The sequence below is a fragment of the Macrobrachium rosenbergii genome, chromosome 47 (genome assembly GCF_040412425.1).
Source record: "Macrobrachium rosenbergii isolate ZJJX-2024 chromosome 47, ASM4041242v1, whole genome shotgun sequence".
NCBI classification, from domain to species: domain Eukaryota; kingdom Metazoa; phylum Arthropoda; class Malacostraca; order Decapoda; family Palaemonidae; genus Macrobrachium; species Macrobrachium rosenbergii.
Window position 1 is genome coordinate 22853199 of NC_089787.1, and position 72089 is coordinate 22925287.

Genomic DNA, 72089 nt, shown 5'->3' on the forward strand with positions numbered 1-72089 from the left:
AGGAAAACAGTGAGGAGTTTGCAATTATACAATAGGCTTCTCATTTTTTTATGATTATGTTTTATGCTTGAAATTTGCTGTTGTGGGAATATAGTAGTGGTATCTCTCTCTCTCTCTCTCTCTCTCTCTCTCTCTCTCTCTCTCTCTCTCTCTCTCTCTCTCTCTATATATATATATATATATATATATATATATATATATATATATATATATATATATATATATATATATATATATATAAATATATACATATATATATCCATATGTATGTATGTATGTATCTATGTATATATATATATATATATATATATATATATACATGCATATACATACGAGTGTATATATAATCTCAAATTTCAACTGAATACAATTGTGGTATTTCTTTGCTTCTCTCTCTCTCTCTCTCTCTCTCTCTCTCTCTCTCTCTCTCTCTCTCTCTCTCTCTCTCAAACCACACAAAAAAAGAGAACTACTAATTTAAAATCTCTTATATACCCAACCCACCCACTCTCTTTCTCTCTATCTTCGTTCCAGATGCGCCTACCCCTGTCTTGGGTATTCGTGGGCATAGTGACCAACTCGGTCTTGGCACTGCCAGACATAGGGTATGGTGCCCACGCCCCCATCTGCTATCCGAAGACAAAGTACGTCACGGAATACAATACTAAGTTCCTTGAGGTAAGGAATATTTCAAAATATTTCCAAGTGTTTCTGAAAGTTAATTCTGGTTCATGATGTTTCTACAGTTGTTTGGGGAATGTTAATTGATATTTTTGTAGATATTATTATTATTATTATTATTTATTATTATTATTATTATTATTATTATTATTATTATTATTATTATTATTATTATCAACTTGAGATTCAAGCCTCTGAATAATATGGTGTTCTTTTGAAAGAGGTAACAGATATGGTGTTCATATTATTATTATTATTATTATTATTATTATTATTATTATTATTACTATTATTATTACTATTATTATTATTATTATTATTATTATTATTATTATTATTGACTTCAGATACAAGCTTCCAAATAATATGGTGTTCTTTTGAAAGAAGTGACAGATATGGAGTTCATATTATTATTATTATTATTATTATTATTATTATTATTATTATTATTATTATTATTATATACACATACACACACACAATACTCGTATCTCCAGGTCCCAATCTACGAAACAGTCTACAAGCAAGAATACGTACCCACCACGATCTACGAACCCCTCTACAAGACGCTCTACAAGACCAAGTACCTGACGGACTACGTGCCCGAGTACGTCAGCACGACGCTGTACAAGACGCAGACGCAGTACGTGCCCGAATACAAGACGCTCTACCAGACGGCGTACAACACTCAGTACGTCACGAAAAACGCCGTCGTGCCCAAGTACGTGACGGAGAAGGTCTACACGACCGTCTACAAGACGGACGTGCAGTACCAGACCGTCTACAAGACGGAGTACGCCCCCAAGTACGTCACCGAGACCGATTTGCAGTACAAGACGCATTACGAGACGAAAGTGGTCCCTCAGTACTTCACGGAGCTGAAGACCGTCCAGAGTTACAAGACGTACTGTCCTCAGCCGTATGGTGGTTACTATTAAATAGGAAGATAAATAAATAAATAAATATATATATATATATATATATATATATATATATATATATATATATATATATATATATATATATATATATATATTCGAAATAATCAACACAACGATTCCGTGTGGAGCAGAGATAAATTTCTGACTTACATCAGGATCGACCCAGGTCTTTCAGTTGAGAGACAGGACCGCTGCCAACCAAGCCACGCAGGTCGTTGTGTGGCTTGGTTGGTAGCTGTCTTGTCTTTCGATCCTATGTGAGTCAGAAATTTGTATATATATATATATATATATATATATATATATATATATATATATATATATATATATATATATATATATATATATATATATATATATATATATATATACCTTAAATCTCTTATTTATGTTGACAAGTGAACTTTATTTATTTTTATATTAATTTTCTTCACTGAATAAAAAGTAAATATTGTTTATTCACTAATATATTAATTTTTTTTCACTGAATAAAAGTATATATACAGTATATAAATACATAAAAATACTTTAGTCTCTTATCTATGTTGACAAGTAAATATTTTTGTTTATTTTTATTTTAATTACTTTCACTGAATAAAAAGTACATATTGTTTATTTATCAATATATTAACTTTTTCAATGAATAAAAGTAAATATTATCTATTTATTCATTAATATATCAATTTTTACAGCTATTCAGTGACTGAATAATTCCAATAAAAGATATTCATTTTGACAAGTAAATATTGTTCGTAAATGTCATTCATGTTGACAATTAAATATTTTTGTTTATATTAATCTAAAATATTAATTTTATTCACCGAATAATTTTTCAGAGCTCTTCAGTTACTGAAAAAAAATTATTGTTTTACATTGCATAGAGACTATTACTGGTGTCATTTACATAATTTTATTTATAAAAAAATGCACTAAATTTCTTATGTTGACAAGTAAATATTGTTTTTTGATCAATATATTATTTTTCTCCACTGAATAATTCCAATAAAAGACATGTTGTTTTATACTGCACAGAGTTTTTTGTTAATGTATTACAAACTGTTTACATAAATAATTTTATTTATATATATACAGATTTTTATCTATTTATCTAGAGATCAAGGGTCATGCTGTAATTCTAAATATCTGGTAATCATTTCTACTTCTCTATGTTATTCTGTACCTGTTGTTTTCCTTTCAATCTGTTGTAATTTAGATGTTGCTCTCCTTTGTTTGCTGTGCTGTTTGATGTTGTTTTCCCTCTTTGTTTGTTGGGACGTCACTCTGACCTAACGCTCTTAAAACCTAACCTGACATCCTGGATGTCATAAACCTTATATATCAAAAGGATGTCACTACCTAATTCATCAAGGCTGGGTTAAAATGAATAACAGAACGATTACCCAAAGATATGATTTAACAAATTGGGTAAGTTTCATCATATTTAGTTAAATCTGGAACAGTCCAAGAATAGGAAAAGAATGCTTTAAATAACATGTAGGCTGTCACTGGGGATTCATGGATTAAATAAAGAAAACATTGCTCTAAAATATTAAAAAACTGTTACTGATGTTATGTTATGAATTACAGGCGTTCGTTGAATTACACCACTCCTGTTATTAGGTTGCACTTTGCTTTTTTTGTGTGTATGCTACGTATATCAGACTATATTTTGTAATGTTACTTGTTAATAAAATTGAATGTTAATGTTTTATTTAATTTTCAAAAAAATAATCCTTTCAAATTCATATGTATCATATGTATTATTGAAATAATAAAATATAATATTCTTGTCCTCTCCTATACTGGGTCATATTCAAACCTATGTTTAAACACAGATCTTGGGTCATATACTGGAAAACTCTCCTATACTAGGTCATATAAAGACCTATATTTATATACAGATCTTGGGGTCATATACTGAAAAAAACTCTCCTATACTGGGTCATATCAGTAACTATATTTAAATACAGATCTTGGGTCATACTGAAAAAATGTATATATATATATATCTCAATGTTATTTGTATATCAGAGTTTAATAAATATAATCAGAAGTCTCCTTACCAAAAATCGTCTTTGTGGGCCTTCCCACCCACCCCCCCACCGAAAAAATTCAATCTTTCAATATAATATTACCTTACATTCCTTATGTAATTGAAGACCATAGTTATACCCACAAATTCACAATACCTGTATCCACACATTACTAGGCTACAGTGATTTGACTATTAGATCATAACAAAACGTAACATCATATCCAAATGCAAAATGAGAGAGAGAAGCCTAGAGAGAGAGAGAGAGAGATATCCAGAGAGAGAGAGAGAGAGAGAGAGAGAGAGTGAAAAGAGGCTAGAAATATGTCGAAAAATTATTGGTGAAAGCAGAAAGCAACAGATCCAAAGAGAGAAAAGAGAGAGAGAGAGAGAGAGAGAGAGAGCAATTGGAAAATGTAGATAAAATATATTTACTAAGGACTGAGACAAGGATTTGAAAGAAACAAAAATGAGAGAGAGAGAGAGAGAGAGAGAGAGAAAAAGAGAGAAAATGCTAGAAATATGTAGATAAAAAAATTAGTTTTGTGAAAAGGAAAAAGGAGAAAATTTTTTAAATGAGAGAGAGAGAGAGAGAGAGAGAGAGAGAGAGAGAGAGAGAGAGAGAGAGAGAGAGAGAGAGAGAGAGAGTCCAAAAATGTGAATTAGAAAATGTAAATAAAAATACCTGAAGAAAGACAAGATGATTTGAGAAAAAAAACAGACAAATGAGAGAGAGAGAGAGAGAGAGAGAGAGAGAGAGAGAGAGAGAGAGAGAGAGAGAGAGAGAGAGAGTCAAAAAAATGTTAGAAAATGTAGATTAAAAAAGATATTTTGAAAGGTGAAGGAAAAGGAGAAAATTTTTTAAATGAGAGAGAGAGAGAGAGAGAGAGAGAGAGAGAGAGTCCAAAATACTATTAGAAAAATGTAGATAAAAAAATTATTTTTCAAATCAGAAGGAAATGGGAGAAAGTTTTTTAAATGAGAGAGAGAGAGAGAGAGAGAGAGAGAGAGAGAGAGAGACGAATACACAAAATACCTTAATAGCAACCAACAGGATGTGACTCCCCACGAAACAATTCACACGAAGGCTTTGAAAAATCCGAGGAAAATAAAATCCAGTCTTTAAAAATAAATGATAAAAAACGTTAATACAACATTACACAAACTGATTTAGGATTCGACCTTGCGAACTGTAACTTACAACCGTAACTTACAACTGTAACTGACAGTTTTGAAGAATATTTAAAGGAGAGATTATACCGAGAAGTTAACGATAGTCATTTTTCGCGTGACTGACAATTGCCTCGCCTTGGGCTGACATTTTTCTCATGATTTTCTGAGTGCCTATGTCTTGATTGATCAATTATTTATCTCTCGAGCATCCGTGCGCGCGAGCTCGCCTCAAACCGCAAGCATGCACACAGGCGCGAACACATGTATAAATATGTGTGTGTATATATGTATATGCATATATATGTATATATATACTGTATATATACATTTATATATATATATACATGTATGTATATATATTATATATATATATATACATACATATATATGTATATATATATATATGTATATATATATATATATATATATATATATATATATATATGAATATATGATACATATATAATGCATATATACATATATATGTGTATATTTATATATTTATATGTACGATCATTATATATAAATAATATATATACATAAATACAGTATACATACATAATCCTTACATTTATCCTATACATCAATCCATCAATCCTTGCGCTCATATCCTATCCATCCCACTGACTGCCTTTTCAAAAACTGACAAGTCACCTAATGTATGTGTAATCGGACGCATTTACAATCCATTCCAATAAACGCATTTATCACACCAGGGACGAAAGGGGTTCTGGTACCTGCAACAAAAGAATCTACCTGTAATTATCTTTGTCAAGGTAAAGGAGCTAAAAGAGATAGCCCCCCCCCTCTCTCCACCCCCTCCGGAGAGGCGTGTCTACTTATGTCCCTATATATATACATGAGAGGAGATGGGATTCAGTACAATCACTGGCTGGTGTCCTCTTGTCCAGTACTGGAGACTGTCTTGTCCTGTCCTGTCCTGTAGGCTTCGTCGAAGGTACGGATTAGCTACAGATTCTACTACAATTTGGCTGAGATTACTGTAGTTTTGTGAAGATTATTATTACACAGTTCTACAGTGATTTTACTCAATAAAAGGGGCTGAAATCACTGTAGTTCTCTGGAGAATATTACACAGTTCTACAGTGATTTTACAAGAGGACGTCCTGTCCTGTAGATATACTTGAAGGAGTGTTACCTGCAGATTCTATAGGTCAGTGGAAATTACTGTAGTTTTGTGAAGATCATTGCAGTTCTACAGTGATTCTACAAGGAGGTATCCTGTCCTGCAGACTTCCTTGAAGGTGTGTTACCTACAGAATCTACAAGTTTCCTGAGATTACTGTAGTTCTCTGGAGAATATGACGCAGTTCTAAAGTGATTCCACAAGGGGGTAATACGCGCCTCTTTTATTCCACAACAGGAAGTGATTCAGTTGTTTCCTTGTTTTCGTTATAAATTGGTATAAATGAAGTTACTTTATATTTATTTTTTATTTTCTGACCGCCGACATAAACAGGGCGTGTCTTTAGGAAATATGTTCGTGGTTTTTTGTGTTGTACATTTAATTTTGTGGCTGGCTGGCGTTTAAATTTATTTAATATTTTATGGAATTGCTGTGTGAATGAGAATTTCCCTGAAAATTTTGTTTACTGAGCAAGATATATATAATTATGTGTGTATATATATATACAGTATATATACATATAGGTTGATAGATAGATAGATAGATAGATAGATAGATAGATAGATAGATAAAAATGTGTGTGTATACTTGCATTTCCTACACAGAACCTTCCTTTTACCAAAATTATTCATTGGAATAAGATGCTAAGTAATCCAACCACTCAAATAGTATGTAAATAACCTCTCTTATCCTTTCCCATGCGCTCTGATAAACCCAACGCCAGGTAACCCAACCGATCAACCAATATTCAAATGACCTATCTTAGCCTTTCTCCGAGCTGTGGTAGTCAAATAGCCTAACCATTCAATCAGGACTGGCTAACTATTCTAGTATCTCTTCCAGATGATGATGAAACAGCTTGTTAGCCGTGACCTTGCTAGCCTTGGTAGCCGTAGCATCAGCTGCGCCGGATAGCAAACCAGACGCCGAGGCAAAAGCTGGTTATGACTACGCACCCCCCTGCAAGCCGCAGGTCGATTACGTCACGAGGTACCTCCCTCAGGTGCAACAGGTAGGGTTCCTGGGTCCCGCGCAGTTTATTACCCTAAGACAATTCAAAATGTATTTTAATATTTTGCTTGCATTTTTACTTACTGATTTATTTATTTGTTTGTTAATTTATCTGTTTTTCTAATAACCGACCTCCTCTTTCTGTACTTCCCATTACCTTCTGTTATTTCTTTCGAATGAACACCATAACATTCTATGGAAGCTTCTTGAATTTCGAGTCAATGGCCCCTTTGGTGGGCTTGTTCCATATGAATAGGGTTCATCTTCTGAATAATAATAATAATAATAATAATAATAATAATAATAATAATAATAATAATAATAATAATAATAATCACATACGTGTTTGTTTTGGGGATGATAACATCTTCTGGTCATAGTAAGCTGTTTGTTTTCTATTTTGCTTTCCTTTAGCTATAAATTGCCAAGCTAATGTGCCTTCGTTGAAGTCTGTCATAGGAATTTTTTGAAAAAAATTAATATCTTTGGATTTCTAAGCAGTGTGGTGTTGACAAAACTAAAATTTATTTATTTACCTCTTAGGTTGAAGAATATCTTAGGATTTCTAAGCGCTCTGGGGTTGACAAAACAAAAATTTACTTATCAATCTATCAATTTGAAAAATAGCTTCGGATTTCTAAGCAATGTGGGGTTGACAAAACAAATATTCATTTATAAATCTATTTATCTGAAGAATATCTTTAGATTTCTATGCGCTGTGGTGTTGACAAAACCAATATTTATGTATCAAAATCTTAAAATGAAGAGTATCTTTGGATATCTAAGCATTGTGATGTTGACAAAACCAATATTTATTTATCAACCTCTGAAACTGTTAATTAAACACACTGAAATGTTTACATTCCAGGTCCCAATCTACCAGACAGTCGTACAGGACCAGTACATCCCCAAAACAATCTACCAGCCAGTCTACAGCACAGTCTACAACACCCAGTACGAGACAGAATACGTACCGAAGTACGTCACTGAAACAGAGTACCAGACCCAAGTGCAGTACGTCACTGACGTGCAGACCGAAACCAGACCAGTTTACAGTACGAAATACATCACGAACACCCGGTACGTACCCAAATACATCACCCAGACCCAGTACCAACCGGTCGTGAAGACCCAGGTGGAATACCAGACCGTCTACAAGACCGAGTTCCAGCCCGAGTACGTCACCACGACCGAAGTGGTCTACGAGACCAAATACGAGACCCAGTTGGTGCCTCAGGTCCAGACCGTGGTGCAGACGGTCCCCGTTTACAAAACGGTCTGCCCCAGCCCTTACTATCCCACGCCATTCTTCGGGTACTAGGAATTGGAAGACCGAAGACCGCTTGGGTCATTCCTTGGATTCCAGGAATGGGAAGACCGGAGACCGTTTAGGCCATTCCTTGGATTCTAGGAATGGGAAGACCGGAGACCGTTTATGTCATTCCTTGGATTCTAGGAATGGGAAGACCGGAGACCATTTAGGTCATTCCTAGGATTCTAGGAATGGGAAGACCAGAGACCGCTTGGGTCATTCCTATGATTCTAGGTCTGGAAAGACCGGAGACCGTTCAGGTCATTCCTAGGATTCCAGGAATGGGAAGACCGGAGACCATTTAGGTCATTCCTAGGATTCTAGGAATGGGAAGACCGAGGACCATTAGTATTATGACGTTGATATTAAGCCTTGTTTACAGATTCTCATAAATATATATATAAGAAAATTATGATAAAAATATATTTTTATAACTCGAGACAATAAATATCCATTAGCATTTTGTTTTTTTTTTATTTTGTCCAAAGCATAAAATTGTCTTATGTTCAATATTGAATTTCAAAGTAACAGGAGGGGTTACAGAAGTAATTATCAGCAAAGAAAGGAGATGCCAATGATGAATACAATAAATATTCATACATATTTTGTTTATTTAACTTTGTCCACGGCTTCAAACTGATTTGTGCTGAATTTCTAAGTCAGTGATTCTCAAACCGGGTGCCGTGGCACCCTGGGGTGCCACAGACAGTGCCTACGGGTGCCGCAAGATCGCCATGAATTTGGTCTTGGTTAGATCATCTCAATGAGCATTTGTGAAGAAAAAAGTTTGCAGAAGTCTTATTATAATTATTACCAGTGTGCCTAAATATATTAACACAAAACACACACAAATATATATATAGTATGGATAATAATTTTATTCATTAAATAAAAAATTCATCGATACGGTGGGTTGGTGAAGAAAGGGTGCCACGGTAATGATTACATTAGTTAGGGTGCCACCACTAAAAAAAGATTGAGAACCACTGTTCTAAGTAACAGAAGGAAAAACAGAAGTAATTATCAGCAAAGAACGGAGATACCAATGATGAAGGTGTTATCAATAACTCAAAAGTATGAAAAATAAAATGGAATAAAATATATCATAATAATTATATATATCAATCTTCTAACCAATGAACCGACCTGACGGAGATGCCACTGATAAATTTATCAATAACTCAAAAATATGAAAAATAATATGGAGAATAAAAAAAATATTATAATAATTGTATAAATTTTCTATCCAACGAACTAACTCGAATTTTACGATGGGTCTTCTGCCATAAATGAAAAGGAAAGAGAAACCTTAATTCTGAAGAATTCTTATTCCACAGCAAAATATATGAAAAATAATACTGATAATAACAAAAAAAAATTATAATAATTGTATCAATTTTCTTTCCCACGAACTGACTTGTATTTTACGATGGGTCTTCTGCCAAATTACAGAATTCCATGAGAAGACTGAATATATGTCATTACTTCGTTGTCGTTAAGTTATAAAGATTATTAAGTTTATCTTATTTTATGATCAGCCAAATTATTGTTATTTTTATTAAAATAGTTTAACCAGACCACTGAGCTGAATAATGGCTCTCATGGGGCTGGCCACGGTCAGTCAAAAGCATCACAGACATTATATGAACTGTAATAAACAATTTCAAGAAATACCAGTGAAATTCCTCAGCGATTTCATACTAGTTTTCGATGGTAAGATTCGGCGAAAATACAAAGCCTAAAAATTGATCGCAGTGGATAAACCCTACGGTAATTGCACGCCATATTTCAAGACTGATCAGCCCTAATATTTCAGCCACGAATGTGTCACTCTGAAAACTACTATATTTCTCGAGAACTGACCAACGGATTTTAATGAAACTTAAATTCTGTTAACATCACAGCTTACAGTTGTGAGATACGAATCTAAAACGCAACATTTTCTCCCGCAATGTTAAATCTTCGATGATATTAGTTAATTTCCTCTTGTCACGGAACTGACCAATTATTATTATTATTATTATTATTATTATTATTATTATTACAACTACTACTACTACTATTATTATTATTATTATTACAACAACTACTTACAGTTGTGAGATACTAATCTAAAACGCAACATTTTCTCCCGCAATATTAAATCTTCGATGATATTAGTTAATTTCCTCTTGTCACGGAACTGACCAATTATTATTATTATTATTATTATTATTATTATTATTATTATTATTATTACAACTACCACTACTACTACTATTATTATTATTATTATTATTATTATTATTATTATTATTATTATTATTATTATTATTATTATTATATTCATAAGGAACAAGCCCACGACAGGGGCCACTTACTTGAAATTCAAGCTTCCAGAGAATACCAAGGCGTTCATTAGGAAGCACGAGAAGGTCAGTGGATATACGGAAAGTCGAGATCTCTTGTATTCAAGGGAAATAACCAATCCGTAAGTCAAGAAATAAATAATGTATGAAAATGCAAGTGAGTAAACCCAGGGACTCGCCGGCAAAAGTGAATCCAGGAAAATTCGGACCGAGAGAAATTGCTTGACTTGTCAAGGTGAAACCAGGTCCCGAAAACAGGATGTAAGAGAAGGAATCCTTCGAAAGGTATGCGTTAAGGGAGAGAGAGAGAGAGAGAGAGAGAGAGAGAGAGAGAGAGAGAGAGAGAGAGAGAGAGAGGAGGAGGTTCTGCAAGGGAAACGAAAGGTAGGTCGGATGGAATGTAGGATTTTGAAGGATTTCTAGTACAAGTTACCAAGAGTGTTGTCCTCGAAAAGGCTGCCTTCATAATCTGACAGTCCTTCTTTTGCTTATTTACGGGAAATTAAATATGAGCAAGAGGAATTAAGAGATGAGAAAAAAAGATGAATTGTTTTTATTATTGTTATTATTATTTAGAAGATGAACCCTATTCACACGGAACAAGCCCACCACAGGGCCCACTGGCGTGAAATTCAAGCTTCCAAAGAATATGGCGTTCATTTGAAAGTGACAGAAGGTAATGGTAAACACAGAAAGAAGACATCCTACGATGAGGTTCATTCAACGCTGACAGGGAAACTGAGAGTAGAAGGAAGTTTTTTCAAGGTGTAACAGAAGGAGAAAAAATCCTCGCAGTTGCACTATTAAGAGAGAGTTGAGGAAAGTAAAATGGAAGAAAATATGAACGGAAGGCGGTAGAATGAAAAAGAACAAAAGGGGTCCCAGCTAGCGGCCGTAGGAACGCCGCAAAGAACAGAAGCCATTGGAATTTACGATTTTCTTTTTTTAATAAAACAAGGATACCTTCAAGGAAAGTCATAAATATTCCAACAAGATTATGACACGTGATAAAACAGCCCTTTAAAAAAAACCTTCAGATTCATAAATATCACTGCGCTAGAATATTACAATTACATGATGTTAGGGAAAAAAAACACCCGGCAATTGTAAACATTATAAAAAAAAAAAAAATAATAAGCAATCTGTCACTTTCACTCTCGTAACTACCCAAGTTCAGTTTCCTCATGCATGAGAGTCATGAGATATATTTTCTTTCTTCCTTTAATATCACTCTATTTTCAATCATTCAATTATTGCTTCCCCTCTTCACGGACTGATTTCCTACCAAAGACACATTCCCACTCTCAATTTTCGTCTAATAAAAACCAGGTCATTTTGAGATATATCCGCTTTCTTCCCTATTACCAATCATTCACTTATTACTTCCCCTCTTCACGGAATAATTCCCTACGAAAAAAAAATCCCATTCTCGATTTTCAGTAAGTCATTTCATGCACGAGATACGCAACTTTTCATTTTCCCTTTTTTGACATAATCCAAAACTTGTTGCATGACACTGAGAGCATATGTACCGACGTTCGTCACTTCCAAAATTTCTAAACTGTCAATCAGACTTGCAATGGCCAATTTCCAGTCTCGTAATGCTGTAATCTCGAGCATGAGACACAAGAGAGTGACTGATAGCGCACAGTTCTCAGAGATCTTACAGAAATTGCCCCCATTTTTAAGTCTCGTGATTCCAAGTCGTGTAATCTCATGCATGAGAGGTGAGCTATTACGTTTTTTTGTGTTGGTTATTATAACTGTTATTACTGTTATTGTTCAGGCTTAAGGCATTTCTAAACGGACATTACTCGCTAAGAGTGATGTCCTTTTGGTAATGTCACCGAAATGGAGGTTCGTATTCAACACAATAGTGAAAGAATGAGTAGAGGAATGTAAACGGAAAATATAAATAAATTGAACAATAATAAACACGGCCATCGAAACATTAAAATGTCCTTACATGACAATAAAAAAAAATGAAAATATGAAGACACTTCCTACAGCAAAAAATATAAAAAAAAAATCAATAAAAACAGAAAACAATTAATTCATGTTATTGTCCTGTGCATAACAGCCAACACCTCGCCAAAATTAACCTAACTCAGAAACCCTTACCACCGGAGGATAAAAATCTAAGGAAGTCTACCCTTAACGCTTTAAAAGAAAAAAAAAAAAAAAGACATAGAAAACGAGGCACTGTCGACTCACTTGATGACATGCAAAGCCATCGATATGCAACACGGGTGTGACCTCAAATCGACCGTCGTCGATTGTCGTAGAATAATAACGACTATCAATCAGTGGCTAAAATGACAGATTGGAATATCGATCGGCATTCGAGACGGCCCCTTGCATCAAGGTTAGAAATCAGGTGGTATATACTGAATAAGTATATAAAGAGATCTGGTTTGAATGCAAACGAGGCATTGCGTCATTCCACGTACGGCAATAGACTGCTAATCCTTGTCTGCTTTCGGGACGCACTTACAGAAAGTGAGTGAGTGGTTTCTTTCCATACCAACGAATTGACAGGAAATTGACGCGTCGGGTGATTTTACTGAAGCTGAAAGTGGTAGTGGCTGTATTTGTTCGTTAGAAAATGTATTACAGACTCGTGAGGCGTGTTATGAAAATGATTCTACATGTTGATTACAAAAATGTCGTTACAAATTCACGAAATTTGCATATACTGTTAAGTGAATTACAGAAATTTATATGCCGTTATCATTACAAAATGTGTTTTTACACGTTGATTACAAAAATTACGTTACAAATTCACGATATTTGCACATTAGGTAAAGTGACTTACATCGATAAATTCTCGTCATTATTACAAAAATGTATTTTTACATATTACAAACAAAATTACATTACAACCTCACGATATTTGCATATACGGTAAAGTAATTTACAGCGATCTATTTATGTAATTATACAAAATATATTTGTACTTATTTATATAAAAAAAATTACATTACAAACCACGAAATTTACGTACGAGGTGAAGTGAATTACAGATATTTATTTATCGTTATCATTACAAAACTTAGTTAAATTTCAAGCCCAGAAATATTACGAAAGACGCGAGGTACATGTTTGGTATATCAATAGCCTTGAAATTTATCAACACATGAATGGTACATGACATAAATCAATAGCCTTGAAATTTATCCATACATGAATGGTACATGAGAGATGAACCAATATCCTTTAAATTTATTAATACACGAATGGTACATGAGATATACCAATATCCTTTCAATTTATCAATGCATGATTGGTACATGAGAGATGTGTCAATATCCTTTAACTTTATCAATACACGAATGGTACGTGAGAGATAAACAATATACTTTAAATTTACCAATACATGAATGGTACATGACAGACAAATCAATATCCTTTAAATTTATTTATACATGAAGGTACATTAGAGATAAACTAAACTTTATATTTATTATACGTGAATTTTTAAGACACTTAAGTATAGCTGAAGTAACCTCATGATAAATATATATATATATATATATATATATATATATATATATATATATATATATATATATATTTATTATTACGAAATTACAGCAATACATTTCAATATCATAAGTATGGGAAGAATGAATTTGGAGGTCACTTGAGATTGAGATAAAGAGAGAGAGAGAGATTTTGATACTTAAATATCTAAAATGGGCTGTTTTTTTATTCTTTAGTTTATTTTTAATTTTTGCTTATTTTTATCAAACAAAAATTATTTCCTTATTTATTTTGCAGATGACAAGCAAATTTTTATATGACTTTTATTTAATTTTTTTATTATCCTCAAATTTTTTTTTTTTTTTAGATGGCCAGCAGTTGGTTAATTGTCTCCACGGTTGGGGCCCTACTGGTTATCGCGGAAGCCGGGCCTAAAGCCACCTATAATTACCTGCCGCCCCCTTGCAAACCCCTGACTGAATATATTACCGAGTACCAGACGCAAATCGAACAGGTATGAATTAATATTTGAATTAATAATAATTTATAAATCAGACATTTCAGTCTATCGTCATACAAACATAGCTTTTTCAAGGTCAGTCTGTCAGTCTAAAACCCAATTAATATCGTTATCACAGGTCCCAGTCTACGAAAAAGTCTACAGGGACCACAGTCTGTTATTTCTGATCAGTCTGTCAGTCTAAAACCCAGTTAATATCGTTATTACAGGTCAAAGTCTACGAAACAGTCTACAAGGACCACAGTCTGTTATTTCAGATCAGTCTGTCAGTCTAAAACCCAACATTGTTATTCCAGGTCCCAGTCTATGAAACAGTCTACAATGACCGATACATCCCCACCACAGTTTACCAGCCAGTCTACAACACAGTCTCCACCACCCAGTACCAGACGCAATTCGTCCCCCAGTACGTAACCCAGACTACCACTCAGACTGAAGTCAAGTACGTGACGGACTACAAGACTGACGTGCAGACCGTGCAGAACACACAGTTCGTCACGAAGACTGACGTCGTGTCCAAGTTCGTCACCCAGACTGAATACACGACGATTTTCCAGCCTCAGTTGCAGTTCCAGACTGTTTTCAAGACTGAGTACAGGACGAAATATCTCACGCAGACTGAGGTGCTTCATAATACCGAGTACCAGACGCAGTTCGTACCGCAGTACCACACTGTGACGCAGACGGTACAGTCTTATAAGACTGTCTGTCCTAAGGAAGGGTACAGTCGTTAAGTGGTAGACTTCGAATTTGGGAAGGAAATAAAAAAAAACTGGAAGACTGAGCTGGAACTGGAAGACGAAATTGAAGTTGACTGGAAATTGCAAATTGGTAAATTTAACTTCAAAACTGATTAATTCTACTTAATGTCCTATATAATTATTGAGTTGTTTCTCTCTCTTTCTCACGGAAACTGGCTTTATTCTGTCCCCAATTAATTTGGCCAATAAAAGTGAAAGTATATGACTTTTCTTGGGCATTATTAAGCTGCAAGCGGGTATGCCCCACACTTGTGGCATCTATTCTACTTAATTTCCTATGTAACTATTGAGTGGTTGCTATCTCCTTTTCCAGCTCGATAAAAGCAAAAGAATATGCATTTTCTTTGGCATCATCAAGTTGCAGGAGGGTATACCCCACACTCGTGGCATCTATTCTACTTAAATTCCTAAGTAATTATTGAATGGTTTCTATCTCCTCACCGAAACTGGCTTTATTCTGTCCCAAAAATTCATTCCAGCTCAACAGAAGTGAAAGCGTGACGCCACTGACTTTCACTCTTCAATTTCGCCTTCCAGAAAGGTCTACGTGGAATTAACTTTGAATGTGAAATGTGTCAATAAAAATGAAGATTATTGTAATGACAAACATGAAGATTACTGTAATAAAAATATGAAGATTATTGTAATAATAAAAATGAAGATGATTGTAATATACATATAACGCACGGGGGTCTGGGAATAAATACTCTGAATAAAGAAATGTAATAATATTTTCCTTTCAAAAGCTGTATAAAGAGGCATTTAAATAAACGGTCTTGAAGCTTACCTGATTTATTATCTATTTAAATAAATGGCCAAAGAATATACGAAATTCTTATATACTTTTGTAAACTGACTGTATTTAATCCAGTCAACTGAGTGTGAAATGTGACAGTGGATAGGAAACGCCCTTTTTATAAAAATGCGTTATATACTGGTATCACTTTATCATTATACATCTTTCTCTTAAGAGAAGGTAGCTTCATATACTATTCTTACTATTCTCAACAAGTCTTTGGGGATGAAACTGCTACCCCTACGCCCTTACCAAAGCTGACTGCGACCCACTGCAATTGAAAATCTATCAAAGGTGATAATTCAAAACAGATTGATGAAATACAACGAATATTTACGCTAAAATACAATCTGGATACTGTGACACGACTGAACTAATTGGGAGATAGGCCAAAAGGTCAGTTACGATACAACGGATTTTAACGTGAAGATGCAAAAAGAAACAGTTTGACTAACTGAATTATATCATTCAAAGCTTTAAGTCAAGGTTAAAACAAATTTTTACTAATGTGAAACAACAACATTGACTGACTACCATGTTTGTAATTCAAACTCATTTCTATGAGATATAAAAGAGTAAATTAAATCAGCCACTTCGAACAGTTGGAATCAATACCTGGATTCCATTATAATTATTATTATTATTATTATTACCTTATTATTATTATGATTATGCAATTAATGAATCAAGGAAAGCTAGCCTGCAGGGAATCAAAAATGTATTCGTCAAACAATGAAAATATAATATAATACAGAAAGAATTCACTTGTACACTCAAAGGTCAACCGAATCTGAACTTTCAAACAAGGGGCCATTATAAAGGTTGTTTTTGACTTCAGATTATGATGTTTGTTCCCCATTTCTAAGGAAATGTTATTCCCAAATGACAATTGTATGTAAATTTCCTCTCTCTTCAGTCTCTCTACACTCTCTCTTTATCTAATTATAGATTATTTTATCTCTTATAATCATAATTTATCGTTGACCTTTAAGATTATGGCAATATATAGATATATAGGTAAATAAATATGAGATAGATAAGAAATGAAGAGAGTGCAACGAGAGAATAAGATAATTCCGTGATAAAGTGAAGTATTCAATATTTCTTTTAATAAATTATTGAGAAAACAGAAAACTGTCTTGTTTATTTGGTATGATTTTAAAAGAGAAACTGATGATGAATGAAGATGATTTAATATTAGTTATAGTTCACATCTTTTTTTATTTTGATAAAATACATAACTATTCTGCAACTATATAGCAATCTTGATGCTTAGAGCAACGATGCTGAGCATAGGACTTGCCTGACTGACTAAGATTAAGATAATAATCACCGATATAAACTATATTGAATAGATCGTTATATGGAATGGATAACCACAAAACTTATACTTGTTATCAAACTATCCTTGGCAAATCAACCTTTGAATTACCCATAACCAATGAACGTTCATCATTTTAAGATTGCATTTTCGCTTTTCTTTGAGATTAATGCATCGACTATTTTAATATTTCATTTCATATTTAAGAAGTATGTTTGAAAACATGGTTTTTAATTTTTGCTTTATTTATTGTACAGCTATTCATTTTTCGAATAGAAATAAATTCTTTACTGTTTTGGAAATAGAGAATTAAATGAGATATAGATTCTGAATGAATGAACAGATCTCGATTAAAATGCCGAGGAAAAATAAATACTAATGAGGTTCATGCTGATGGACCGAAACCACCGACGCCCAGTGTGGATGAATCCCACGTATATAAATAAATATATATACCTTCCTTCTTTTTATATATCCACAATATCGACAAAAGACTGAAAGTATGAAGTATAAAATGTGAAAAATCAGATAAAGATATAATAAGAACCAGCATTGCAAAACTATATTACAACACTAGATATACAAATACAAAGCAACACATATAATCTAACAGTAAAACAATAGGCTGTGTATTCAGCCATATAACACCATTGAGAAAACACAAAAACAGAATATTATCAGATCCAAATGGCAAGCAGATCTGACCTCCTTACAGGACCTCCCCACATATCGCCCCAATTAAGAACACAAGGTCAAGGCCACTGCAAAACAATCCCCAACCAAATACTTCCCAAGAAATCAATCAATTTATTAGACCCATAAGGATAAGAAACAGAATGTCAAACTAATGTAATAACGTAAAATCACAAAGTAATAACATTAGTAAAGATAATGTACATTATTAACCACCCCTGAGTAACTAAAACGCATTATAAATATAAATAAATAATAAGCCCAAATCCTTCCCAGTCATGTTCCCATCATAGGAATACACATACAAATATACTGTATTTAATACGTTTATCTTACCTTTATAATGTGTTTATAAACTAAAAGGTCCTTCTACATTCATATATATAACTTTTTATGTCCTGTTTTTATATAAATTTTATATATTTGACCCTTCACTCCATTTTAAATGATATTATACTACACAAATGCTATTTGACTTCCTTCCTAAACCTTTTGTTTACTACCTCCGTGTCTGTCTGTGATGATAAAGGCCATCAGCAATTTGTCTTTTCTAAACTGGGATATGGTAGTAACATCATTTGTTACTGAAGTAATGATATTTACCCCAAGTGCAAACTACTGTTTGGTAACAGTTCGGACACAAACACTGCACCAATAATACATTCAGCTTAGGAAACAGCAAATTGCTGTTTAATTCAAAACTCACTCATTATAGAAAAGGTGGTGATACGAATTTGCGGATTTTCATTTCAGTTCAATACAGGATGAGGAAGTGACGATCAATAACTGCTCAAGCAGGAAGAAAAAAATATGTGCTTGTTCCCAGAGCCTGTATTGAATCTTTATTTTAAGGGAAACAAATTATTGTTGTAGAGTTCACAGTAATTTACTTTTTATTTTGTTCAGCCTCATTATAATTCCTCGCTGTTTTTATTAGACACACACATATAATAATGAGAGTGAGAGATAAATATATATTCTGATGTATGTAAAATATATATATATATATTTTTATTATATATATATATATATATATATATATATATATATATATATATATATATATATATATATATATATATATATATATATATATATATATATATATATATATATTAATAAAAATATGGCTGCTACAATTTTAAAGGACATATATGCATTTCATAGCTTCAATGCTTTAAGATGTGATGAAAGAATTTATGGAGTCAGATGGAAGTAGGTCAGAGACTCAGTCGTAAAATCTTTGTGTTCAGCAAATAGTTTGATTCCTCAGCTATCTGCGTGAGAGCCTCAGCAATATTGCCGGTCAGGTGATCTTCCAAGCGTTATGTATATTCGTGAGTACGTGCGTTAGTTTGATCTAGATTATGCCAAAATCTGCCCTAAAAGTGAGTTTGATCGTTCATTAACGTGATAGAACTGCAGTTGTCTAGACGTAGCTTTGGAGAGGATCCAGGCTTTGAATCGGCAGATAAGGTAGAGTTTGAAATCTCTGTTTTTATGGGAGGAAATTGAACTTGTGATTTTTACCATGATTTTCTAATCATTATGAACTTTTGAACTGGTGTGGAGATTTAATATGAATATTCATACCTCTTTCATATTATTATTTTGTCATGTTACGTTTGCCATATCTTGGCTATGCATTTTACACTTTCCATTATTGTGTTTTGCATTTCATGATTTTTGGGAGTTTTCTATCATGTTTAATTCTTCCAACAGATGTCTGTGGACAGATGTCGGTGGACAGTGTGGACTGTTTCGAATAACATGTGGTAGACTGTTTTTTGACATGACTAATTATTGATTTGGGGAGTATGTGTGAGTTTGGATATTTTCAGGCTATTAGCCATAATGAGACTTCTTTAATCAGAAGTGTTTTGCAGTTCAGAGTTTAGTTATCTAACTCGATATTTCATTTATTATGCATTTTAATCTTTGCTTTGTTTTATTCATTTCTTGTTGGGTTATTTGAATAATAAACTTATTTTTGTAGAAACTATTGCGTTTCTTTAAATAGTCCATTTAATTGATTTGGTGAGAATGAGTGAGATTCGGGTGGGTGAACTTCGGAAAACGATGAGAGAGAGAGAGAGAGAGGCGATACACAGAGAGTGAGAGAGAGAGAGAGGAGAGAGAGAGAGAGAGAGAGAGGAGAAAAATGGATGTAAGTGTTATCGTGAGCGAACGTTCATACGCCTCTTTCCTGAAGAAAGATCGTTGAGCACGTTACGTACACTTTCAAAAAGTGTTAATTCTGTCCTCGTGTTACAGAATTAAATTGGTGGAATGAAATGCTGGCAGCGGTGATTTTAAATGTCTTTTTTAATGTCTTTAATGATGGCGAAAGAGGAGATTGCTAATAGACTAATTGGTAACGTTGATGCCCAAGGCATAGCCGACTTCACCTAAGAGCTAAGGCGACGGGTCAGTGTTGAATGACTGAGTGGGTCGTGATTACGTGTGAAATACGGGGAACCTTTCTTTTTTTTTTTTTTTTTCCGTTTCTATTCGAGTACTGGGAGTGGGGAGTTGTGAAATAGATCTGGATGATCTCTAGAGCAATTTTGGGGTTAACAAAATACCCAAATAAGTGTGAATAGTGGCGATTGTGAGTTAATTACGCAAAGTGATGATTCAACAAGAAACGCGCTGGGTGTCTTTTTGCTTCGCTTCGAGTGGGTGACGTCACAGGCTGCACACAGCTCTGTTGAGAGATAGGTACTTCCGTTTTCTGTTTCAAAATTGGTAAGTACCCCATTCTCGTAAGTTGCGTAGAACTCCGTTTTCTGTTCTTCTTTAGAGGGGTAACTTGTGCCTTTCTCTAGTGTTCTTTTGGTTTCTTTTTTTATGTTGTTACGCTCAGGGCGTGTGATTACTCACAAAATGCCGGACGATGCAGCAAGCACATCCCAATCAATTGTGGTGCATAAAGTGACGAACATTAGTGGGGGAATTACAAATTTTAAAGGGTTAGTTGATGGAAAGCCAACCCAAAATATAGAAACTTTCATTGAGTCAGTGAACAATTATCTGAATTCCAAGAAAATTACGAATGGCGCTGAAGCTTTAACAGAGGCTAAATCATTTCTGGATTTAGATAAAGGAGATATTGGGAAACGAGCACGCAGTTTCGGGTTCAGAAGGTGTAAAACTTGGAATGAACTGCAGAAATTTCTACGAGCTACTTATGGCGGAGTTCAACGTGAATGCGCAGTTCGGAATTTGCGAGAGTTTCTCAAAATAAAGAAGGGCAATGATTCACTAGTCACATACAGTGCGAATTTATTTGATGCAGTAGTTGAGTTAAAGAAATCTATAACAGGTTCTCCATGGGTAACTGGAAATAATATCTCCTTAGATAATTTTGAAAGATTGTTACACTTTGCTTGCCTTTTAACGTCGGTCCCAGATGTAATTGTAGATAGTTTTGATAAGAGAATTGATCAGGATACAGACGAATCCTTTTGTTTGCACAGATTAACAAAAATCTAGCAAAATGCCCGACACTGGACAGTAGTTTTGTACAGGGAGGTGCAAATGTCAGCTGCGGTTTCCAAACCACAGAATAATGATAGTCGCTCGCATTCGGGAAATGATGCAACAGCGAAGACATGTGCACGAGTAGAATCGAAGAAAATTCCAGAGAGATCAGTCACAACGATACGTTGTTTTAATTGTGATAAAATAGGCCATAGTAAATCAAATTGCAGAGTGAGATATTGTTCAGTTTGCAAATCTTCAGATCATGGATGGAGATTTTGCCCAGCCACAAAGAATAGAGATTATTCAGGAAGTCACGGGAGGTTTTTCTAGATATGACAGGAGAATTCCACATGATGCAAGTTCTAGATACACAAAGGAACAGCAGAATTTTCACAAGATAAGTTCGAAAACGGACACAGGATAATGACTAATCAGGTCTTAGAGTCACTAGAACCTAGGCCGATTGTACGTGGATTCTCTAATGGCAATGAAATTTTATTTTCATTGATTCTGGTAGCTCAGTTAACTTAGTAAATGCTGACCTTTTTCACTCGAGGTTTCCAGAGTGCAAATTAGTCCCTTCTAGTGAGACAGTGTGTGATGTACAAGCGAGGAAACTGAATATTTTAGGTTCGTCATTTCTTACGCTTTGTATCGGTGGAAAGACAATAGTAGAATCATTTTTGGTCATAGAAGGATTAGCCTTAGGTGAAATGGTTTTGCTAGGACACCCTTCTTGTATGCGACATAACATCAACATTCTTACGGGAGTTCAGGGGATTACAATAGGTGAGTCAGGTTGTTTTGTTCCATATATACACAGGAAAAAAACTTGTGAGAAACTTAAGACACAGTCTGAGACATGTGTAACACAGTCATTAGAGAGTGAAGATATTCCGCAGAGATCTTTCAAAGGATTTTTGTTGGAAGATGTTGAATTGCAACCGCGAGTTCCTACATTAGTTAAAGTGTCGCTGAAAGAGAAAAAGTTTCCTTCTCAAGTGTGCGTTGTTGAGGGAACCGAGAAATTCAAAGACGTTGTGAGTACGGTGTCAGTGAATGAAATTTCAGTCGCAGGCGTGACTTCAGTAGAATTAGTTAGCTATCAAGACTCAGTGAAAAAATATCACAAGGGTACTTATGTAATTGATTTTGAAGAGTTTAATGAAGAGCATAAATTAGTGAGTTTTTGTGGAGACGGGAATATGTTTCCTAACGAGGAGCAACAGTTCCGAAGTCAGGTTCTACATGAACACTTGGCTAAAGTTGATTATCCTGAATATTCAGATAAAGTAGAGAAAGTGTTGAAAGAATATCTAGATATCATTGCTTTGAAGGGAGATAAATTAGGAGTTACAGATGTTTTAGAACATTCAATCCGCCTAGAAAAGGGTACAAATCCCATATATATTCCAGCATATCGAATTCCTTTTAAGATCAGAGAAGAAGTAGAAAAAGAAGTTCAGAAGTGGGAGTCGGAAGGCATTATCAGACCGTCCAATTCTCCGTTTAATTTTCCTTTGCTTGCAGTTCCTAAGAAAGACGGTAGTATCAGAGTTTGTGTAGATTTTCGTAAATTGAATGAAAAAACATGCCCAGATAGATATCCGGTAGCTTGTTTGCCTGATTTGTTTGTTGAGATCGGTGGCAAGAATATATATTCATCTATAGATCTTATGCAAGGGTTTTTACAAGTTCCCCTTTGTGAGAGTAGCCGTAAATATACAGCATTTTCGGTACCAAAGGGACATTACGAGTTTAATAGGATGCCTTTTGGATTACAAGGGTCCCCAATAACATTTACTAGACTGGTTAACACAGTACTTCATGGCTTGTTAGGAAAGTCGGTGTTTGTGTACATGGATGACATTCTCATATGCACAGATACAATTGAAGAACATCTAAAGGTGTTAAAAGAAGTCCTTAAGCGATTACGGTTCGCTGGATTAAAGGTCAAATTGGCCAAATGTGAGTTTCTGAAGAGAAAATTGTCTATTTAGGACATGTTATCTCTAAAGAGGGGAGTTAGAGTGAATGATGAGAAAGTTAAAGCCATTGTGAATTTTCCAGTTCCCAAAACCAGGAAACAGATTCGTTCGTTCCTAGGTATGTCGGGTTTCTTTCGCCGTTTTGTGCGGAATTTTTCTACAATAGCGTCGCCATTGACAGATTTGTTACGAGAAGACGTTAAGTTTGTTTGGGGTGATAGTCAACAATTAGCTTTTGAGAAGCTTAAGAACGCTTTGGTGAACCCACCAGTTTTGAAGTTTCCAGATTTTAGTCAACCGTTCACCTTAGTGACTGACGCGAGTCAGGAAGGTATAGGTGCGTGTTTGATGCAGAAATTTGAGGGGAAATTACACCCAATTGCTTTTTATAGCAGAAAGTTCAAAACGCGTGGTAGTAACGAAAGGCTGATGTCAGTTGTGGACAAGGAGGCTTTCGCAGTCGTCTCTAGCCTTGTTCATTTTAAGATGTTGTTGTTGGGAAATAAAGTTGAGATTTTTACAGATCATCAACCGTTGTTAGAGCTTTTAATAAGCCAAATTTGTCGCCCAAGAGAGCACGTTGGTTCCTAACATTGAGAGATTTTGATGCAAACCTCAAATACATTGAAGGTAAGCATAATGTGTAGTTGCAGATGCATTGAGCAGATATTTTCCGGTCGAGGATGAGGAAATACACACCGAATCCTGTGTGGGAGAAGAGAGTAAATATTTGGTGTCTAATGTCTCTGATATTAGTAGTTCTGAGAGATCGCATGTAGAGGACATACACGTTCCTACAGTGCATACTTCGGGGAGAAATAGTGAGTCGGCAGTCTCGGGAGAGATTGTTATTCGTGATAGTGAGAGTAACGCAGTGTGTTATATTACGGGTGAAAATGTCACTTGGGACATAGGCTTGCTGGAACAAAAGCAAGATGAAGATAAATTGTTGTCAGATGCTAAGGCATTTCTTAAGGGAGTTTCACCGAAGAAAGGGTATAAGTTGCCTTTTTCTGGTCTAGAGTTGGAGAATAATTTATTGGTGAGAAAAGTTAAGTATAACTTGCGAAGTACTCGAAGCATGGGTGAGATTACACAAATCATCGTGCCAGAGAGTCTAGTACCACAAGTTCTAGACATTGTACATTGTAAATTTGGTTCTCCTCATTTGGGTGTAGACAAGACGTATGAAAACGTCAGGTCAAAGTTCTTTTGGAAAAATATGTTTTCCGCAGTAGAAGCCTTTGTGAAGAAGTGCGCTATTTGCAATGCGAATAAGCCAGCGACGACAGTGTCGTGTCGTTTGGGTTCATATCCCATACCACATAGGCCGTTTCAGAGAGTGCATATGGATATTCTGGGTAACTTCTCAGAGTCCGCTTATGGTTATAGACATTTATTAGTAGTTGTTGATGAGTTGACTCGCTTTGTCGAGATTTTCCCACTGAAATACAAATCAGCTGAGGAAGTTGCTATAGCGTTTTTTAAGGGGATAATTTGTCGATATGGTGTTCCTGAATGTCTGATCACAGACAATGGTAGGGAGTTTATTAATAAGACTTTAGACGGTCTTGCTAATTTGTTGGGGATAAAGAAAGTATCTATAATCCCGTATAGACCTGAAGCAAATGGGTTGTGTGAGAGGGCGAATCGGAAAGTAATCGAAGCTTTGCGCATGACGGTGGGTGGTTCCGATACACATTGGGACAGATCTTTGGATGAAGTGCGATATAGTATCAATACTATGATGAATGACACAATTAAGATATCTCCAGCAGAAGCTTTGTATGGATACAAGTTGAAAGGACCTTTTGATTTGTTACCAGAGTGTGTTCAGGGTGATGTTACGGTCACTTCGTTGATAAATACAGCGAGAGAAAGATTTGCACGTATCAGTAAAGAACTTGAACTTAGTTCGCGTGCAATGGTAGAGAAAAGTAACGCGAAATCGAGGGGAGTAGCTTTTTCGATGGGTGATAGAGTGTTTGTTAAAGTGAATGTTCGGAATGATCTGAATTATAAATTAAGTCCGAAGTTCCACGGACCTTTTGAGATTGTAGAGATCAAAAAGAGGAATAGATTTGTAGTTAAAGATGTAAACACTGGAGTGACGAAATTGACCCATATTTCGAAGTTAAAGAAAGTTGGGATGTAATGGAACATTTGTATATAGTCATGTAATGGAACGTTTGTATATAGTTAGAGGGATAAATGGGTTGATATTTGTATATATATGATATTTTTTTTATTTTTTTTTGTCTCTTGTTCATTTTAGATGTTGAAGTTCTTAACCATTTGTTTTCGAATGATTTTAGGAGTTGAGACATGGGCTAATTTCATACGAGATTTGACCCGTGTGTTAGTGTGTTATGGTGTTATGATGTGTTTCATCATCCGACGCAATGTCTTTGTTGTTTAGGATTATTTTTTTGGGGGAGGTACTTAGTATATCGGACCGAACAAGTCTGATCTTTTTTTCGGGTTGGGAGATCGTATTTGAGTATTTGGATTTTTTTTCCAGTTTCTTTTTTTTAAAATGAAGGGAGCTGTATTGTGAGTAGTTGTAATTGTTAAGATCATGGGAGCGATTGCCATTACGTCAATTGCTATTTTGTTGAGAGTTAGTCAGGTGTTGCGAAATATTTGCTAACCGGAGTAGAACTTTCATGTCTTTTACGAGATATGATACCTTTTAGTGTTTGGATAAGATTCTCAGTATTTTTTTTTTTGTTTGGATAGAATTTTTTTGTGAGTGAGTTCCGTAGAGTTGTTGTGCTTAGTAGTGAGTTGACTGTGATTATTCTGAGATACACACTTGGAATTAGTTCACATTGTGAGTGTTTGACTTTTGCATTAGTAGTTTTGTTTGGTTCAGTAACATGAAACCTTTTTTGTTATTAGACCTTTTTCGAGTGTTTTTGGGAGACTCAGTAGTGACATGGGATAGAGTAGAGACCATGTTCATTTTGGGAGATCAATATCAAGGTTCGGGAGTTGATTATAAGACGAGTTGTGCTTTAGTTAGAGAGAAGTGTGTGTGTGACAGTAGTATTTTCCAGTTGCGAGTTGTGTCTGTGGGTGGTTGTGAATTATCATTAGTTCATAGACAGACTCCGACAGAATGTGACTTTAGACAGTTCCTGCGAGATTACCACATTGAGTCCACCAGTACTCTTCCTGCTGTGTTTTTTGCAAGGAGTATGCAGTTACAATGATGTGCCAGAGCAACAAGTCGACATCATTCGTTCTCCGAGGATCCAAACTGTTTGATTCATCCTGCAGAATCCTGTCTACGGAATTTCTCGTACTTAGCCGTGCTGTATTCAACAGTTCCGAGAAGATAATTATGCGTCATACGCATAACGAGCATTTGGTAGTGGAGGTACCTACAACCAAGGTGCCAATGACGGTTCCACCGTTGGAAGACATTGACGATTCCGTGATGTTCGAGTATCAGGAATATATTATGCCGACAATTTTAATTGTCTTAATAGCTATTTTACTGATAATTCTTGTTGTGGGAGTAGTAAAGCTTATTCGTGTTTGTAAGATTACATGTAAAGGCTCTAAGAACTCAACCCCAGTGACTTTGGAAGTGCGTCATGAGAGCAGTCCTTAAAGCTGCAGTGCAGTAGACATTGCTAATTGAGCATAGCTCTATTCTGTTATGTTTTATACATATGCTTTTGTTTTAGTTTGCCGTTAAGGAGAGCGAGACGCTCTTATGTGGTGGCCGAGCTCTATTTCAGAAAATATGGCTGCTACAATTTTAAAGGACACATATATGCATTTCATAGCTTCAATGCTTTAAGATGTGATGAAAGAATTTATGGAGTCAGATGGAAGTGGTCGAGAGACTCGAGTCGTAAAATCTTTGTGTTCAACAAATGGTTTGATTCCTCAGCAATATTGCCGGTCAGGTGATCTTCCGAAGTGTTATGTATATTCGTGAGTACGTGCGTTAATTTGATCTAGATTATGCCAAAATCTGCCCTAAAAGTGAGTTTGATCGTTCATTAACGTGATAGAACTGCAGTTGTCTAGACGTAGCTTTGGAGAGGATCCAGGCTTTTGAATCGGCAGATAAGGTAGACTTTGAAATCTCTGTTTTTATGGGAGAAAATTGAACTTGTGATTTTTACCATGATTTTCTAATCATTATGAACTTTTGAACTGGTGTGGGAGATTTAATATGAATATTCATACCTCTTTCATATTATTATTTTGTCATGTTACGTTTGCCATATCTTGGCTATGCATTTTACACTTTCCATTATTGTGTTTTGCATTTCATGTGTTTTTGGGAGTTTTCTATCATGTTTAATTCTTCCGACAGATGTCTGTGGACAGATGTCGGTGGACAGTGTGGACTGTTTCGAATAACATGTGGTAGACTGGTTTTGACATGACTAATTATTGATTTGGGGAGTATGTGTGAGTTTGGATATTTTCAGGCTATTAGCCATAGTGAGACTTCTTTAATCAGAAGTGTTTTACAGTTCAGAGTTTAGTTATCTAACTCGATATTTCATTTATTATGCATTTTAATCTTTGCTTTGTTTTATTCATTTCTTGTTGGGTTATTTGAATAATAAACCTATTTTTGTAGAAACTATTGCGTTTCTTTAAATAGTCCATTTAATTGATTTGGTGAGAATGAGTGAGATTCGGGTGGGTGAACTTCGAAAATCGATGAGAGAGAGAGAGAGAGGCGATACACAGAGAGAGAGAGAGAGAGAGATACACGGTGAGAGAGAGAGAGAGAGAGAGAGAGAAAAAGAGGAGAAAAATAGATGTAAGTGTTGCCGTGAGCGAACGTTCATACGCCTCCGTTTCATGAATAAAAAGATCGTTGGAGCACGTTACGTACACCTTCAAAAAGTGTTAATTCTGTCCTCGTTACATATATATATAATGAAAAAATAAGGAATTCATTGTTCCTCTCTTAAAATACTGAAGAATCCTCTCTCTCTCTCTCTCTCTCTCTCTCTCTCTCTCTCTCTCTCTCTCTCTCTCTCTAAGTAAATACAATTATGGCACTCTGAGTTTTGTACATAAATAATGATTCCTTAAACATTTTCAAACGGTTTTTAATGAATTCCGAAAAAGACCTTGACATAAAACAAAAAGGACAAAATAAAGTATATAAAAACCTTAATAATGACGAAAAAATAACCTGAATCAAAGAAAATTGAGTCACTTAAAAAATGAATTCAAGACAAAAACAAATAAAAAACGCGCCGAAGTTTCTTCGGCGCAATCGAGTTTTCCGCTATACAGTCGCTACAGCGTATAATCAAGGCCACCGAAAATAGATCTATCTTTTGGGGGTGTCGGTATAATACTGTATGAGCCGCGCCCCATGAAACTTTAACCACGACCCGGTGGTGGCCTATCCTATATCGTTGCCAGAAGCACGACTATGGCTAACGTTAACCTTAAATAAAATTAAAACTACTGAGGCTACAGGGCTGCAGTTTGGTATGTTTGATGAATGGAGGGTGAATAATCAACATACCAATCTGCAGCCCTCTAGCCTCGGTAATTTTCAAGATCTGAGGGCGGACAAAAAAAAAGTGCGGACGGACAGACAAAGCCGGCACAATAGTTTTGTTTTACAGAAAGCTAAAAAACACTAACAAAAACATCCAAGATATTATCTAAAAAAGGGTCTCTAATTAAGATGGTTTAATTATATGATTACATCATGATTTAATTTTTTGCTAATGAACAATTACAATTCTGGCATTGCCAGTCCAAAAAAAAATAATTAAAAATCATTGAGTTATGTAAAAAAAAATACTTTTTAGAACATTTCTGAAGGACAAAAGAACGCTTTTGTCCTTCATATATCTTACAGGATGGGGCTGCTAGCCCTGCGCCCTTCTGTTCTTGACCCCAGCAGATGGTGGCACTCGTTAATAGCTGGGTTAACTGGTGGGCGGTAGGATGGGAGCTAGCGTTTCAGGATTAGCCATGATGTCTGTATGTTTAATAAACGACTGTTGAGCAATATATATATATATATATATATATATATATATATATATATATATATATATATAGAGAGAGAGAGAGAGAGAGAGAGAGAGAGAGAGAGAGAGAGAGAGAGAGAGAGAGAGGGGGCGGTATTGGGCATGGCAGCTCAGTCTGTCTCAGGGGAGAGAGAGAGAGAGAGAGAGATTTGGCATGGCAGCTCAGTCTGTCTCAGGAGAGAGAGAGAGAGAGAGAGAGAGAGAGAGAGAGAGAGAGAGAGAGAGAGAGAGGTGGTAGCGGGCATGGTAGCAGCTCAGTCTATCTCAGGAGAGAGAGAGAGAGAGAGAGAGAGAGAGAGAGAGAGAGAGAGAGAGAGAAAGCTATCACAATCTTACAGTAACTTTACACAAACTGGACAATCTTAGGTAACACGCAGTTATGTATAAAACAGCATATTCATGATATACGCAACGTATATATGTTATGCATAAATATATATACGTGTACTTAAATATCTCCCTTTTGACAAACAAATACTCAAGATAAAATCTCAAGCATCAACCTCATTCTCGTGGAGGTCACTCTCGAACTTTCTCTCGAAACAAAATCTGACACTTGACATTAGCTCACTTGATGTCAAGGGTATTTTTTTTGGGCATGGGTCTGGGGTCAGTTATGGCTACTTTTTATTTAATTTTAATTTTTTTGTTTTACTTTCTGAGTCAACTTAAGTTTTTTTTCGTTTTGCTCATTTTATTTGGTGAATAATTTTTAAGTTTGCTTTATTTTTCGGGAGAAAGTTATTATTATTATTATTATTATTATTATTATTATTATTATTATTATTATTATTATTATTGTTATTATTATTATTATTATTATTATTATTATTATTATTTTTATTATTATTATTATTATTATTATTATTATTAATTTTGTTGCGTTTTATTTATTTCATTTGCTGAATAGTTTCATACTTGTTATATTTGCTTGGGTGAAATTTATGATCATTATTATTATTATTATTATTAGTATTATTATTATTAACAGTAGTAGTAGTAGTATTAAGGAGTTTTGAAGATATGTGTAAATACGCACCATGGACTCGAAATTTTGCTTATATTTCATAAATGTTACATTCGGCTTTTATATAAATATATATACATACATATATATACATACACATACATATGCATATATATACACATACACACATAAGCCATCAACCCTAACATTGAGTGTATGTGTGTTCGTGTGTCAAATGCTCACTATCCTTTTCACCAGGCAATTACTTCCAATTACTTCCGAGACAGATTACATCATTGTATCAGAAAACTTCTTCACGCACGAACAACTCTACTTAGTACAAGCACCCTGACAATGCCTTTTTTTTTTTTTTTGTCTATAACGAACTGTACCGCAGTGAAATAACGAATTAGTTATAATCATAGAATACGCGTCATTCTAATGGTAGAAATAGATAAGTGTTGAGTGGGGAAGGAGGGTCATTTAATCTTTTTTTTTCAATACTTGCACTATAGAATATACTAAAAGGTATTCTAACAAGTCAGAGAAATCATTCAAGCCGTTTTTTGAGCACTCCCACTATAGATTAAACTACAATAAACAATAAAAGGTAGTTTATTGCCAAAACTGAACTGATTTTTAACTGAAGTGTATTAAATATTCCCACAAAATTTCGTGACAATTTGTATAAAACTTAACTGACTTTTTTTTACTGAACTTTATTAAATTTTCATATAGTATTTCATGACTGTTTTTATGTTACAAATAAATTAACTATATTGACAACAAAGACACAGTCTCCTTGAGGGTATACTTGGCTCAAGACGGCTGGCAAAAATAGGTTATAGGAATATCTTATTTAAAAAATTGCTGTATTTACAAAATACGAGGGATGCAGTATGCCAGAATTACTCAAAAAGGAAAAAAATTAAGGGAATTTAAAATATTGGTATCCTGTTTTGAATAGCTTGCAAAAATAGTTTATAGGAATATCTTATTACAAAAATTGCTGTGATTACAAAAAAAAACAAGGGAGACAGTATACCACAGTTACACAAAAGCCAAAAAAAAAAACTGGACCTTAAAACACTGTATCCCCGTTTGATACAAAACATAAAAAATGAAAACAAAAAATAATAATTTCCAGTCTATTAAAAAAAACAGGAATACAATGTCCCACGTCAAGTCATAACGAACCGCCAGTCTGTCAGTTATTATAGAGACTGATCAAGGCTATATCAGAGGCTTTGGTCAGGAGGAAGCCTGCCTAACAGTCTCTCTCTCTCTCTCTCTCTCTCTCTCTCTCTCTCTCTCTCTCTCTCTCTCTCTCTCTCTCTCTCTCTCAAGGTATAAAGGCTTCGATCAAACTAGAATTGCTGTTAGTTAAGCACGGGATACCATTGCTACAATACGCTCTGAGAAGGTAACTCAACTCAAGCTTTAGTCTATTACAGTGGTGAGTTCTGTAACTACAGAACGCTTGGAGGGTAACTGTAACTGAATTGTGAAGCTTTAGTTCATTATAGTGGTGAGTACTGTAACTACGGAACGCTTAGAAAGCAACTGTGGTTTAATATATAGTTTTTTAGTTTTCTGTAGGAGAAAACTATTGTGCAGGTTTTGTCTGTCCGTCCGCACTTTTTCTGTCTGCCTTCAGATCTTAAAAACTACTCAGGCTAGAGGGCTGCAAATTGCTATGTTGATCATCCACCCTCCGATCATCAAACATACCACATTGCAGCCCTCTAGCCTCGGTAGTTTTTTTTATATTTAAGGTTAAAGTTAGCCATAATCATGCTTCTGGCAACGATATAGGACAGTCTACCACCGGGTCGTGGTTAAAGATTCATGGGCCGCGGTTCATACGGCATTATACCGAAACCACCGAAAGATAGATCTGTTTTCGGTGGCCTTGCTTATACGCTGTAGCGGCTGTACGGAAAACTCGATTGCGCCGGAGAAACTTGGACGCATTTCTTACTTGTCTAGCACTAGTACAAGTTTGTCTTAACTATACAGTAGAACGCAATCGTGGTGCTAAGAGAATCATTTGATAACATAACTAAAATACTGTAAAACTAGTTTTGTGTAAGGTATCGTAACTATAAACAATTACCAACTGTGGTTTAGTTTATAGTACTAATACCAGTTTACTTAACCACAGAACGCAATCGGGCTACTAAGAGAATCATTGGATATCACAACTATAATAAACAGAGGTGACTGAATTAAAGCTATAGTTCTTGAGTGTTTGGTTCCGTAACTATAAATACTAAGCAACTGCTGTTTAAGTTTATAGTACTAGGACTAGTGTACCTAATTATAGAACAATAGAGCAGCCTAGACCCAAACGCCTACTATTGTTTTTTATTACAGAGAAATGGATTTCATTGTTATATTATTATAGTGTGAAAGAAAATCGAAAATAATTAGCCATTATGAGACAAAAATTCAATTTATTTCAAAACAAAACTTATCAATTTTGGAATGACATATGTCTAATTAAACATTATCTTAGTCACTACTACCATAACTGGCCCTTAACTCCCAAATAATGACGAAATACCTATAAATATGGAAGTAATAAAAAATCTGATATATACACAATTCAGCTTAACCATTTTGAAATGATGTAATAGGCCTATAAAAACATTAGTCAGTACACTAGTAACTGAACCTAAACTCATATGAATAATGATGAAATACTTATAAACAAAAAAAGTAAATAAAAAATATAGGTCTAAGAAAAAATTACTTCAGACACTTCAATAATAACTGAACCTTAACTCAGAAATAATAACGAAATACTTATAAATAAAAAAATAAAATACGTTAAATAAACTATCAATCAACTTATTCAAAACATCCGCAACTAAACTTAAAAATAAAACAAGTAAAAAATGCCCCGAAATTTCTTCGACGCAATCGAGTTTTCTGTACAGCGTCTAATCAAGGCCACCGAAAATAGATCTACCTTTCGGTGGTCTCGGTATAATGCTGTATGAGCCGCGGCCCATGAAACTATAGCCACGGGCAGGTGGTGGCCTGTCCTATAGCAGTGCCAGACGCACGATCTGGCTAACTTTAACATTATATAAAATAAAACCACTGAAGCTAGAGGGCTGCAATTTGGTATGTTTGATGATTGGAGGGTGGATGATCAACATACCAATTTGCAGCCCTCTAGCCTCAGCAGTTTTTAAGATCGAGGGCGGACAGAAAAAAGTGCGGACGGACAGACAAAGCCTTCTCAATAGTTTTCTTTTCCACAAAACTAATAAAAAAGTAATAAATAAGATACATAAACTACCAATCTCCAAATCTAATACAACCCCATTTCCAGATGACGACCAAACGGCTGAGCTTTGCGTCAATAGGAGGCCTCGTCGTTGCCTGCTTGTTGGCAGTGGCTGAGACGCAGGAGTACGACGCAACGCCCGAGGAGTGCCCCACGAAAACCGAATACGTCACTGAGTATCAGACGCAGGTGGAGAAAGTGGGTTGATTTAAGTTACGTCTAGTTTAGAATTTGATGGGGTTTAAGTTGAATGTACGTATATAACCATTTAATACGCATGCAATATATATTTATATTATATATATACGTGTATATATATTTATATAATTATATAAGCCTAGGTGACAATCATTCACAACTAGAGAGGTTATTTTCTTAACGGGTATTATAGACCTATCTAAACCGCTGGCAGCTGCTAGACGGTGCTAGCATTTATATGCACATATATGTATGTACACACACGCATACACACATACATATATACACATATAATGTGTATAAACACTAGCATTATCGACTACAGTGGTTTACGTAGGCCTATAATTCCCCTTAAGAAATTAACGTCTCTAGTTGTAAATGATTCTCACTTAGGCCTATACACAAATTCAGTTTTAAAAGCGAAGTAAAAGCACTAAAATTACGCCTATATACATATATACTGTATATTCATAGAAACAGAAATAAAACCGTTTACATTATTCAAAATACGGTTTCATAATGGGTCCTAATGGAGCACCCCCGCCCCACCCCTCTCCATTCCACTCCCCCGAAAACCGATAGCATCAAAAATATGGAAATAACAAGACATGGGCTTAATGACTCACTCTCTCTCTCTCTCTCTCTCTCTCTCTCTCTCTCTCTCTCTCTCTCTCTCTCTCTCTCTCCTCCTCAAAAAATGGACATCATAAAACATAGGCCTATTGACTCACACTCACCCTCCCTCCCTCTAAAAATGGACATTATAAAACATAGGCCTAATGACACACACTCTCTCTCTCTCTCTCTCTCTCTCTCTCTCTCTCTCTCTCTCTCTCTCTCCCCGCCCCAAAATGGACATTATAAAACATAGGCCTATTGACTCACACTCACTCACCCTCCCTCTCTCAAAAAAATGGACATTATAAAACATAGGCCTAATGGCTCACACTAACACACTCTCTCTCTCCCCCTCAAAAAATGGACATTATAAAACATAGGCCTAATGGCTCACACTCTTTCCTCCCTCTCTCTCTCTCTCTCAGATCCCAATCTACACGACCGTCAAGGAAGAAGTCATCCTGCCAACGACGGTCGACAGCGAAGTCTACACGACCGTTGAAATCACCACCCACGTGACGAAGGACGTGCCAGAGTACGTCACGACCACAGAATACAAGACGGACGTAAAGTACCTCACCAAATACCTCAAAGAGTACGTCACGGAGTACCAAACGTCCAGCGTGACCAGCTTGGCCTACGTCCCGAAGTACGTCACGGAGACCGTGTACACGACCGTTCACGAGGAGGAGGTGCGTTACCGGACCGTTTACAAGACTGAGCAGCAGCCCGTGTACGTCACGTCGACGCAGCTGCGTCATGAGACGGTTTATAAGACGCAGGTTGTGCCACGGTTTTATACGGTTGTTAAGAAGTTGCAGGTCTATAAGACTGTGTGCCCGAAACCGGGGTATGGGTATTATTAGTACCATTAAAAACAATTTATTTTTTTAATTAGGTAAAAAATAAATTGAATTAATGGTTTGACGTAAATGAAGTGAAATTGAGAAATTAAATGCAGCTAATATAATATATATATATATATATATATATATATATATATATATATATATATATATATAACTATTGCATCTTTAAATAAAATTTTACTTTTAATATAACATATAATATATATTATATAAAAGCTACTGTCTTTAAATAAAATTCAAATTTCAAAAATGTGTACCTTGTCGATTATTTATCCTTAAATAAAATGGTATTTCAATGTTATTTACTAAAATTCATTGAGAAAAAGTGCAAGTCATAAATACACTATATATATATATATATATATATATATATATATATATATATATATATATATATATATATATATATATATATATAATATAAATATATAATTTTCCCACCGGAACCCTTTAGTAACAAAATTTATAAATGTAATAAAAATAAAAAAAAAAAAACTCCGTCTAACAAACAATGGTTCGAACTCTCGTTAACATAAATAGAGAAAAAAACACACAAAAATATCTTATTTACCTTTGGTTAAGTCGATGGTTGGACCACCACTCTCGATCGGGGAACTATGATAGTAACGACCTTTCCCTACAAAGCGCTGGTAAGGAACTGGGGTCATTCTACTAAACACGGACGAGATAAACAAAAAGAGTAATGGTTCTCCCTTTCTGGTGCTCGCATAGTAATGGGTGTCCCGCCCTCCCATACGGTTGCGAAAACTGTATGGTTCCAAAAAATACCAAAATAGTCTTTTTTTAAGGAAATTTGGGCCTATGTTTTGGGTAAACCAAATATTTTATGCTGATAAATGAGATTCTTCTCATTTTCTGTTAGGTAGAAACGCGTTGTAGTCCTACACCTCTAGAGCGATGATCAGGATAAGAAACACGTAATGCTTCTTTCTAATTTCAAAGTTACAGATAAAACTACAATTATACAAACATTTCCTCCCCATTTCCTTCCCAATGAGTAAGATGGGGTTACCCTATCACCGACCTTTCTTTCACAATGGCAAAAATAAAGCCGGATGACTTTTTCCAGCTCGTTCGGGCGACAAAAGATCCCAAGACCCTGGCATTTCCCGCCATTTTTTTCACCAGAGAGACTACCGGTGCACTTCCTAATTTCGTTCCCTTGAGAAGTAACTTTTACTTGATATAAAAACGAAGACAAAATATAGTTTACGGAGGAAATTCCCTCCCAAAAAGTGAGGTTCTAAAAAGATTGAGGCCAATAATAATTATACTGGGATGGTAAAAAGATATGAGCTCGATGGTACTACAAATTCACATGCCAAGTTTGTTTTGGTGAAACTGAATAAAATAGTTTCAAAGCTTCTTTGTTTTCGACCTTGAAACGTTAAATAATACTTGGTCAAAACCCACCTAGCGTAGGAATTATGAAATAACAATTATTACATAAAAATTCAATTCGATTGTCTTATGAATACGAAGGTTACCGGGAAAGACAGTCGACATATATTTCAAATCTCGCCCGATCACCCATCCTACCAACAGCCTTAATTTCATGCATTTATGCAGATGTTTACAGTAATTCTAGAGCCATTTAGTGGTTTATGAATCATTTATCATAAACGATAACTATATCATCATTTATCAGCATCCTGTCTACGTTAGGAATAATGAAATCGCCAGATACAAGCTTTCGGTTAGGTTTAAATCCTCCTTCTTACATAACCAACAATGGCTTCCTCTCTTGGCTCCTCAACTTGAATGAAAAGTCCTTGTCCATTGTATCGTTCTTAATTGAAGCAAGCAAAATAACATAACCTTGTCGTAGTAACATCACGTAACCGTTATCACATCGGCGTAACAGGAAAAAAGAAAGACATGTCTGTTAAAATGAGGTAAAATCATCCGAGTTGATCCGGTTAGGCGGGAAAGACGGAGAAGCTTACATCACGCCATTAAGGACATTGTTGCCAGATTGCTCCATTTAAATTTAATTAGTGAGATTTCAAGGCCTTGCGTAATTAGATTAATGTGTTGATGGTAAATAAAGTTGTGGAATAAAGACTATATTATTTGATTTATCAATATTAAATAGTAGAGACCACCTACCCGCATGCGCTAGCGACGTAGGGACGATGAAAACAAACCCGTCTTAATTTAATGCAATTAATTTTTACTAACCAAAGCGTAATGTGTTAGATATCGGCCTGTCATTTCTGTCTCTTTGTCTCGCAAAGAACAAACGACAGACGCTAACGAAGACGTTATAGAAGACCGATATCCCGTTACCGTAGTAGGGAGACTTGTAACCAAGATATAAAACTAATTCGAATTTTTATTATATGAACGTGAAAATAGATGCCCAAAAAAGGCTAGGCGGCAACTAAAGCTAAAAAGAAAACCTGGAGCGAAACAAAATCGAGAAAAATAAAAAAAAAAAAAAAAGCTGGAGAAAAAAGAACGACCATGTTGACAACAGCCTATTTCCATTGAACTTTTGTCTTTTTAAAGATAAAAACTGAAAGAAAATGAGAAAATTCAAGAAAAAAATGAAAGAAAATAAGGGGAAACCGAATAACTACCGAGCGTGAAAATTGTGTATTTCGTTTTGACCGCTGACAATTTTAATGTCAGATTTAATCGATTTGATTTGAATTTTGAAGAGTCATTTACGAAATGCGTTTCCTGGTGGAGGTGAGTTGAATTTTGCTTTGAATTTCTGTAATGAAATGAATGTAAATATATATATATATATATATATATATATATATATATATATATATATATATATATATATATATATACATGTATATATATATATATATATATATATATATATATATATATATATATATATATATATATATATATATCATTCATTACAGATTCAAAACAAAATTCAAATCAAATCACTCCACTGGGAAACGCATGCAAACCTATATGCCTTCTCTCTCTCTCTCTCTCTCTCTCTCTCTCTCTCTCTCTCTCTCTCTCTCTCTCTATATATATATATATATATATATATATATATATATATATATATATATATATATATATATATATATATATACAGTATATATACTGTATATATACACATAGAGAGAGTGTGAAGTCATATAGACCTATCACATACAAAATAAATAGATAAATAAACTTATAGATTGAGCGATTGTCACATAGGCCTACGCATAACAAAAATAAAGCATATATCCGTAGGACTTGAAAAGCATTGCGTTATCTAATATATATAAATATTAATCATATACGTAATCACCTATGGAGAAATAAAGTTAAAAAATAAGAAGAAATATTCATTTTTCCCTTCGATTTGAAAACTTACCGATACACAAATTCCACTTAGTGATACCCACTCATACCCAAAAGTTAATTATACCCCAAATGCACACAATTAACGAACTGAATTTAAGAAAAACAATAATAATTTTTTACAAACCTTTCCACAACCTTGTACAATTTTCTCGCTCCGAAAACGACCTGGGAAATCGTAGACCCGCCCACAGTCTTCCCCTACACCACCCTCCCCCCACCCCCTGCCGGATTGGCCCTGAAAGCCTCCCAAAAGGATCAAGGCTAAATAATACGAAATCTCCTCCCGAAGGTGGACCGAGGGAGGTTCCCTTCGGCTTATATATATAAATGCCTCGGGAGCGTTAAGGGCGCCATCAGTACTTCTGCTGTTGTTTACCAGTTTACAAGGAGGAGCATCATTGTTTACAAAGGTAATGTTGTTGCATTTCTTCATGATTCTGAGGGGTTGAATTTCTTAAAAGTAACTGAGTTGCATTTCTTAAGTAATGCCTATTAGAGATATACGTAGCATTTCTTAATTAATGATTAATGTATGATGGTAGAATTTCTTATTAATTACCGAACTGCGTTTATTAATTGATATTTATGGAGTGAATTTCTTAGAAGTAGCTGAGTTGCATTTCTTGATAATTTCTAGTGATTGAGTTCCTTAAAGAAAATGAGCTGCATTTCTTGATAAATTTCTAATGATTTTTTATATTACTTAAGTGACATTTCTGCTGAATACGAAAGTGATATCGGAGAATATAATTAAATATATTTAAAGAATGTACTTCAATACTTATAGAGTATGCTTAAATACTTATAGAATATACATATATACTTACAGAATGTTACTTAAAATCTTAACTATTTTGCCCTATAGAATATTCCATAGGCCTATATATACGTTAAAACTCCTTACCTGTCCAGACCTTATAGACATAATAATCCTCCGTAGGCCTATGTGAAAATACCCTTTAAAAATAGTCTCAATAGGCCTGGGGGCCTTATACCAGCACCTACAGTCCTCCCTAAACCTTTAAACAATCTCCCACACCATTATTCTTCACCATTTTCTTCACTATACCCCTCAAGATGGTGAATACCAGCTGGTTGGTCATACTCTCCCTGGGGGCATATGCCGTCTCCTCGTCCCAGGCGGTACCAGATGTCTATGGGGCGCCTCCCCCGAGGACTTACTGCCTCCCCCAGGTGAAATACGTCACCAAATATCAGACGCAGATCGAGAAGGTAATTTTAATGGAATTGGTTTAAATTATCTTTAGTTTATAGTGGATTATATTTAAGTGACTTACGTAGATGGAATAGGTCTATAAATCTGAAGTTTATTTATTGTTTAGATTATATTTAGATGGTTTACGTAGATGTAGTAGGTATATAAGTCTAAAGGGTGTTTGTGTGTGTGTGTGTATGTGTGTTTGTGAACCTAAATAAACAGTTATTTTATTCCCTAACCGTCAACTGAATATTGTGCTGACGTCATCGTCGACAATGACACTCTCTCTCTCTCTCTCTCTCTCTCTCTCCAGGTACTTCCGGTTACGTCATTCTAATTAGAGAATTCAGGAAGTGAATTTTCGTAGGATTTTGTAACGAACTGAGGAAGATTCGTTTTGTATTTTGTAATGTTTTGTAGTTTTTTGGATTTTTTTTTATTTTGTAGTTTTATTTTGATGTTTTTTGCAAATGTTTGTTTTAGTCTCTCTCTCTCTCTCTCTCTCTCTCTCTCTCTCTCTCCTAAAGCACGGAAAAACCTCATTAACCTCAACAACCTTTGTTTTCAATCCCCAGGTTCCCGTGTACGAAACGGTCTACGACAAGCAGTACGTACCCACGACCGTCTACCAGCCCGTGTACGAGACGGAGTACGTCACGAAGGTCGAGACCGAGTACGTACCCGAGTACGTCACGGAGACCGAGTACAAGACGGACACGAAGTACGTCACGGACTACGAGACCAAGTACGAGACGAAGTACGAGACCAAGATCGAGCACGTACCCGAGTACGTCACGGAGACGGACGTCAAGTACGAGACCGTTAGAGAGACGGACGTCAAGTACGAGACCGTTTATAAGACGGAGTATCAGCCGCAGTACGTTACCAAGACGGCCCTTCATTATAATACGGTCTACAAGACCAATCTAGTCCCGTATTACCAGACCGTTTTGAAGACCGTCCAGACATACAAGACCGTTTGCCCGAAGCCGTATGGCGGATCATACGGGGGATACGGTGGGTATGGGGGATACGGTCATTGACGCGTCTGATACCCGTATTGAAACTGCCATGACGTCAGAGTTGCCAAATAGGGAATTGTGCTATTAATTATTCGCTTTTGTTCACTTAAGATTATTAACGTATTGATGAATAATATAAAATTATTCATGTAAAAATGAATGATATGAAATTATGCATTACAGAATTATTAAATAAATATTGAGGCTTCTGATATCCGTACTGGGACTGCCATAAGGTCAGAGTTGCCAAGTAGGGAATCGTGCTTTTAATTATTTGCTTTTATTTACTCAAAGTAATAATGTAAAAATGAATTATATAAATTATGCATTGTAGAATTATGAAATAAATATTGTAAATCAATGAGAACATTGTTTATTTATTTATCAAATAACTTAAATTCCTTTTAATTCATCTTAAATTCTCTCTCTCTCTCTCTCTCTCTCTCTCTCTCTCTCTCTCTCTCTCTGTTATCTAATTGTTAAGTCTCTCTCTCTCTCTCTCTCTCTCTCTCTCTCTCAACTTACTACTTTGTGAATTCATACCAACGCTAAAATAAATAAACTTAAACAAATTTCTAAGTGTAAAAAAGTATAAAGTACAACCATTTAAATAAGACTAAAAACTACTAAAGAATAAAGAAGAGAAATAGATATAAAAAAATATATATATTTTAGAAGAGAGAGATAGAAGAGAAACAGGGAGACAAAACAAAAACAATAAAAAAAATTAAAAAAAAACGCCAATGACTTCTCTAGTGTCCTAAAAAGGTTATAGTAACGTCATTGTTCTTTCAACCACAATGGGGTGTCTCGTTGATTGCAACGCCGGTGTAAGAACAATGTGTGTTTATGTACGTATGTATATATATATATATATATATATATATATATATATATATATATATATATATATATATTGTGGTTAGTGAATGTCTTGGTTGGTTGATGAGAGAGAGAGAGAGAGAGAGATTATATGTATCAGGAAAAATGGAAGGATAGAGAGAATTCCCAAGCCTGGTAGCAGAGGGAACAAAGCAGTCTTAAAACTGACAAACTCTGGGGTTGCTCATCTCTGCGAGATAAAAATCCTGCTTGGTAACTCGGCTGGTCTTACAGAGTTGCCAAAGAGCAGTTAAACACTTTTCTCTAGCTCAATGGACCACTAGCTGAAATCATACCTGTAAAATAAAGAGATACAGGGGATTTATTGGTGGTTTTTGTCCATAGGATAATTATATTACCTTAACTATATTATTCTGTAAAATATAAATACAGCAGGGTACTGTATTCAACCACTGTATTCACATATCTTGGGTGAACACTATTTTTTAGCTCAATGGAGCAGTAGCTGAAATCATACCTGTAAAAATAAGAGATACAGAGGAGTTTTTGCCTGTAAGATCAATTATAATACCTCAACTACATCATTCTGTAAACTGTAAATACACAAAACTGCTGTATTCAGCTACTGTATTCCCAGACCTTAGCCAGAGCATCCCCTCATGTTCTGATGTATTTCTGCAATAAATAGCAACAGATTTTTGACAATTCTCAACAGCCGGTTTTATGCAATGCACACATGGCTGAGAACTGGGCCAGTGAATGTCTTGGACACCACTTTTCCATTGAGAAATAATGTCTGTGATTCAGTGGTTGAAAAATCCAATGAAATTTGTTCATTTATCTTTCATTCATTATTATCTGATCTCTTTCTGTATTTCCTGCTAGCTTCTGTTGCTTCTTTCGAATGGACACTGTCATGTTCTTTGGGAGCTTGAATTTCAAGACAGTGGCCCCTGTGGTGGGCTTGTTTCATATAATAATAATAATAATTTCAAGTCAATGGACCCTGTAGTGGGCTTGCTCCATAAGAATGGCGGTTCATCTTCTGATTAATAATAATAATAATAATAATAATAATAATAATAATAATAATAATAATAATAATAATAATAATAATAATAATAATGGAAGTTTGAGTTGCAAGTCAGTGGCCCTGTAGGACTGTTCCATATGAATAGGGGTTCATCTTCTGAAAAAAAAAAAAATAATAATAATAATAATAATAATAATAATAATAATAATAATAATAATAATAATAATAATAATATTCTATATAAACAGAATAAAACCTCGATATTTTGAGACATTAGCACCCACAAAAACTTTTGAAAACATGTCACCAAATTTTTACAAAAATCTGGTCCACTTCCTGTTCCCGTAAAATTGCATCATCATCATCATCATTAACTGTTATTTTGACAGAACAATGGACTTCAGAATGTCATAACTGCTCTAGAAAAAGCATCGTGATCTAACTCTCAAGTTACATCAGTAATTAAAGATTATATTTTGGCAAGGAACCACTCGATTATTCAAACGAACGAAGCATAGCCTTTGCGCCACTGGTCAGGAAATTTCCAATCAAATTCCTTGATTAAAACACACCTTTGCAGCCACGTGTATTAAACCAAAGAGCTCGTTCAGACGCGTGGCGAACTTCCCGTGTCATCGAATATGGCAACCGACGTGAAATGACCCCAGAGAGGTCACTGATGACCTCGTTTTAATTGACTTCCGTAAGATTATATAAATACGAGTGCCTCTCGGTGGGTACGTCAGATTTAGGTCCACATTCGACGGTTGTAGAAGCAGAGAAACGTCTACAAGTTAAAAGTATAGTTTTGTTCTACTGTGAATCGTACGAGTATTGGATATGTACTGTAGGATTTCTGTAGACAGTTTTGTAGTGAATCGTACGCGTATTACATACGTATTGTGATGTAGAATATGTTATACAGTTTTGTATTGAATCGTACCAGTGCAACACACGTATTGTGACGTAGAATGGGTTCTGTAGACATTTTGTAGTGAATCATACGCGTATTGGATACGCATTGTGATGCAGAATATGTTATACAGTTTTGTAGTGAGTCGTACACGTATTGGATACGTACAGTGATGAAGAATTGTTTCTATAAACAGATTTGTAGTGAACAGTACGCGTATTGGACACAAACTGTGATGTAGATAGTTTCTGTAGACAGTTCTGTAGTGAATTTGTAGCTACGGGAATGTAGTGGAAAAGTGCAATGTGAATTATGTGATAATCTTATATCTGTTAAAAGTATGAATCAGTTACTTGCATAGATTTACTGTAAAATATTTGTAAAGACATATATATATATATATATATATATATATATATATATATATATATATATATATATATATATATATATATATATATACATGCTGGGATGAATTAGTGTGTGATGAAAGTGAGGAACAAGGAAGGAGTGAGAAAATTCTATGAATAGCAAGTGAGGAAAAGCTGCAGATTGGTGAAAAAGGAAAGGTGGAAGTTTTGACAAAACTGGCAAAGCAGTTCAGAAGCGGAGTGACTTTGTTAAAAAACAAATCTTTAAAGTATAAGTATATAATATATATTATCCCCACTTACACATACAACAATAGCATAATTATATATATTAATTTTGTCCCGTCTTCCACAGATGTTGAACAACTGCTGTTCTCTACTGTCAATAATCTCACTAGCAGTTCTTTTAACCCTTTCACCAGCCGAGGAAAATATAGGAGGATGTTACCCAGAAACCACTTATTCTACCGTTCAACAAACTCATGTAAAGAAGGTATTAAAAAAATAATTTTTGAGTCTACAGTTGAAAGATTATTTTTGAGTGTAAAATCTGGAAATTAGTTTTGTGGTATAAAGTTTAAATATTATTTTTGAGTCTAAAATTTAAACATTGTTTTTAGTATGAAGTTTGAAAGCTATTTTTGAGTGTTAAGTTTAAACATTATTTTTGTGTCGAAAGTTTAAATATTATTTTTGGACTAAAATTTAAACATTATTTTTTAATAAAAAGTGTGAAAATAATTTTTGAATCTAAATTCTAAAATTTTTTTTGGTTCACAGTTTGAATAATTTTGTGCCTAAAGTTTAAACAATTATTTTTATTTAAATCCAAGCATTATTTTTGGGTCAAAAGTTTGAAAATCATTTTTCAGTATAAAATCTAAAAATAATTTTTGAGTCTAAAATCTTAAAGATTTTGTCCTTCACTCCAGATTCCCGTGTACAAAACCGTATTCGGCGAAATATACGTCCCAACGACGGAATACCAAACCGTGCACGACACCGTGTACGTAACCGAGTACGCCACCGAATTCGTGCCAGAGTACGTCTACGAAACCGCCGTCGTACCTGATCTCCAGTACGTTACGGCGTACGTAACCGACTACCAGACTGTCTACAACACCGTGCACAAGACCGACGTGCAGTACGTGACGGAACGCCTCACCGAAGTCGTGCACGACACGGTCTACAAAACGGATGTAGTCTACGAGACAGTTTACGACACGGCTTACGTACCCCACTACGTCACGAAGACCGAATTGCTCCGCGACGTGCAGTACGAAACGAAGGTCGTTCCGTATTACCAGACCGTGTACGAGACTGTACATACGTATGAGACCGTTTGTCCAAAAGGTTTGCACGAGAACGTGCTCTGAAGTGGAGAGGAGGCCGAGTCTGGGGCTTTTGTTTACGGGGAACCGTTCACTATGTTCTGGTTCATGTTAAGTTTGAACTTTTAGCCTAAGTAATGATATATATAATACATAAATAAATAAATATATATTTTTTCTTGTATATGTTTATGTGTGTAAACCTAAAACTACTCCATATATAAAATAAAAATAAAAAAATATTCTTAATTTACAAAATAAACTAAAGAAACGTAACCAGCGTCTTCTTCTCAGCCTTCGAGGAAAATACTTCTGTCAAGTTTGGACTTTAAGCCTAAATAAAGTTAGATTTTATATATACAGAAACACGAATACATAAATATACATTTGTGCGTTTGTATGTATATGTATATAATTACAAAACTACTCCATATATAAAACAAAAAAGAAAATCATTGTCTAATTTACGAAATAAACTAAATAAAAACTTAACCAATGTCTTCTTTCCCGTTCTGTAGTTAACTTCTGAGTATCACTACAAATCCTCAGATCCAAATGCAAGAATATGAAGTAATTCTGACGTCTCTGGCAAGATTCGAACCCGATTCCCGAAAATCAGAACGAGGTCACGTTGATGACCTGACCACGATGAGTGTTTGCTCATACCCAAAGAAATAAGGTAAGATAGAAGATTAAGAATTACATATATTTATTTACATTACTCTGAGGTTACACGTGAATATAAATCTAGTTAAGTTTAATGACAGTAAGATGGGTATTCAGGTGTCTGGGCACTGCCCAGGGTTGGAGGAATGAGGTAGAGGCAAATAAAAGGGAAATAAAAATTACATTAGGATGATTTGATGATAATCAAATAATAGAGAATGAGATATGGCACTTAAGAACTCTCTCTCTCTCTCTCTCTCTCTCTCTCTCTCTCTCTCTCTCTCTCTCTCTCTCTCTCTCTCTCAAACTAATAAGACGGCCTCGCACACACCGTATCGTACCAAGAAACCGTTTCGTAAACGGTCTCGTACCGAGGCACGAACTCCGTCTCGTACGTCACCGTGTGCACGACCTGCGTCACCGTGACGTACTCGGGAACGTACTCCGTCTCGTGCGCGGTCGTGTAGACGACGTCCGTCGTGTACGACGTCTCGTAGACGATGTCCGTTACGTACTCGGGTACGTAATCGGGTACATACTCTACCTCCGTCTCGTAGACCGTCTCGTAATCGGTCGTGTAGTCCGTTACGTGCACGACGTCGGTCTCGTACACGGTCGTGTAGACGTACTCTGGTACGTACTCGGTTACGTACTTGGTTTTCAAGCCGGGTTCGTACACGGGAGGGAAGAACGTCTTGGGGGCGATAATCGTCGAGTACACAGTTTCTGTCGTGGGAACCTGGAAATAAATACGGTTTTTTATTGGCGATAATGGAAATAAATACGGTATTTTATTAGTGATAATGGAAATGAATACGGTATTTTATTAGCGATAATGGAAATAAATACGGTTTTTTTTTTATTAGTGACAATGGAAATAAATACGGTATTTTAAGCTGGTAATAGAAATAAATATGGGTTTTATTAGTGACAATGGAAATAAATACGGTTTTTATTAGTGATAAAGGAAATAAATACGGTTTTATTAGTGATAACGGAAATAGATACGGTTTTTATTAGTGATAATGGAAATAAATACGGTTTTTGTTAGTGATAATGAAAATAAATACGGTTTTTTTTAATGATAATGCAAATAAATACGGTATTTATTAGTGATAATGGAAATAAATACGGTTTTTATTAGTGGTTATGGGTCCCATTGAGACCTGGAAGACCTTAAATAGAGTATTATTTACGTACAATATATCTAAGCTCTTAATAAATTACTTATATCACTCTGTAGCCATTAATGTACCTATTCACTAACTGGTAACTCAAATTGCCGTACAAGTGACATTATACATCAACAATGACATACCTATGACGTCACGGCATTATGGGTAAGTAATATTAACGCACAATATATGTAACCTCTTAATTAATTACAAATTTCACTCTATAATCACTACTATTACTATTTACTAACCAGTAACTCAAATTACCAAACCAGTGACGTCATTAAATCATCGATGACGTCACGGCATACCATCAGCCCGTATTGACCCAAACTACTTAATTTGCACATACCTGTTCAACTCTGACGTCATATCGAGTGATGTATTCAGTCTCGGGGTAACAGTCATACCCAAACTGACGACGGATTGACCCAGACTGGGTCACCAGGGCAGCTAAGGTCAAGGTCACAGAAAACCAGGTGGGTGTCATCTGTAACGGAAACACAAACACTCACATACACATACGAACGGGAGGTATATTTGTATTTGTCAGCAAAAGTGTTGAGCACATACACACACACACACACATACACAAACAGTAGCTATTTCTGTATATAGATATTATAAAATTGCTGTGACAAGATTTAGCCCTTACAATAATTACAATTTAAGAACATATACAAATACACAAACACACATACACGCAGGCGAATAAATACACACAAACACAGACACACATACACTTGTATAGGCTCACATACACATACTCAAACAGCAGCTATGTTTGTATTTATCATAAAATTGCTGGGCAAAGATTTAAGCATTGAAATATTCATAATTTTAAGAACAAACATCTACACAAACACGCAGATACACAGACGAATAAACACATACATACACCAACACGCACATATACACACATACATAACCTTTAACTATCCTCCTATGCATACTAATCTGCATGCAAGCACCTACTGTACGTATGCTTGCTTGTACACATGAATTCATCACTGCTTGCGTAGATACGTAACTCGGCCACTGATCTTCACAGGAATAAATTTTAGCGATTTTCTTAAGATTTTTATTTTCACGAAACCGATAAGTTCACGATACTTTCCCTGGCCTGTTCCTCCGTCTGTAGTCGTTCGGTGACGAAGGCCAATGAGATACTGGCTCCTCCTCTCGTTTTAGAACGTGTATTTATACGAAATAGAAAGCTAATCGCTAAAATAAGAATAACTTGGTATAGTGAGGTCCAGTGATGCTTTGCTCCAGATGAGAGAATTTGACGATAATTTTTTTTTACTTTTCAAATTCCAGAATTTTATATATGTATGCATGTATATATGTATGTATATATATATATATATATATATATATATATATATATATATATATATATATATATATATATATATATATATGTATATATATATTACTTTAAATAAAACTGGATTTCAACTGAGAAAATTATCTGAGACCGAATTTTCTGAGACATTACCTTTTGAGACCGAATTCTCTTACTTGTTATAATCAAATTCCTTACATAGTTTTACAATGAAAGAAAATAAAATACGTAGAATTATGATTATAAGTAACATTTCAGCTTCAAGCGTCCCTTCTCTCTCTCTCTCTCTCTCTCTCTCTCTCTCTCTCTCTTGCTTGGCATTGAAGGCTTTCAAATCTATTATTTTAACTTCTCTCTCTCTCTCTCTCTCTCTCTCTCTCTCATTGAAGGCTCTATTAATTTTAACTTCTCTCTCTCTCTCTCTCATCACCTCCCGAAATAATTAGGAATAAAAGACACAAGATATTCAATTACTTTCGAATAATGAGAACAAGCAATCAAGAAATATAATTATTTTCTCCTCAAAAATGAGAAAGTTTAATGAAGCTTTCTATAATTACTTTTACTTTCAGTACGCAAAAGTAATTATTATGTTCTGAAACGTGATTAGTTCGGTATTAACAATTTGCTTACTGGATGTATAAGATTATACATGAGAATGTATGACTGCATGAATGTATGTTCGCATGTATATTCGGAAACTTTAACCATGGCCCGGTGGTGGCCTGGCCTATATCGTTGCTAGGCGCGAGATTACGGCTAACTTTAACCTTAAATAAAATAAAAACTACTGAGGCTAGAGGGCTGCAATTTGATATGTTTGATGATTGGAGGGTGGATGATCAACATACCAATTTGCAGCCCTCTAGCCTCAGGAGTTTTTAAGATCTGAGGGCGGACAGAAAAAATTGCTGACACAAAAAATTGCGGACAGAATAAAGTGCGGACAGAAAAACTGCGGATAGAAAAAAGTGCGGACAAAATAAAGTGCGGACAGAAAAAGTGCGGACAGAATAAAGTGCGGACTGACAGACAAAACAGACACAATAGTTTTCTTTTACAGAAAACTAATAAAAAATCTCATAATTTTTTTTCTTATTCAAATTAGCTTATGGGAATTGAAATAAAATTAATATACAATAATAAAACTTTATTTTAATTGAATTAAAGCTAAATATAAATAAGAACCAATAAATTAACAGTAACCTAGACTGCCCTAATATGGAAATCAGGGTCAAAGGTCAAGGTTTGACCTGACGAGGTCATTTGAGCGACCTCTGAGGAAGAGCCTTCATTAAAAAAAAAAAACTCTTGGATTCAGTATTATGAAGCAAATGGGTCTGCCCCTTCAGTGTTAAATCCATTGTATTTCAGTTTTACTTTTTTCCTTAGGTTGTTAGAATGAAGAAATGGGTATAGTCATATAATACCCATTTTATAAGGTAGGATGGGTCTGCCCCCATCCCTTACCCAGTAGAGCAAGTGGGTATGCTCAGCTTGTTCCTCTCTCTCTCTCTCTCTCTCTCTCTCTCTCTCTCTCTCTCTCCATCAGTAAATTATAACAAGCCTGTTCCATCTTTTTCCATGCCATAGGCAAATGGGTCTGCCCTGCTTGTTCTCTCTCTCTCTCTCTCTCTCTCTCTCTCTCAGTAACTTAAACAAGCCTTCTTTCTTTAATCTTCTATACCTCTCGTCCAGGGCGACTGGGTTCTGTTCTACCCGAAGGACGGGCCGTACACGTGCCCGTAATCGAGAAGGCCGCCTTGGCCGTGCACGTACGGTCCGTAAGGTCCGTACGGCGGTTCTCTGTCGCGTACGTACGTCGGTACGTCATCATCATCATCATCTTTCTCTTCTCCGTACCCGTACTTCTTAGGACAATGCGGATTGTACTTGTATTCGGTTCTGTACGCCGTCTCCGTGACGTACTCTGGTACGTACGTCGTCTTGGTGGTGTAGATGACGTCGTACTCGGTCGTCGGTACGTACTGCGTCTCGTACACCGTCTCGTACATCGGAATCTGGGAGATTACGTGCCGGGTGAGTTGTTGTCCCAAAAGTGTAAAGAAAAATTTTTTATTTATTTTTATTTATTTATTTTTTATTTATTTTTATTTATTTTTATTTTTATTTATTTGTTGTTTATTTATTTATTTTTATTTACTTGTTCTTACTTACTTTTTTATTTATTTCTTTATTTATCACAAAAAAATCCTTCCTTCAAGAATATAATAAAAAGTTAATGTCTGAATTTTTTTACGAAAATTATCAAAATAACATTTTTTTCTATATGAATTCACCCTGTCATAGTATGTGATGTACTTCGTTGTCGGTTGCCAGAAGAAGCCCGTTCCCTGGTCCACCAAGAGGGTCGCCGTTATGAGCAGTAAGCTGCCCAGATTGGGAAGAGACGAGGACCTTTTGTTAGCCATCTGGAAATATAGGGGGGACAGGTTGGTAAATGGTAGTATATGATTTATATCTATACTATCTGGTATGTATACTTATATACATGCTTTCATACATACATACACATACACACACACACACACACACACACACACACACATATATATATATATATATATATATATATATATATATATATATATATATATATATATATATATATATATATATATATATATATATATATATATATATATATATATATATAATTATATAGTCTCAATTTATTCAGCTATTCACTTATTTATATACAGTTTTAGCTAATTCAGTCATTAATCTATAATAATTATATATACAGTAATTATACATACGTATGCACGCATGTATATACGTGCATGCATACGACTGTATTAATATACAGCACAGGCAATCGGCCTACAGTCAATTTTGGTCACTGAAGAAAACCGCGGCTTTATACACCTTCGTAATTCTTTAGAAGCTTCACAAACCTCACGATACGTACTTTCATCATTCCATTCCACACCCACCACGAACCCCATACACTTAATCAACCCATTCCTATAAAAAAAAGGCACAAAATAAAATAAATATCACCTCAAAATAAAACACATATCACCCCCTGTCTTTTTAAAAGCTCCGTAGCGCAAGGGTATGTAGCCAAAACGTAACTGACAAGGAAAGCTTCACTAAATCGTGTATTTATAGTTCGTGACGCCGTTTCAGTGCTGTCTGTGAATCTCTGGGCATAGGTTTGGCATTCTTAATTCCACGGGATCCGTGAGAAAAAGACTGAGAAACAGATTTCACCCAGAATTGCGTGAGAGATATGAAATTGTGCTGATAACTTTCTCTCGCAGAAAGTAGCGAGTTGGCAACAGACAGCGCCGACGCCGGAGGTACTCGGTAGGCGATTGGTCTAACGCATCTTCTTGGCGTTTCTATTTTGTTTCTTTCAGGTATTTCGAGGTTATTTATAAATGAATTTGTGGGGGAGAGTCGTTGTAATCAGATTTTGGTCACGAATCATTAACCCTGGAGGATTGGGGGGCAGGGCAGTTTTCATTTGGGGAAAGTGAAATCGGTTTCCCGCCCAAATTTTGCTATCTGAAGGGAGAAAGAGAAGCTGCCTTTTCGCGCCAAAAGTTGAAATGGCGGGAACTTTTTACGTAAGAGGAGATAAGGAAAGAAAAGATAAAAGAGACGAATGGTGAAGAGAGCTTTCCTACCAGACACTTTCTTCATAATCAAGGCGGTTTTTAATCCGACAGAATCTGATATAAAACCCAAAACTAATCTCGAAACCAACTAGAAATCAAACTGTTTTCTTTTACGATAATGAGCCTAGGCATCGCTTGACTAGGCGCATCTCATTTTCATATGATTAGTCAAATGAGTTTCAATCATTAGAAGAAACCTGAGAGAGAGAGAGAGAGAGAGAGAGAGAGAGAGAGAGAGAGAGAGAGAGAGAGAGAAAATACTCTTCGAAACTGGTATAAATAGTGAGAAATATCACAAGGACCCAGCAATTGGTCTCTGGCCTTCGTAACGGGAACGGGAAGTCTAAGGTAGGCTAGAAGGACCCCTTTGTTGCATAATTTCTGGAAAATGAAGAAGATTATTCATTTTCTAATGCATTATTCAACTGAAATTCAAACCTGACGGAATGAATAACCACTTATACACTCTCCTATTCAACGATCTCTAGACCTACGCCCTAATTACAGATGGCGGCAGGCGGATGGCTACTGACGCCGATTTCGGTAGCAGTTGTTGTTTTCCTGACGGTGGCGTCAGCTGGTCCGAGCCCTAGTCCAGACCCAGCTGCGTCTGCGTCGCCTACGCCCGAGCCAGGGGCTTCGCCCCAGCGTCACGGGCGTCACAGGTGCTACCCGAAGACGAAATACGTCACGGAGTATGACGCAGAGGTGGAAAAGGTGAGAGGGAAGGAGTTCCTTTGTTTACATTTGTGGTTGGCAGACATTTTGAGTTAGCGTAAGATAATATTGCTCTAGATTTTATATAAGTTACTCACCTTAAGTAACTTGCCATTTTTAAGTTCTTGTGTTGCTTCCGAAGTTCCGTAGCATCTATACGAGTTACTGGCTTTAAGTAGCATTAAAGTTCTGATGCCATTTTTAAGCTCCGATCTTGCTTTCCAAGTTCCGCAGTTCTTGAATGGACATTCCACATATTGCCTCATTCTCAGGTTTCTGGATTCTCTAAGAGCTATAATACTTGCTCTCTCAATTCCCAGTTCTGGAATTCCTGAAGGCAGTAATGCGGATTTCTTTGTAATATTAATATTTATTCTTAGAATTCCTTAGGAAACAATCTGATATATTTTGTACAAGTTTCTCCCATTTTCGAATTGAAGCAGTTAGAATACTACGTTTTAGTTTTCTGTAAAAGAAAACTATTGTGCCGGTTTTGTCAGTCCGTCTGCAATTTATTCTGTCCGCAATTTTTTTCTGTCCACCCTCAGACCTTAAAAACTGTTGAGGCTAGAGGGCTTCAAATTGGTATGTTGATCACCCACCCTCCAATAATCAAACGTAATCAAACCTCTAGCCTCAATACCAAAAGGTTAATTTACTCAAAGTTACCCATAATGGTGTTTCCGTCAACGATCTTAAAAACTGCAGAGGCTTTCAAATTGGTATCACCCACCCTAATAATCAAACGTACCAAATTGCAGCCCACTTCAAAAGTTTTATCTTATAATGGTTAAAGCTTACCCATAATGGTGTTTCAACGAACGATATAGGATAGGCAACCACCGGGCCGTGGTTAAAGTTTCATGCACCGCGGCTCATACAGCATTATACCGAGACCACCAGAAAGACAGATATCTATTTTCGGTGGCCTTGATTATACGCTGTAGCGGCTGTACAGAAAACTCGATTGCGCATTTTTTATTGTTTCTTTCATTTTAGGTCCCCGTGTACGAAACGATCTACAAGAAAGAGCTGGTGCCCACGACGTACTACGAGACAGTCTACAACACCTTCTACGAGACCAAATACGAGACGGAATACGCCCCGGAATACGTCTACAAGACCGTCTACAAAACGGATGTCAAGTACTTGACCGACTACGAAACGGACTACCAGACCATCTACAGCACGGTCTACGAGACCCAGGTGGATTACCTTCCCCAATATACGACGGAGATCCTCTACGAGACCGTCTACAAGACGGACGTCGTGCACGAGACCGTCTACAAGACGGAATACGTGCCCGAGTATGTCACGAAGACGACGGTGAAGTACGACGTCCGGTACAAGACGAAGGAGGTGCCGCAGTACCAGACGATTTACAAGACGGCTCATACTTTCAAGACTGTGTGCCCCAAGGGTTCATATGAGCTTGAGGACTGAGGCCAGGCTAATTGCCCAGATGCCCACTAGTATCAAGATTCTCCTGAGTAATAATGAGCTTCAGATGCCCACAGGCAGTGAGGTTCTCCTGAGTAGTAATGAGGATCAGATGCCCACAGGTAGTGAGATTCTCCTGAGTAGTAATGAGCATCAGATGCCCACAAGCATCAAGATTCTCCTGAGTAGCAGAGAGCATCAGATACCCACAAGCATCAAGATTCTCTTGAATAGCCATGAGTGAGGTTCTCCTGAGTAGCAGTGAGCATCAGATGCCCACAAGTATCAAGATTCTCCTGAGTAGTAATGAGGATCAGATGCCCACAGGCAGTGAGGTTCTCCTGAGTAGTAATGAGGATCAGATGCCCACAGGCAGTGAGATTCTCCTGAGTAGCAATAAGCATCAGATGCCCACAGGCATCAAGATTCTCCTGTGTAGCAGTGGACTTCAAATGCCCACAGGTAGTGAGATTCTCCTGAGTAGCAATAAGCATCAGATGCCCACAAGCAGGGGGGATTCGCCTGAGAAGCATTGAGAATTTATGTTTACTGAAAATTACTGAAAATATAGTGGGTGTTCATAGGTATATGGGGTGCCAAGATTAGGTTTTAGGATAAGAGGGCATGCTGGAATTCAATAGGAAATGAAATGTATTTGAAGTCCCTAAAGATAAATTAAATACTGAAGTCTTTAGATGCTAGAAGTCCTTTTAGATAAAGAATATGCACGTGTAGTCTTTAAATACCAGAAGTCCTCATGGATAAAGGATATTTGAAGTCCCTAATTACTCCAAATCCCCATAGATAAAGGATATACTAAGATCCTTGTTGATTTATGCGTACTCTGAAAGACCAGACATTGAAAAATATATCAGTATACCTTACAATTAGGGTTATGAAGACAAACTTATTTTGCTGTAAATACTGATGACAAATTGAGGCCCACTTAGCGATTAGGTACGTATTCTGACTGACAAACTCTGTCTTTGATTCTGGGATCTACTCAAGGCTAATCAGGTAGAATTTCCTTCGTTCACTTTAAAATACTTCTTATGATTGATATACACGAACTGCCTTTCAATATAAATGTAAAGCTTTTTTGTAAATATTGATGAATAAATGTCTGTTATAACATTAGTCATTCATTGCATTTTTAAGGAGTCTACTACAGCTATGAAAATTAAAACATTTTGAAAACAAGGATTTTCTTTATGAATGAAGCTGTCTACTCCAACTCAAAAATTTAAATAAATGTTTTGGATAAAGAAATTTTCTGTAATAGAATAAGCAGGAGATTTTTGGGGTTCCTTCTTTCGAGATCCAGAAAGGCTTGAGCCAAAGCAGAAAGTATTGAGGCTACAATAGACTGGAAGGAGAATTTAAACCATACAATGTGACGTTCTGGTATCAGAGTTTTGTGAAAATTTATTTAAGCATGAACAAGTGCCGAAAAATGCAAAAAAAGAATCTTGTATGTAAGTGAACTCTGAAAACAAATGCTCTCCAAGTTAGGTTATTATGATTCCACAGTATTTGTATTTATATTTAGTTAGAAATTAATTTGGTTACAGTCAAAAGATACAGCCAATATGGGATTAAAATTGCTTTTGCCAAAAAAAATAGACCAAAAGGCGGTTCCACTAAAAATGAACGGAAGAAAAATTGCCATTAATTCATCATTAAATGAAAAAATATTACTAAAATTTTTATCTAAAAAGCCCGTTATCATAGTAATCATGATTTGGTGTTTTTAAAACACTGAAACAATAAGGAAAGCAAACTAGACGATGACCAAACTGCCTGTAACACCCAAACTAGGTTAAATCCTATTTGATGAATAGTTGAACAAGCGGTATATTGTTATTAAGTTCTGCGGTCATTTTCTCTTCCTTTATACAACGTTCTGGAATCTTGGTGTGTGAACTTATGGTCTTACTAGTGAGTGAAATAGCAAATACCATTATAACCAGGACATGTGAGTCTTAAACAACACATGAAGACAAGCATTCTGGTAAAGGAATCTTGCTTGCCAAGGTAAGAACCGGTTGTGAACATTTTGTAAAGACAACCTTAACTTGTTTCTGTGGATAGTTATTTCTTTATATTTTGTCACGATTTTTTCATACTGCAAAGGTAGATTTTCTAAGTATGTATTATTATATTCATTTTGGCCTTTGTTGCAGTTAAAATTGGGATCCATGGAGTTGAATTGTTATCAAGAATATGTATTTTATAATTATTGTTTTTGACCTAATTGTGGTAACAGAAGAATTTCCCAAAAGTAAAAGATTTAAGTATTGTGATTTAAGTAAAAATGTAAATAGACAATACTCTGTAAAAATGAATGAATATACAAATACATTCATACATATATATATATATATATACACATATACATACATATGCATATATATATATATATATATATATATATATATATATATATATATATATATATATATATATATATATATAAGAAATAATCAACACAATCACGTGTGGAACAGAAATAAATTTCTGATTCACATCAGGATCGAACCCAGGTCTTTCAATTGAAAGACGAGACTTGTGTGGCTTGGTTGGCAGCGGTCTCGTCTTTCAATTGAAAGACCTGGGTTCGATCCTGATGTGAGTCAGAAATTTATATATATATATATATATATATATATATATATATATATATATATATATATATATATATATATATATACTTATCAAGTAGTTGTGATTTTAATCTCAGAGAATAGAAGTAAACACTGATATAAAAAAATACATTCTTAATAATAGGTTAACAAGTAAAAGTTGTATTTTATTGTATTTTATTGATTTTTATCTCAGAGAATTAAAGTAAACACTGATATAAAAAAATACATTCTTAATAATAGGTTAACAAGTAAAAGTTGTATTTTATTGTATTTTATTGTTCTTAAACAAACAGACTTTTTATATTTACACAAATTTGGTTTTTTCAAACCTTAGAACAAATCTTTCTTGTGAATGTCTGGAATGTAGAAGCCTTGAAAAAGCATGGCAGTCTTCTGACTCAAGAATATAAGAGATAGCGATCTTCTGATTCAAGAATATAAAAGTAGATGGCAGACTTCAGATTCAAGAATATTAGACGTAGATGGCAATCTTCAGGCTGAAGAATATGGAAGAATATTGCAATCTTCTGTTCAAGAATGTAGAAGCATATGGCAATCTCCAGACCCAAGAATATAGAGGCAGATGGCAATCTTCAGACAAAAGATTATAGAGGTAGATGGCAATCTTCAGACTATAGTGTATATTAGCATATGGCAAAATTCAAACTCAAGAATATAAAAGCATATAGCAATCTTCAAACACAAGAATATAGAAGATAGCAGTCTTCAGACACAAGAATACAGGAGATACCAATCTTCAGACTCAAGAATAGAGCAACAGAACAAACAATTTACAATCCTGAATCTTAAGAATATGCCAAAGTGAATCAAAATCAGTAAACCACCCATCACTGTCAGTATCCGTAAACAGGCTTCGGACAGACTGTCTTGTGAGAGTACACAGTCTTGTAAACAGTGTGATACTGGGGAACAATTTTCGTCTGGTACTGTACGTCATATTTCACTTCAGTCTTCGTGACGTACTCCGGCACGTAATTCGTCTTGTAGATGGTCTCGTGCACTACGTCCGTCTTGTAGACGGTGTCGTAGACGGTATCCGTGACGTATTTCGGCACGTACTCGACGTTGGTCTCGTAGACCGTGCTGTAGATGGTCTGGTAATCCGTCTCGTAGTCCGTGACGTACTTGACGTCCGTTTTGTAAACGGTCTTGTACACGTACTCCGGTACGTATGCGGTTTCGTACCTGGTGTCGTAAATGGTGTTGTAGACTTGCTCATAGAACGTGGTCGGTATGACTTCCGTGCTGTAGACCGTTTCGTAAACTGGAACCTGGAAGTACGGTACGCCTTACTATTTGACAGATGGCTATTTGAACAACGTCACTTTGTTTACAAAAAAGCAATAAAAAGTACGGTACACTTTTCCAATTTGGCAGATGGTTACTTGAGCAATGTCACTTTGGTCAACAAAGGTGAATGAAAAGTACGGTACAATTTTCGTGTTGACCGATGGCTATTTGAACAATATCACTTTGTTTAACAAGGATAAAAAGTACGGTATGCGTAACCAGTTTATAGATGGCTACTTGAGCAATGGTCACTTTGTTAACAAGGACAAAATGTACGGTACACCTAGCTAATTGACAGATGGCTATTTGAACAATGGTTACTTGAGGTTTCCAAAGATGAAAAGTACGGTACACTTTTCCAGTTTACAGATGGCTACTTGAACAATGTTTAATTTGTTTAACAAAGATGAAAAGCACGGTACACTTCCAGTTGACGTATTGCTATTTGAACAATGGTCAAATTTTCCCATAAATATAAAATATAAATGCCTGCTTTATTTGAAGATAAATTGAGGACAATTGCCTAACAGCAGAAAAATTTTGAATTTCCTCTAACCTATTTTCAGAATGAAATTATAAAAGAATAAATGAAAAAATTATGAATATTCAAGATAAAATTACCAGGAAAATAGCAACATTCGAATATATCCCTCTCTATATAACTTTTCCTCGCAGAATTCTATAATATTCATATAAGTCCACTTCAAAGACTTTTTCCAAAACCCCAAAAATTAAAATCTCGACGAATTTCAAAACTTTTTCAGAGTGAAAAAAAATTAACACAGTATGTACTTCACAGAGAGAAAATTTTGTCAGACATTGTCAGCCTTACCTTTGTCACCTTCGTTTCGTAGTGGGTGACATATTTAGTCTCTGGGTAGCATCCGTACCCTTCAGGTTCTGCCGAAGCCAGGGTCAAGATGACAGCTACGAACGAGGTCATCAGGGACCAGGTACCCACCATCTGAAAATGGGAAGCAAAATTTTAATGTGGCTTCTTATGAACTCTCTCTCTCTCTCTCTCTCTCTCTCTCTCTCTCTCTCTCTCTCTCTCTCTCTCTCTCTCTCTCTTATAAAGGAGATCCTTATCCAGAGCAAAAGTAAAATAGAAAGATGTTATTTGAAGAACAGAAGATATAAGTACATACTTATTGAATACAAAAACAGGTGAATGTGAAGAAAAGTTGCACTTGCTGATAAAAGATCATAAACGATTAATTTAAAATAGATAACATGCCACTGAGTGATAAAGAAGAATGCAAACAGAATGCAAATTCAAAGCTATTCTACATGATATATGCTCATTTAGGACAGTGAGTAAAATTTGCATATACTGGTGAAATTCTGAAAAAGATATACTGTATATAGCAACGAAAATTATACTGATTATGAAATGTGATTGATACATGCCAGTGAGGGACAGTGTTTACTAGTAATAGTTGCAGAATCTGGTGAAAGCCTGGAAAGGATATATATAAACAGTAACTGAAAAAAAATACTGCGATTAAGGTTCACTCATGCCAGCCAGGGACAGTGGGTAAAAGCTGCAGAAAATGGTAAAAGTCTTAAAAGGTTTAAGGTTTAATGTGAATAATAACGGAAAAAGTATCAGCGCATACCAATGAGGAACAGTGAGTAAAACCTGGAGACTCTAATGAAAGCCTGAAAAATATAAACCTGAAAAGCAACAGAAATCATTCTGACTAAGAATAGCAATTAAAGGACAGAGGGTAAAAGCTACAAATACTGGTGAAATCTGGATTACGAAGCCTGCCTTTTTTAATTATTATTATTATTATGATATCTCCCCCTTGGCGCGCGTGCGTGCGATCGACGGAAGAGAGACTCCCAGACTGAATGTATCCACAAGACGACCCTGGTATTTATACCTTTTCTCTTGGACCCCAGAAGTCTTCCCCAAAATCACTCTGGGGCTTTTGTGACCCATTATTTGGTCAGCTATTGACTTCCTGCATTCATTTCTGGGGTTCATCTTCAACCAATGGGTCCTCCCTACCTCCCTCTCCCTCCACCAGGGCCCCAATATCCGAAAACTGAAACGTGTGCCCAACTACTGAATGATTTTGGGAACTAATTGAAGGAAATTACTTTTATTCATTTGTGCTGCAATTATGGCGCCTCAGAGACTAAATATTCGACATTTTAATAGCATTGTCGACCGTGTCGATTCTCGACTGTCGAATCTGGTTGTCGATTTGATAACGAGAAGACAATTGGTAGGATTAATAGAAATTATAATCAGATGAACCGGAAAGAAAGCCTAGAAAATTTGATTTTTAAAAATTAATTATTTCTTGTAATCATCAAATCTTTTTCTGCTTATATTAAACTTGTATTAAACCTATAGTTAAAATATCGTTTTTTATTATATTGATGAAAAATCTACATTTAAACATATGCAGGAATAAAGTAAGTACTTTTTCAGAAAAATTCATTGTCCCTATGTTGTCCTATGTGGTGGAATATGTTGCTTTTGGTTGGTCGACTGTTGTTGTCGAGGTGCTGAGAGGTCAACCATGGTTGAAAAGGTTAATTCTTTATATATAGAATTATATAGTAACCTATATTCAGGAAGAATCGCTAGAAATATATGGAAGGTTAATGCAAGATGTTTATATTTATATATATATATATATATATATATATATATATATATATATATATATATATATATATATATATATATTTATATACATATATATACATTTATATATATATATGTATGTATATATACACATATATATGTGTGTGCGTGTGTTTGTGTCTGTGAAAGTAATTGCGTTAGAAGCTCGACATTCTAATTATGCAACAGAGAGCAAATTTACACCATTGCAGCTCATCAGTTCTTAATCAGCTGGAGAAACTGATTTGCAATTCAACATGCAAATGAGATGCCTCTTTGACTGCGTGGAAATCATTTCGTAATTTGAACTGAACTGGTTTGAATTTTTTTCCTTCTATTTTATTTTTATCCCAAAGATGTTTTACGTGGAAATATATAAAGTTCACTTAGCTCTGAAATCATCTGGCGAGTTCTGTCCAAATTTCAGATTCTCTTGCTGTTTAAAATCGGTCCTTAAGATGTTTTTAAATAGCAGTATTTGTTTTCTGTTTATTTTTATTTACTTTTTTTTTAATTGGTGAAATATTCTAGTAGTTTTAAAGTATTCTGTGGGTGCAGATCTCTCTCTCTCTCTCTCTCTCTCTCTCTCTCTCTCTCTCTCTCTCTCTCTCTCTCTCTCTCTGCTATCTGTTTATTTTTATTAATTATTTTTACTTTGTGGAATGGTCAGTAGTTTCAAATGTATATGTCTCATACATTTCTTGTTCTCCGTGAGAGAGAGAGAGAGAATATAGAGAGATATATACATAGAGAGAGAGAGAGAGAGAGAGAGAGAGAGAGAGAGAGAGCATGTAACCAAAAGAACTTAAAATTATATATATACATATATATATATGTATATATATATATAAATATTTATATATATATATATATATATATATAGAGAGAGAGAGAGAGAGAGAGAGAGAGAGAGAGAGAGAGAGAGAGAGAGAGCATAAGCAATCAAAAACCCAGGAAACAGTTTCGACTTCATAATGCAATTCAAAATCTAATCAGATTCTTCAATAAAAATATCATTTTGCAATCATGCAGGATTTGTCAACAAAAAAAAACAAAATGTATAAACTTTCGCCAAATTCTTACTTTTGTTTGTCATCAGTGAATCTGCTTTTGTTGAAAGCAATTGTATAGTTGATAATTGAAGGGAATTCTTTAATGCAATGTAATGTTAGTAATTATCTTAGCTTTTTGGTGTAATATAGAGATTTTTTTTTAAAGGTAAGTTAAAGCATAGTTTTAACTCATTTTTTTGTATGACTTTTTTTATTGATTCACCTGAACATTTCTGTCCTCTCTCTCTCTCTCTCTCTCTCTCTCTCTCTCTCTCTCTCTCTCTCTCTCTCTCTCTGTCCCATATGTTATAGACACCGACTTGCCTTCTCTCTCTCTCTCTCTCTCTCTCTCTCTCTCTCTCTCTCTCTCTCTCTCTCTCTCTTTCTTTCTGAAATATTCTCTGGAACATTCCTATATTCTCCTGTCCTAAGTTAGTTAACCTTATTCTCTCTCTCTCTCTCTCTCTCTCTCTCTCTCTCTCTCTCTCTCTCTCTCTCTCTCTCTCTCTCTCCTGAACACTTACTGTCCCTTCCTCTTCTGTACCAAATTAGTTTAAACACATTACTCTCTCTCTCTCTCTCTCTCTCTCTCTCTCTCTCTCTCTCTCTCTCTCTCTCTCTCTCCCTAGAGGTTGTTGACACCTCTCTTTCCCTGAAGAGATTCTCTCTCACTCTCTCTCAGTGAATCTCTTCTCTGAATTGATTAACTAGAACACTTCTGTCCTCCAGCTGGTGACAGCGAAAGGCGAACGATCATTTCAAAGACCGTCTCTGCGATCATTCCGCCGGTCATTTCTTTCACCGGTATAAAATGCGCGCGATGGAAGATTCGTCACGGTCAGTGAATAATTAGTGAATAATTAACTAACTCGGGTCGCAGGCGGTACGGGCTGAAGAAAAGGTGACCGATCATTTCAAATACCGTTTGAAGATCATTTTTTTTTCATTTTTTCACCGGTATAAAATGCGCGAGATGGAAGATCGTCCGGTCGGAATCATCTGGACGACTGGTTCGCTGGCTATCTCAGGCTGATTTCAACATTGTCATGGCGCATCAATCATGATTTCTGGGCAACTTTTTAGTTTTGTGAGGGGGAAATCATCCCGTATCATTCGCTCCACACGCGTAGATAATCATCTGGACGACTGGTTCTAAACTATCTCAGCCTCACTTCAACATTGTCATAGGGCATCAATTCACCCATCTGGGCAACTGGTTCTAACCTATCCCAACCTCATCCCAGCATCACAGAGCTACACAGCCCGAGATAATTCAATTAGGCAACTGGTTCTAACCTATCCTAGCTTATTTAAACATCATAGAGTTACACACCCCAAAATAACTCAATTAGGCAACTGGCTCTAACCTATCCCAACTTTTTTCAACATCACAGAGCTATAGACCCAAAAATCACTTAACAAGGCAACTGGTTCTAACCTATCCCGACCTCATTTCCACCTTCTCTACCCCAGATGACGGGTAGAAGAAGCAGCAAGAGGGGGCAGAGTCACCGTCCGGTTTGGGCACTGAGGCTGACCCTAGGAATGACCTTGGCTGCCCTGGTGACGTCAGAGGCCGGTGGTGGGTACCATGGGAGGTGTTACCCTAAGACAGAGTACGTCACTAAGTACCAAACTAAATATAAATACGTAAGTGTTTGTGTGTTTGTTTGTTTGTGGATGTATGTGTGTATGTATGTATACAGTATATATATATATATATATATATATATATATATATATATATATATATATATATATATATATATATATATATATATATATATATATATATATTTATATATATACACATATATATATAAATATATATATATATATATATATATATATATATATATATATATATATATATATATATATATATATATATATATATATATATATAGAGAGAGAGAGAGAGAGAGAGAGAGAGAGAGAGAGAGAGAGAGAGAGAACTCAAATCACTCATGTTAAAATTGGTGTTACTCATAATTCGTAAAGTTCAAGTAAAAAAATGAATCATAAGTAAATATTAATATAACTAAATATTATTATTAATATCATCATCAATAATAAAGTTCAAGTAAAAAATGAATCATAAGTAAATATTAATATAAATCACTACTATTATTATCATCGTCAACAAAAATAAAAATAAAAAATTTATATAAAAATTATCAATAAAAATATTTTAACAGAAATTTCTCTAAATTCCAGTACTCAGTTTACGAGACAGTCTACGACAAGGAATACGTCCCCACGACCGTCTACGATTCCGTCTACGACACCGTCAGCGTCACGAAATACACGACGGAATACGTGCCGGAGTACGTCTACAAGACGGAGCACGAGACGGACGTGCAGTACGTAACTTACCACAGCACGATCTACGACACGGTTTACGAGACGAAATATGACAAGAAAGTCGAGTACGTACCCGAGTACGTCACGTCCGTGTACTACAAGACGCACGTCCTGACGGACGTGGTGTACGACACCGTCTACAAGACGGAGTACGCCCCCGAGTACGTGTACGAGACGGAAGTCCGTTACCAGACTGAGTACGTGACGCGGCCTCTAATACATTACGAGACGATATTTAAGATCAAGGATTCTTACAAGACTGTTTGTCCTTACGGGGAGCATTGAGGGCTGTATAACGGCTCTCCTTCTCTCTCTTCTTCTTCTTCTCCTCCTCCTCCTCCTCCCCTCCTCCTCCTCCTCCTCCTCCTCCTTCTTCTTCTTCTTCTTGAAATGGTCTCCAGGAATCTAGGACCTGTTTTGGATTTCCAAGGGAAGATCTGATGTCCTTACGGGGAGGATTGAGGGGTGTATAACGGCTCTCCTTTTCCTTCTTCTTCTTCTTCTTCTTCTTCTTCTTCTTCTTCTTGAAATGATCTCCATGTCCCTACGAATCTATAAGATTGTTTGTCCTTACGGAGGAGGACTGGTCTTTACAACCTTTTTTAAATGATCCCAAGAATAATTCCCTAAGGAAAATATGATGTTCTATAGATGTGGTTATCACATATTTTTTGCAAGGGATGTTATCGACTCAAATACGTTATCTTCTTGAAATAATCTACGAGATTTTCTGACCTTCTTTGGACTTCCTAAGGAAAATATTATGTCTAATAGATGTTCTACTTATCATATCGTTTTGCAAAGAAGTAGAATCTCAATTCATCATCTTCTGCTTATTCGACGAGAATCCTGGGCCTGTATTGTACATAGAAACATGTCTTAAACCTTATAAATATTTTTAGATTCTTGACGGACGGAAAGTTTGATATTTAGTTTGTAGTTTTCTGTAAAAGAAAACTATTGCGCCGGCTTTGTCTGTCCGTCCGCACTTTATTCTGTCCGCCCTCAGATCTTAAAAACTATTGATGGCTAAAGGGCTGCAAATTGGTAAGTTGGTCATTCACCCTCCAATCGTCAAACATACCAAACTGCAGCCCTCTAGCCTCAGTAGTTTTTATTTTATTTAGGATTAAAGTTAGCCATAATCGTGCGTCTGGCAACGCTACACAGGCCACCATGGCCGGCTGCTGAGAGTTTCATTGGCTGCGGCTCATACAGCATTATACCGAGACCACAGAAAGGTAGATTTATTTTCGGTGGCCTTGATTATATGCTACAGCGGCTGTACAGAAAACTCGATTGCGCCGAGGAAACTTCGGCTCATTTTTTACTTGTTCTGTTTATGAATGCTTTGTTGAATCCTTTTGTATATTTTACGATTATAAAGCTCATGTTATTAGGAAATGCTTTATAAAATGTCCAAATATGTATAAAGAATCCATATTTTAAGTAATTCTTATGCCTGTACATAGCTTGAACTCTCTGACATTTGCTGTTTCTGAAATATATAGATAAATTACCTTCACATTGTTGTTAGACCTGGATGTTGTTATAGAATGATTCTGATGTTTTTATAATAGGTTCTGATGTTTTTATAGAAAGGTTCTGAAACTTTTAGATGGTTCTAAAACTTTCTATAGAAAGGTTCTGAGATTCTGTTGAAAGGGTCTATCACTGTCTATAGAAAGGTTCTGAGACTCTGTTGACAGCTTCTAAGACTTTGTATAGAAAGGTACCGAGACTATTGAATGGTTCTAAGACTTTCTATAGAAAGGTTCCGAGACTCTTTTGAAAGATTTTCGCACTTTCTATAGAAAGTTTCTGAGACTCTGTTAAATAGTTCTTAGACTTTCTATAGAAAGGATCTGATACTCTGTTGAATGGATCTAAAATTTTCTATAGAAAGGTTCTGATACCCTGTTGAATGATTCTAACACTTTCTATAGAAAGGTGACGAGATTCTGTTGAATGGTTCCATGACTTTCTATAGAAAGTTTCATAGTCGTTCTGTTTATCGAGTCTAAGACTTTCTATAGAAAGGTACTGAGATTCTGTTGGATGGATCTAACACTTTCTATATAGAGTTTCAGAGTCATTCTATTAAATTATTCTCAGACTTTCTAAAGAAAGCATCCTAGACGTTCTGTTGAATAAATCTTTTACTTTCTAAAGAAAGTTCGGAGACCTCCAACTGCATGGTTTCAAGGCTTTCTATATAGAAAGGTTCCGAGCCTTTCTATATTAGAAAGCACCTACCTCTAAACAATAAATTGTCTAAATATTTCTCCTGCGTGTTCGATAATTCAAAATGTCCTTCAGTCCATTATTATTATTATTATTATTATTATTATTATTATTATTATTATTATTATTATTATTATTATTATTATTATTATCATCATCCCGCTGAATTATAAATGTAAAAATGCTCTTATTGTTTTAATGTCAAGACTCTCTCTCTCTCTCTCTCTCTCTCTCTCTCTCTCTCTCTCTCCTATCTAATCTAAGATATCAAACTGAACGCTGTCTCGGTAAATAAGTGAAATTCTCTTTGGTGTTGATTGTTGTACTTAGATAGAAGAAAAGAAAGTTCCTCACATGTACATTTTAATATATATACATATGCATATACATATATGTATACATATATATACATATATTTATACATTATATACATATTCATATATATATTTATATTATATATACATATATTTATATATTATATATATATATATAGAGAGAGATTTCAAATAGAACTGAAACATTAATTATCAATTGCTCCACCAGAATTCAAAAAAAAACTTTTACCTTCATCTCATTGACCGAGAGAGAGAGAGAGAGAGAGAGAGAGAGAGAGAGAGAGAGAGAGAGAGAGAGAGAGAGAGAGAGTCCATTTCAAATAGAACTGAAACATTAATTATCAATTACTCCACCAGAATTCAAAAAATACTTTTACCTTCATCTCATTGACCGAGAGAGAGAGAGAGAGAGAGAGAGAGAGAGAGAGAGAGAGAGAGAGAGAGAGATTTCGTTGAATTAAAAGGGTCTTTAAAAAATAATAAAACTGATATCACATTCGCCACGCCTAATAAAGAGAGAGAGAGAGAGAGAGAGAGAGAGAGAGAGAGAGAGAGAGAGAGAGAGAGAAAAAATCTTTTTTTGTCACAAAAAAATTATTTTTTGGACCGATAGTGACTCAGCGATCAGCGCTGGGCCGTGAAACTTGAGGACTTCCCAAAATGCTGGAAGGCGGGCCGGGGAGGGGGTGGGTTATCGTACAGGTGGGGGTAGGTTGGGGGGGGGGTTTGTTTGACCTGAGGCCATTTTCGATGTGTGTGTGTGCGTTTGTGGGAGAGAGAGGGAAGAGAGAGAGAGAGAGAGAGAGAGAGAGAGAGTTTGTTATATCTGTGTGTGAGAGAGAGAGAGAGATAGTTTATTATATCTGTGTGAGAGAGAGAAAAGAGAGCGAGCGAGAGAGACTGTTTGTTATATATGTGTGTGTGTCTGTGAAAGAGAGAGAGAGAGGGAGAGGGAGAGTGTTTGTTATATCTGTGTGTGTGAGAGAGAGAGAGAGAGAGAGAGAGAGAGAGAGAGAGAGAGAGAGAGAGAGAGAGAGTTTATTATATCTGTATGTGTGTGAGAGAGAGAGAGAGAGAGAGACTGTTTGGTATATCTGTGTGTGTATTTGTGCGAGAGAGAGAGAGAGAGAGAGAGAGAGAGAGAGAGAGAGAGAGAGAGAGAGAGAGAGAGAGAGAGAGAAAGTCCACCCAGTATATATATATACCCCGAACTCCAGCTCACCTTCTCCAGTCAGACTTAGCCTATTATAGATATCAGAGTGAGACTTTTGGACTTTAAGACTTTCTCTGATGGACTGAAAGACTTGTAAGTCAGTCTCTCAGACTTGTAAGTCTACAATTTTGGAGCTGAAAGACTTCTGCTGACTGGAAAATTTCGACTGTATGGAACTGAAGGCATCTTTGAAAAGTATGAGGAATTAGATTAGTTTTTCAGTGTACGGTGTGTGTGTGTGTGTGTGTGAGAGAGAGAGAGAGAGAGAGAGAGAGAGAGAGAGAGAGAGAGAGAGAGAGAGATTGTTTGTATGCTTGTGCATGTGTGTTTTTTGGGTATGAGTGAGAGAGAGAGAGAGAGAGATGTTAGAAAAGTGTGTGAGAGAGATTAGCAATATTTGAGTTAGAGAGAGAGAGAGAGAGAGTGAGAGGGTGTTAGAAACATTTTCAGTGTGTATGTGTGTGTTTGAGAGAGAGAGCGAGAGAGAGAGAGAGAGAGAGAGAGAGTTTGTTTTTATGTGTATGAGACAAAGAGAGAGAGAGGGATTGTCTTATATTTGTGTGCGTGTGTGGAAGGTTGCTTGTGAGAGAGAGAGAGAGAGAGAGAGAGAGAGAGAGAGAGAGAGAGAGAGAATCTTTCAACAGAACACAACTACATCAATAAACTAAAACAAAATTAACTATATTTCCAGAAATGACACGCCGTTGGGAGCCTATTACCGTCATCGCATCATGGGTCATCTTAAGCCTAGTCTCTGCCCGTGCCCAAGGATATTTGGGGTACGGCTTAGAAGCCCCTGGTGACTACTGCCCGACCTACACCAATTACATCACGGAATACAAGACCGAGTTGAAGCACGTACGTAAACAGAGCGTTTTGTATTTTTGTATTTCGTAATGGTGTTGAATCCACTCTTATTAGGCCTAACTGTATTGGTGTATGGTAATGGTGTTGAATTCATTCTTAGGCCTAAAGATTTTTGTGTAGCTTTCATGGAATTTAATATACTAGTAGTCTATCTCATACACAAAAAATAAGCATATATATATATATATATATATATATATATATATATATATATATATATATATATATATATATATATATATATATATATATATATGTATATGTATTAAACTCATTCTTTCATTTATATATTTATTTTTATCCTGTTAAATCATTCTTGATTTTTCAGACGACTTTACATATTTATACATACTTATTTTTGATTCTGTTAATTAATTCATTCATTTTTCAAACGTGTTTACATATGTGTGTGTATATATATATATATATATATATATATATATATATATATATATATATATATATATATATATATATATATATATATATATATATATATATCCATTCTATTAAATACCTCTTATATTTATACATATATTTTTTACTCTGTTAAATCATCCTTGACTTTTCAAACATGTTTACACATTAATACATTAATCATTCTATCCTACTAAATCATTCTCCCATTTCCCAGGTCCCCCAATACGAGACAATCTACCACACAAACTTCGTAGCCAGCACAGTCGCCCAGCCGGTCTACAAGACGATTTACAACACCAAATTCGACACGAAAGTCGTCCCAAAATACGTCACGACGACTCACTATTCGACCGAAGTCGAGAAGATTGTAGGCTACAAAACCAAGTACCAGACGTCTTATTTCGACGAGTACGTCACCGAGACGAAGTACGTCGAGAAATACGTCACGGATACGGTCTACCAGACCGTCTACCTGACGCAAGTCGCGTACAAGACGGATATGACGACGGTGTTCCAGCCTTCTTACGTCACGTCGACTCGGTACGCGTATGATACGGCGTATAAGACGGAGTATCAGCCAAAACACACCACTGTCGTGGTCACGATGCCTGCTTATGTGACCGTCTGTCCAGATGTGGACTATTGGTGAATTTTTTATTTTGGATTTTTTAATTCTTTTATTTTTTAATTTAATTTTTTTTTTTAGTTTTTTGGTCTATATTTTTAATTAATTTTTTGTTTTTAATGTTTTTTGGGAGTTTTTTTTTTCATATTTCAATTTAATATTTGTTTAGCTTTTAATATTTTTTTTTGTTTTTTGTTCTAATTATAATTTAATTTTTAATATATTGGCGGATATTATTTTGAATTTTAATTACATTTTTTAAAATTTTTAAATGTTTTTTAGATTTTTTGTTCTAGATTTTATTTTAATTTCTTATTTTAATTTTTTTATTTATTTGATTTTTGAAAATATTTCTATTAAATTTTAACATTTTTATCATGTTTGTTGAATGTTTGTTACTGAATTAATTTTGAATTTTATATTTTTGAATGCACGTTTGTTTGGTTACATGTGTGTGTGTATGTATATACATGTGCATGTGTGTATATGTAAAGCTTTAACTCTCTCTATATTATTGTATATAATGTTATTACTATAGTCATTATTGTAATTAGTTTATTGTTAATACTTTGTTAAATAAAAATAAATTCATCATTTTTTTTATTTATCTAAATTAATGACTGGATTGTATAAACCTTGACCATGGTCATTCCTTGGGTGGGTAACCGCCAGGATATACCAAAAACCCTCACCACATAACCCCACTGAGCATCCTCAGTATAGGGTGTATGGCAAGCACCTTCATCCCAAATATCTTTGCTGAAACTAGACGAGTAGAACCTTCTGAAGTCACTAATTCCGGTAGGGTAAAAAAGTTATCTTTCTACTCAATAGATGGCGTTGCTCGAACGCGACTGATGACGTCACTGATCGATTAACAGACGTAGTTGATCATATGCTCAATAGATGGCGTTGGAGAATGTCCCTCTGGTTGAAAAGTTGCAATGCAAGAATAGTTAATTGTATATCCTTAATACAGATACTATTTACTTCCTGTTTGCCCTCATAAATATATTAATTAGATCTAGATTTCAACATACTTATTATTTTTGAAAAGTGTAAAGTGGAAGACTGCAAACATTCACTCCCTTATTCCATCATCCTTGATTAGTGACGTCATCGTAAACAGACTTATGATACGTCAGTGTATCGATGTAGTGTTTAGTGATTGTGTTGATAATTGTATGTCTGCGTGCTTGTCTGTCAAGATTTTCGTATCTGTGGTCATCCTGTAATCGCCATTTCGACTAGAGAAGATTTAGGTGTTAAATGTAAGTTAGCAGAGTATTTCAGTAGGTAGGGACATTCCCCAAAAGTGGGCGGGCTAGGGCTACACCAGAATTGGGCATATACAGATTTATTCGTCCATTTTCCACCTGAAGATCTGATATTCCCAGGTGATGATTTCTGTATGTGGCAGACCAAGAAATTAATGAGCATATGTCAGTATTTTGCATCAGTTTGTGGTACCCATAGACTTGATATTCCTAAATGATAATTTTGGTACATAGCTGACCAAGAAGTTAATACAAAAAAAAAAAGAGGAACCTCACCCCCACTTTCAACCCCCATGTGGGTGGGCCAAATGGAAAATTTGGGCGAAAAGTCCCTATTT

At 35.4% G+C, this 72089-nt stretch overlaps 7 protein-coding genes across 7 annotated transcripts in view; 5 read left to right on the forward strand and 2 right to left on the reverse strand.

The window, feature by feature from the left end:
- LOC136830961 (adhesive plaque matrix protein-like) overlaps positions 1 to 1645 on the forward strand; it is a 2036-nt gene extending 391 nt beyond the window's left edge. The window contains exons 2-3 of the mRNA XM_067090917.1: positions 535 to 678; positions 1179 to 1645. Of these exons, the coding sequence (XP_066947018.1) occupies positions 535 to 678; positions 1179 to 1619 (585 nt within the window). The 3' untranslated portion in view covers positions 1620 to 1645. The remainder of the gene's footprint in view (positions 1 to 534; positions 679 to 1178) is intronic.
- A 4051-nt stretch (positions 1646 to 5696) lies between these two features.
- On the forward strand, positions 5697 to 8514 carry LOC136830892 (adhesive plaque matrix protein-like). The gene is made up of 3 exons (XM_067090863.1): positions 5697 to 5785; positions 6833 to 6986; positions 7854 to 8514. Exons 1-3 carry the CDS (start codon positions 5697 to 5699, stop codon positions 8304 to 8306), a joined length of 696 nt encoding a protein of 231 aa, XP_066946964.1. The 3' UTR covers positions 8307 to 8514.
- Positions 8515 to 12224: 3710 nt separating this feature from the next.
- LOC136830893 (uncharacterized) lies at positions 12225 to 35742 on the forward strand. The gene is made up of 5 exons (XM_067090864.1): positions 12225 to 12353; positions 14496 to 14642; positions 14945 to 15334; positions 34039 to 34191; positions 35235 to 35742. The coding sequence occupies exons 1-5, from the start codon at positions 12225 to 12227 to the stop codon at positions 35673 to 35675; spliced, it is 1260 nt and encodes a 419-aa protein (XP_066946965.1). The 3' UTR covers positions 35676 to 35742.
- A 2633-nt stretch (positions 35743 to 38375) lies between these two features.
- On the forward strand, positions 38376 to 41328 carry LOC136830894 (uncharacterized). The gene is made up of 3 exons (XM_067090865.1): positions 38376 to 38393; positions 40107 to 40262; positions 40824 to 41328. The coding sequence occupies exons 1-3, from the start codon at positions 38376 to 38378 to the stop codon at positions 41289 to 41291; spliced, it is 642 nt and encodes a 213-aa protein (XP_066946966.1). The 3' UTR covers positions 41292 to 41328.
- Positions 41329 to 46734: 5406 nt separating this feature from the next.
- Positions 46735 to 48092, reverse strand: LOC136830895 (uncharacterized). Its single transcript, XM_067090867.1, has 2 exons — positions 47955 to 48092; positions 46735 to 47166 (listed from the first exon to the last, which is right to left on the reverse strand). The coding sequence occupies exons 1-2, from the start codon at positions 48090 to 48092 to the stop codon at positions 46735 to 46737; spliced, it is 570 nt and encodes a 189-aa protein (XP_066946968.1).
- Positions 48093 to 53104: 5012 nt separating this feature from the next.
- On the forward strand, positions 53105 to 55888 carry LOC136830896 (uncharacterized). Its single transcript, XM_067090868.1, has 2 exons — positions 53105 to 53314; positions 54314 to 55888. Exons 1-2 carry the CDS (start codon positions 53105 to 53107, stop codon positions 54755 to 54757), a joined length of 654 nt encoding a protein of 217 aa, XP_066946969.1. The 3' UTR covers positions 54758 to 55888.
- A 1875-nt stretch (positions 55889 to 57763) lies between these two features.
- On the reverse strand, positions 57764 to 60703 carry LOC136830897 (adhesive plaque matrix protein-like). The gene is made up of 4 exons (XM_067090869.1): positions 60600 to 60703; positions 60330 to 60387; positions 59543 to 59674; positions 57764 to 58691 (listed from the first exon to the last, which is right to left on the reverse strand). Exons 1-4 carry the CDS (start codon positions 60701 to 60703, stop codon positions 58254 to 58256), a joined length of 732 nt encoding a protein of 243 aa, XP_066946970.1. The 3' UTR covers positions 57764 to 58253.
- Positions 60704 to 72089: the final 11386 nt, after the last annotated feature.

Coding starts and splice junctions, on each gene's coding strand:
- LOC136830892 (XM_067090863.1), top strand. CDS start 5,697: ATGGGATTCAGTACAATCACTGGCTGGTGTCCTCTTGTCCAGTACTGG. Junction 5,786..6,832: donor TCCTGTAGGCTTCGTCGAAG/GTACGGATTAGC, acceptor ATGATGAAACAG/CTTGTTAGCCGTGACCTTGC. Junction 6,987..7,853: donor ACCTCCCTCAGGTGCAACAG/GTAGGGTTCCTG, acceptor TTTACATTCCAG/GTCCCAATCTACCAGACAGT.
- LOC136830893 (XM_067090864.1), top strand. CDS start 12,225: ATGGCCAATTTCCAGTCTCGTAATGCTGTAATCTCGAGCATGAGACAC. Junction 12,354..14,495: donor GTCTCGTGATTCCAAGTCGT/GTAATCTCATGC, acceptor TTTTTTTTTTAG/ATGGCCAGCAGTTGGTTAAT. Junction 14,643..14,944: donor ACCAGACGCAAATCGAACAG/GTATGAATTAAT, acceptor TTGTTATTCCAG/GTCCCAGTCTATGAAACAGT.
- LOC136830894 (XM_067090865.1), top strand. Junction 40,263..40,823: donor ATCAGACGCAGATCGAGAAG/GTAATTTTAATG, acceptor TTCAATCCCCAG/GTTCCCGTGTACGAAACGGT.
- LOC136830895 (XM_067090867.1), bottom strand. CDS start 48,092: ATGACACCCACCTGGTTTTCTGTGACCTTGACCTTAGCTGCCCTGGTG. Junction 47,167..47,954: donor ATGACGTCAGAGTTGAACAG/GTATGTGCAAAT, acceptor ATTTATTTCCAG/GTTCCCACGACAGAAACTGT.
- LOC136830896 (XM_067090868.1), top strand. CDS start 53,105: ATGGCGGCAGGCGGATGGCTACTGACGCCGATTTCGGTAGCAGTTGTT. Junction 53,315..54,313: donor ATGACGCAGAGGTGGAAAAG/GTGAGAGGGAAG, acceptor CTTTCATTTTAG/GTCCCCGTGTACGAAACGAT.
- LOC136830897 (XM_067090869.1), bottom strand. CDS start 60,703: ATGAACCCCAGAAATGAATGCAGGAAGTCAATAGCTGACCAAATAATG. Junction 59,675..60,329: donor TTACTCACTGTTCCTCATTG/GTATGCGCTGAT, acceptor TCCCATTTTCAG/ATGGTGGGTACCTGGTCCCT. Junction 58,692..59,542: donor ACGAAACGAAGGTGACAAAG/GTAAGGCTGACA, acceptor CCGTACTTCCAG/GTTCCAGTTTACGAAACGGT.